The following is a 60948-nucleotide window of genomic DNA, read 5'->3' on the forward strand; positions in this document are numbered from 1 at the left end:
CTGACCAAATAAGCTGCATTTCAAGTAGGTTTCATGACCTAATACTAGTAAAGAAGTGGCCTAATATGAATTAGATTTTTAAAAATACAATTTTAAATTCTCTATAGACAATGGATTGGATCTGTGAAGAAAGTAAAGTAAGGCTACAAAAGGTTAATAAATTGAGAGTGTAGATTAAGATAGATTGCATTATAATGAATTTAATTATATTAGACACAGAAATTTATTCCCAGAACCTTTCCTACTGGACCCATTTGGACAAAATATGCTCACCATTTTGCATTAGTTTGTCTATATAACTGAGCTCTTGTCAATGGAAAGTTTGAGAATTATATCCAGGTCTAGCAATAAAAACCTCCCAGGTGATTCTCCATTATTTTCTTTCATTTGCCAACTGTTGATGGATATATTCAAATTTGTTAAAATTGGCAAAAATAACTTGTTCCATTGAACTTAAGGAATGTAGTCAATCTTGAAGGGCTAATGACCAGAAGAAAGTAGGAGCAAGATTCTGGATTACTGGCAAATTTCTGCTTATTCATTTATTCATCATTGAGGTATATTCAGTTTGTGAAAAAAGACCAAGTTGCATAATTATGATAATTGCATTTTCTGTTGCGTGTTATAACTCATTAAACTGTTTTTTAAATGTCTCATGTGTATTGCCACAGTGATTTTCAAACTATCTATTATAGCACCTTGTGGTTAAATACTTATCAGTGGAAATGAAGATGGGCAAATGTATTTGAAATATTATTATTATGTACAACCAACAAAGTTTGTCTACAGATTGGATGTGGACAGGCAAAGACAGAGCAAATGCAGGTGACTTTCATGTGCCTGTCCTAAGAAACAATGTTGTCCTAATTTTCTTTGAATCCAAATCTCTGTGATTCTAACTCTTAAATGTTAATGTCATTGCACTTCCTGTTTTCTTTCCAGATCCTGAATCTGATTAAATCTGTTAAATTTTGCACTCAAGAGGGTGGCTTCAGAGGCTTTATGCGGGAAGTGCAATATAAGCCCTTTATTGAATTAATTGAAATTTAAAATTTTGGATAATGCCCTTCAGTATTTCTACACTATAGATGTTATTTTTATTTTTTTCTTGTTTGAAGTGAGCAGTTGTTATGCATATGTAAGCTGCATTAGGTTTTGTTACCTGTATGATTCTTAGCATATAGCTACCACAAAAAGTAGTTATTATTTTGTTTTTAAAATTGAGCTTATAGATTGTAGCATTTTCTCCAGTCAATAAAATAATTTTAGTCTGTTCTTAACATCCTAGTACTGTAGTCTTCAGGGAATTGATTCCTTCTTTAAAAAAAAATTTTTAAGTCAGTTAATCCTCTTGAGAGAAGTGGCCCTGTGTACAAAAGGATCACAGTTTTTGCCATGCTAAAAACCACAAGACAAGCTCATACAGGGTAGAAACATCTCAAAGTCAACAAGCCCTAAATCTCTGTTCTCCACCTTTCTGGACTTAAAAAAAAATATGTGAAACCCAAGAAAATATTCTTCAAATTTAATATAGCATAAGTTGGAGAATATTGCCTCTTTTAATAAAAAATGAGAAGTGACAAAATCTTAAAACTTACACATTCAGAGTGAATATTGTTGGTACTAATGTAGTTTTGGAGACAACATCAAGATTGAAATACGGGTTAAAGTAACATAAAGATACATTGGCTGTGAAACATTCAGAAATTGCCTCTGTTCTGGGACTTACATAAAAAGAAGACAATTGAGAGTGAAATTCCTAAAGAAATTAAGGTTTGGAAAAATTATATATTTTAATCTTATTAAATTTATAGCATGACTCTAAAGAAAGAAAATTATTCTTTTTTGAAATCATTGTAGTAGTATGGCATGAATTTAGAACTAAGTTTTTTATAAGGCACACATTAAGCTGACCATTTTGGAAGCTAGACAGAAGGAGTCAATTGTGCTAAAAGAAAATCTAGAAAACTAATTTTGTAAGATGAAGTTTTGAACAGATATACAGTTATGATAGAGCCTTGATTAGATAAATGCAATTTTTTCCTGATATTTATAACTGCTTATGCCTCTTGTACATTTGGAAATTATGAATATGATACTGAAAAGATGGATTTGTCCTGCAGTTTAAAGACTTTCTCCCATATTTATTAAGAAGTTATATTTAATTCAATATAATTTTAAAATTTCACATAAGATTCTGTTTTCATATCTGAAGTAATCTCTTATCTCTCTGGGATTATAATGATAGTTAGAAATACATGACTCTTTTACTATCATCTAGAGAACATTATATTATGTGATTAAGTAGCAAGCTAATGAGGTCAAGAATTTTTTTAGAAATAGTTTTATATAATCTGTAATTTAAACTTAGATTAAAAATATTCATATATGAATCTACTTCTGACTTTATACTTTTGCACCCTCTATAATTCACCTCTGTTAATTGAGGTTTTATTATTTCTTTTCCCCTTCCATGACTTTAAGTTTGAATTTGAAAAAAATCATACTGCCTAAGAATTGTGCTTAAATAACCAGAATACAGATATGTGGAAATTTTTAGAAAAAATGACCAGTTGAAATCAAGAGAAAGGAAAGGAAACAGTGAAAAAGAAATGAAGACGGGTTATGACAAAACTTAGTTATCTTATAATCATTTATACTTGCTGGAAATTTCTGAACATTTTTTAAAATCAGAGCTGGAATATACAACACACAATAAGGTTTAAATGAATTTATGATCCAATGTTCCTATTAGGAAAGTATAGTCATTTTTTGTTGAAAATTGGTGATAGAGGTTGTGGTTCAGTAGTAGAGCGCTTGCCTAGCATGTGTGAGGCACTGTGTTTGATTCTCAACACCGCATATAAATAAATTAATTAAATAAAGGTCCATCAACAACTAAAAAATATTTTTAAAATACGGTAATAGACTTTTCAGGTGATAAACATGTGGAACTAATCAGGATCTAGAAGAAGAAACAAAACAAGAAAAATTATAAATGTTAGCCTAATTCTTAATTGTTTTATGTTCAACCAGAAATATAATTGAACAGGAACATTAAGATCCAGAAGAGGTTGCAATGGCAACATGGAGAAACTCACAGAAAAATGACACTTAGGAGAACTATCAGGGATGCATAGTTAATATTTTATATTTAACATTGTATTTTGTTTTGTAGACCCCTCCTCTGTCACTGCAAATATTCAGTAAAATATCTTATATCATTAACACAAGCATCATATGTGAGGATATGTTTTATATCTGCTTAGGTGTGTAACAGGAAAGAGAACAACCACCAGGGTAAGTGAGATGTATGGGTAAGTGATAGGTATACAATTGTGATTTGTCAATCAAAAATAATATCAAAGAAAAACCAACAAAAGATAATATTTATGAGGTGAAAATATGAGAAAAATGCAAGGAAGACTCAGAAAGAGAAAGAAAATAAATTCAAGTCTTCGGTAAAAACAGGAAAGCAGACCTAAATGTGTTCATGAGGATGTAAATATTGGAGAGTTTCCACAAGTTTGTTAACGATATTAAATCTTCATTGTTTATGAGCTAGAGATGTTGAAGTCAACTGTATGTTGCTTATAAAACCTTTAGCAAAGAAACATGACACCAGATGAAGTAAAATAATTTAATGCAAAGTAAATATGTTGAGGAAAAAATTTGAAATATAGTATAAAATATAAAAACTTAAATACTGTGATAATATTCTGTATTATTTTGTTTTTATATTTAAATAACTTTATTAATGCAACATATTATCCCTTTGGAATGTTTGTATTTATGGACTTTGAGAAAATAAAACAAACTCAGAACCTTGCATTTATTTAGCAAAATTTTGAGTAAAAATTATATGAGCAAAATATTCTAGGTTACTACAGCTGAATATAATATTGAAGGATGTTGGGTGTGCATAGCAACATATGTATGAAAGATCTCAAGAAAAAAAAATGTATCTCATGCAGAATTCTCTTCTTAATTTCTATTTTTTTTAATTCTTTTTGTATTTTTTTTTAAGGTAGAAATCAGCTATGAGAAATCACACAATGGTCACAGCCTTTATTCTTCTTGGACTAACAGATGATCCACAATTACAGGTGGTGGTTTTTCTTCTCCTTTTTTTCACTTACATGTTGAGTGTTACAGGGAACCTGACCATCATTGCCCTCACCCTATTGGATTCTCATCTCAAAACACCCATGTACTTCTTCCTCCGGAATTTCTCATTTTTAGAAATTTCATTCACAACTGTCTGTATCCCCAAATTTCTTGTTAGTATGGCAACAGGTGATAAGACCATTTCCTACAATGATTGCGCAGCACAGCTGTTTTTCACTATTCTCTTGGGGGCAACTGAATTTTTTCTTCTGGCTGCCATGTCCTATGACCGCTATGTGGCTATCTGCAAGCCTCTGCACTACATGACCATTATGAGAAGCTCAGTCTGCAACCTGCTGGTGTTTGCTTCGTGGGTGGCTGGTTTTCTGATCATTTTTCCACCACTCATCATGGGTCTTCAGCTTGATTTCTGTGCAGCTAATGCTGTAGATCATTTCTTCTGTGATGTCTCCCCTATTCTTCAGCTCTCTTGCACAGACACAGATCAAATAGAATTAATGATGCTTTTCTCAGCCATCCTGACACTCCTGGTTACACTGATGTTGGTAATTCTCTCCTACACAAACATCATCAGGACTATTCTGAGAATCCCTTCTTCTCAACAGAGGAAGAAAGCCTTCTCCACGTGTTCTTCTCACATGGTTGTCGTGTCCATCTCTTATGGCAGCTGCATCTTCATGTATGTGAAACCCTCTGCAAAGGAAAGAGTGTCCTTAAATAAAGGTATAGCTCTGCTCAGTACTTCCGTTGCCCCCATGTTGAATCCCTTCATTTATACACTGAGAAACAAACAAGTGAAAGATGCTTTTAAGCACATGATCAAAAACAGTAAAGCTTTCTCACTGAAGTGAACCATTTTAATGATTTACTAAGGTTATGAGTAAACTAAGAAGAGTGGAGTGTGTCACAGAACTGTTCAATATCTACATTCAAAATCTCATGACCTTTTTCTTGACTGATAATTTTTGTTGTGGTCTACATAATCTCCAAAGCCTAATGCTTATTTCTATTTTTCTTCATGCTGAGAGCACATAAGAAAGACACTTTTTGGTTTTGGTTAAAATCATTTGCCTTTACTTATTTTGTTGCTGTATTTATTTCCTCTCAAAATTCTGTCAGAGGGAGACAAGTAGGAATTCATTTTTTCCATATTTCTTCTCAACATGCTGGAACTCAGGGATTCAATTTGTTATATATTTTATATGGAGTCTAATACACTTTCTAGATTTGATCACCCAATGCGCTTATAATTAGTAGATGTAGAAAGTGAAATCTAATTTTAAAAATTCAGTGTTTAGTACAAACTTGAAGAAATCAATTTAATAATGGTTCTTTAACTACATAGTTTGACAGTCTCAAATTTTTAACCATCCCTAGAGAGATTATTTATTTTCAGAAACAGATTAAGAATTGTTATAAAGATTAAAACATCACTGCTATGGCAGTTATCCAATAAAGATTATAGACAACACTTATGGATTACTTATAGTCTGTCATGTTTTGTGAAATGTAATAGTTTCATCCTCAAGACTTTGTATGACAGATATTGTCATGCATGTGAATCCATGAAATATATACAGCATGTAAGGCTTAGATAATCTGCAAATGACAAAAAATAAAATATATATATGTATAGAAACACACTGATTCAAAAAAATGGTCTCTTACTATTCACAAACCTCATGCATTGTTAGCAAAATAAAGTTGAAATCTCTCTGGCTTTATGTCACTTAGGATGCAAAATTACAGTAACATCCTTTCAGAGTACTCCATAGATTTAAAAGATGTCATATATAAAATTAAGTCCATATGGCTCTAATAGAGTATATTATTTTTCAAACTAAGTGAATTGAACATTAAAATTAGATACAATGACCAGAAACATTTATGTAAAACCAAATGTTTTGACTCTTTTCCTTTGAGTGGTATCATATGTCAGTTTGATGAAAAGAATTTTCCATAAAAGAGTTTTATAAGTTTGCTCTATGAATATTTCTCTATGTCTTAGTTTTCACAGAAGATAACTGGTGATCTTACATAAAATTTCTTAATGTTTGGATTTATTTGACGTAACACATTGCTAAATAGGTTTTGTCCCAAATATTTAAAAGAAAATGTAACATGTCAGATCTCCATGCAAGTAAATGAACCTGAATTTAAAAACAATAGTGAAAAATTTTAAATTTATATATCTAGATAAATATTCATGGGGGCAATGGGAATATTCAAACATACTTTTAAAATAGAGGCCATGCTTGTTCTAGTGGTTTTGATAAAACTATAGAGCTTTAAGAATATTTCATTTGAAATAGAAGATGATTTATTAAAGAAATACCCTTCAGTGGTCACTACTTGGCTTTGTTTGCAATCAGGAACTAAATGTTAAATGCCCCAAATTTTCTACCTTATAGATAACATCTATATTCAAAAGAAATTTTATTCAAAATCTTTGAAATCTGACAAAGATTCTGATGCTAGAATATCTCAGATTTTCCTGTGAATACTCTTGCCTGTGTCTTAATTTTTTTCAAATGTAATAATGTCGAATATTTATTTTATATTCTGAAATACTATATTGCTTATTTACTAAACTTTTTTTATATTTAAGCTTTAAGTATGTTTAGCTCTTCTAAAAGTCTGATATAAAAGTAAATTCAGGTTCATTCCATAGAGATCAAAGAATGTAATTTCTCCCCTTTTTCTTTAGACTAAAAAAAAATTATCAATAACTGTGAAATTCAGGAATATATTTACTATATTTAACTACTTAAAAGCATAAGTTTTTTTTCTATTTCTAGACTATCTGTAAGGAGATAATTGGAATATAAAAGAAAAAATCATAGGCCATCGCTACAATGAGAAATGATTAGTGGAAGAAAATCCCCAGTTAATTTTAAATAAATTATGAATTTGTGAATAAATATTTGTATAAGCACCAGAGATGAGACTGGGTTATTTGAGACTGTGATGTGCAAATTATCCTAGACTTTTAAAAATATTAAAATCCTCATTGTGAATAATGTCTCCCATTTCTGATATTCCTTCCTGTCTGGAAATGAAAGAGAAAGCTATAGCTAACATTTATTTTCCAATTGTATATATTGAATAAGTGTTAACAAGAGCTATATTCAAAGTATATCAATTGTTTCTTAAATATCTTGTTTGCTTTGATCTCTAACTCATTTACCTCATTTCTATAAAAAAAACTTTCTAATTTGCAGTCAGACCAACAATGCATAAATGTTCCTGTTATGATTTACATATGAGACAAGAAAATTTTGGGGTGTAATGATTGGGTTATGAGAGCCTTAGCCTAATCAGTGCATTAATCCACTTAAACAGATTAACATTAAATAAATGCTTTCCTTCTTTTAAAATCTTGAGTGGACTTTTATTCAATAATGCTGATATTTAGCAAATCAATAAAACTCAACTTCAGGGTTTAACTATCAACAGGCAGGAAATATAATTAAAGGAATACAAGAGAAAGTACAAATACAAATGCCTATAATATCCATTGATATCCTAATATTCACTCCCTAGTTATATGATATTAAGCAAGATAATTACCATTTTATTTCTTTTCAGCAAAATTATGAATATTCTCATCTCACAAGAAAATTTTGAGTATAATGCATAATTGTCTGTTATCTGGTTACTCAGTTCAAAAAAAGATCTGAAGCAGCATGAAAGAACTTTTGACTTTTCTCTCATATCTTTTTTCTCTCATATCCTATCATATTCCCATATTATTTTTTCTTAAGATACTATACTCCTTTGGTTTCAGAACCACATTAAGAAATAAATACAACATAGGATTCAGGTGGGGATCAGGCAGAAAAATCTCATATCTTTTTTAATTTTCTCAATATTTTGCTATAAAAATATATCAAAGAAATAAAGCTTTAAAGGTCCAAAATCTTTTGGAGGAGGTGTGTTGGTCAGCCTTCCATTGCTGGGACAAAATACCTGAGAAAAACCAAAGGAGAAAAAGTTTATTTTGGCTCCCAGTTTCAGCTGTTCCAGCCCATAATTGGTTGGCCCCATGGCTTTGGGCCCACAGCAAGGCAGGGTATCATGGCAGGGGGTAGGTGGTAGAGCAAAGCTGCTTCCTTCATGGGAGTTAGGAAGCAAGGGGAGAAAAAGGAAGGGGCTAGGGTTCCAATGAAACCCTTAAGGGAATGTTTCCTAATGACCTAGTTCCTCCATTCAGGCCCTACCTCCTAAGTTTCCACTACATCCCTCTAGTGCCATTAACTGGTGACCAAGTCTTTAATACTTGATCTTTTGGGGGACATTTAAGATCACAATTTTAACAGGTAAGTTTGGTAAAATGTCACTGATTATGCATGATGTTTTCTTTTGTTGCCATGTTTCTGAGCTGCTGGGCCATGGGGCAGGGTGCCTTTCCTTCTTCCTTACATTCTGAGTTTGACACATTCATTGGTGCAGAGTTTTCATGCCAACCAGAGAACACTGCTCCACCAAACACATGCCTCTTGCCTGAGGCATCATGAGAAGTACAAAAAGCACAATTTTTCCTCATAAATGTTTTATTGGAAGTGATAGATACCATAAGGAACTTCCATATTTTTGTTGCCTGAAGGAATAGTGGAAGAGGAAGACAGCAGCTCTCACATAATAACTTCAAAATGCACTTCCCTACTTCTTTCATGTTTACTTCTATTCTCTTTATTCTATGAATTTGCCATATTGACCCTGCAGTGGAAAAAAATGAATTATGATTAAAGCAAAGGGGATAATTAAGAATGAGGAACAGTTTTTTTTTTTTTTAAAGAGAGAGTGAGAGAGGAGAGAGATAGAGAGAGAATTTTTAATATTTATTTTTTAGTTCTCGGCGGACACAACATCTTTGTTGGTATGTGGTGCTGAGGCTCGAACCCGGGCAGCACGCATGCCAGGCGAGCACGCTACCGCTTGAGCCACATCCCCAGCCCGAGGAACAGTTTTTAAATAATTTTTCTTAATTTTTGCCACTTTTTAAAAAAAATCTGATTGAAATATAATATACAGAGTAAAAAGTATTCAAGATAAGAATATACAGTATGAGGTTTTTACAACATAAATATATAACCACCACCTACATTAAAAAACATTACAACATTAACAGCACTCCAGGAGCATCCTTAATTCATTAATAATCCCTAGTGCTCTTTGCACCCAAAGTAACTGCTTTCCTGGTATCTAATCCTGTATGTCAGTAATTCACATTTTAATTTTACATAAATGAAGCAACACTGTGTTAATATGTTTGTAAGATTCTTTTGATGTCATTGCATGAAGTAGTAGGTAACTTGTACTCACAGTGGTAAAACAACAGTTCTTAAGGATCTCTTTGCCCTCTTAAAAATTAGTGGGGACTCTAAATGGCTTTTGTTTATTAGATTATATCCTTTGATATTTACCATAATAGAAATTAAGGCAGAATTGAAAACATGCAAATATTAATTCACTTTAAAATAGTGATAATAAAACCATTATTGTAAACCATAATAGATATTTTAAATAAATAACTATATTTTTCAAAACCAAAAATTGTGATGAGTGGCATTATTTTATGTTTTTGCAAATCTCTTAAATTCAATTCTGCTTCCTTATTCAATCTTCTGTAATGTTCCTGCTATTCCACTTTGGTTTAAATATATAGTATGTCTCCCATAGATATGTACTTTGGAAAGGAAAGATAATTTGGATAGACTTTTGGGAAATTTACAGATATTATCTTTGGTACTATACCCAACTCAAAAAATAGTAATTTATTTTTTTATTTTTAGAATAAATCAGTGCATTTAAACTTTCTCAGTTATTATTTTTAAAATTTTATTAGGTCATTTTAGTTTAAAAAAAACTAAAGTCAGCATAAGAAAAATATGAAAGCATTTTCTTTAAAATCTGTACCAAGACAAGGCTGTCCACTCTTACCATTGCTATTTAATAAAGTACTAGAAATTATAGCCAGAGCAATCAGACAAGAAAAGGAAATGAAAGGGATAAAAATTACAAAAGAAGAGGTCAATCTATTACTGTTTACAAATGATATGATCCTGTATCTAGAAGATCCAAACAGTTCCACCAAAAAGTGTTAAAAGTAATAAACAAAAGTAAAGTAGAAATTTACAAAATCAATATACAAATATCAATAGTTTTTCTATAAGTGAATCCATTAAGATTTAAATCAGAAAAGCAATTCTATTCTCAATAGCTTTGAAATTAAAATAAAATACATAGAAATAAATCTCGCTGAGGATGTGAAAGTTCTCCACAATGAAAATTATAGCACACTGAATAAAGAAATTGAAAAAAGACCCTAGATCATGTCCCATGTTCATGATCAGCATTATAGTCAGCTTTTTTACTGCTGTGACTAAAAGACCTGGAAAAAACAATTTTAATGAAAAAAAAGTCTATTTTGGGGCTCATAGTTTCAAATACTTCAATCCATAGACAGCCAACTTCATTACTCAAGGCTTGAGGTGAGGAAGAACATCATGGCAGAGGAGTTTGGTGGAGGAAACAGCTCAAGATATCACACCAAGAAGCAGAGAGAAACTCACCACATTAAAAAAAATAAAACAAACAACATACCCCAAAGGAACCCCTCCACCACACCCACGTCCCCCAGACACATCTCACCTATCTTTAGTTACCACTCTATTATTACCCATCAGAGGTTCAATTCACTGACTAGCTTAAGGTTCTCATAACATAATCATTTCACCTCTGAATGTTCTTACATTTTCTCACACATGGTCTTTCTGTGGGGAAACCCAACATGTAAAGCATAACAGACAGGCAGAATTAATATTGTGAGAATGGTCATGCTACCAAAAGCAATATATAGATTCAATACAATCCTCCCAGTGACATTCTTCAGAGACTAGAAACAGAACTTATAAAATTCATGTGGAAGAATAAAAGACCTAGAAAAGCCAAAGCAATTATAAGCTAAAAAATTAATGCTAATGGTGCTGGGAAAACTGATCAGCCATTTGTGGAAGAATTAACTAGACTCTCCCACCCTTCACAAAAATCAATTCAAAATGGATCAAAGTCCTCAGAATTAGACAAGACAAGAAACTATGCAACTCCTAGAAGAAAATATAGGGCCAACACTCCAACATAGAGCCACAGGCAATGAAACATAGTTGCTTAACAAACAACAGCAACAAAAACCAAAGAAGCAATGTATATAACTGACAGTAATAAAAGAAATAGTCTGAAAGAGAAAAACAAAATTGACATTGCCTTTCTCAATAGGACCTGTAAAACTCAGGAAATAAGGCCAAGAACTAACAAATGGGATGGCCTCAAATTAAAAAACAACAACAACAAAACAAACAAACAAACAAACAAAAACTTCTGCACAGCAAAGGCAAGAAAGAGGAAAGGGTAAAAAGAGAACTTTTGGACTGGGATAAAATCTTTGCTAGCTACTCTTCTGACAGAGGATTAATATATAGAATACATAAAAAACTCAAAACACCACCAAAAAGCCACAAATAAACCAATCACTAAATGGGCAGAGATAAACACTTCTCAAAAGAATAAATACAAGTGGTCAACAAATATATGAAAACATGTACAACATCATTAAAAATTAGGGAAAAGAAAATCAAAATTACTGTGAAATTTCATCTAATTCCAGTTAGAATGGCAGATAGAATACAAATAAGTGTAAATGCTGGCAAGAATGTGGAGAAGAATGTACAGTTTTACATTGCTGGCAGGATTGTAAATTAGTACAGCCACTATGGCAATCAGTTGGAGGTCTCCTCCCAAGGCTAGATATAGATCCATCCTATGACCCACTTAGACCATTTCTTAATATTTATCCTGAAGAACTGAAGTCATCATACTCTAGTGGAACATGCATACCCATTTATTTTAGCTGCACAATTCACAATTGCCAAACTATGGCACCAGCCTGAGTGTCCATTAATAAATAAGTGGATAAAGAAAACATGGTATTTATATACACAATGGAGTTTCATTCCATCAAAAAGAAAAATGAAATGATGTCATTTGCAGGAAAATGAACAGAATCTGAGTCCTTTATGTTAAGCAAAATAAGCCAAAGTCAAAGGTCAAGAGTCATATATTTTGTCTCATGTGGAAGCTAGAGAGAAAAAAGGAAAAGAAAGGTGGGAGGATGAGTAGATTAGAGGAAATTGACCAGAGAGAGAGAGAGAAGGGGAAGGAAATGAGAAGTACTGGGGATTTATATTGACCAAATTATATTGTTCTAATGTGTGCATGTATGCATATGTAACAAAAATCCCAGCATTATTCATATCTATAAGACACCAATTAAAACATGAAAAAATGGGGGAAAATAGTTGCTTAACAAACAACAGCAACAAACACCAAAAAAGCAACTTATATAACTGTCAGTAATAAAAGAAATAGTTTCAAAGAGAAAACAAAATTGACATTGAGCATTAATTGTTTTAAACATATTCCCCTTGAGAATAACATAATTAAGCCATAATCCCTAAGGTCTCTAGTAAGAATAAAAATACTGCCTATGTCATTATCATGCTATGACTTGGAATCACAGAGGATCTAAAAATCCAACAAGGAGATGAAAGATTACCTGTGGTTCTAGGTATGTCCTCCTACTCAAAATTTCCTGTAAAATAACATTATGCTTTTGAGAAACAGATTCTGTGGTTTTGGTTTTCTTTTGGCCATAGATACCTAGTCATTGGCTTATTCAGTTCAAATCAAGAAAGTGAAACTAGGTACATGAAAGTATAAATAAGTGATTGAAAATATACTCCTTTTCAGGCTTTTAAGTTTAGCTTTGAGGAAGTTTGTAGAATTCAGATGAGAATATAACACTTTGATATTTTCTTTCACATGTATGTTTTATTGGACTGTTTTACCATTACATCTCCATGTTTAATTACAAAACAGTTTTACATATAATTAATATATTAATAAGATAAACACAAAAAATCAGAATATATAACTTAAAGGTGTTTTTTTTCCTCTAAATTTCTGTGAAAATAGCATAACTTTCCGATTCATATTTGGAGGGAATATGCTTCCCTTTCAATAGGTCAGTAATTGAGATAGATTTACCAAAGGGAATCCAGGTGTGTATGTTCTCAGGCCACTGATTCCAGAGAGCTCTTTGCTGAGGTTTGGTAGATGACTGTTACATGATTGGAGTCCTAAGTACTATCTGCCTTCTTTCTTTTCACAGATGTATGGCTCTGAGCCCACAATGAGTGGAAACCAGTCTCTCTGCACTAAATTCACATTTGTGGCTTTCTCCTCTCTAGCAGAGTTACAACCAGTCCTCTTTGTTGTGTTCCTAATTGTCTACTTATTTACCATGTGTGGAAACCTCCTCATCATCTGCCTGATCTGGGTCACCCCTTTCCTGCACACCCCCATGTATTTCTTCCTGGTGAATCTCTCCATTTTGGAGATGTGCTATATCACCAGCGTGGTGCCTCAGATGCTGGTGCACCTGCTGGTGGAGACCAAGACCATAAGTGTGGGAGGCTGTGCAGCCCAGATGTATGTATTTGCCATTTTGGGACTGACAGAATGCTGTCTGCTAGCAGCCATGGCTTATGACCGTTTTGTGGCTATTTGCCACCCACTACATTACACTCTCCTGATGAGCCCTGCTGTCTGTTTGAAATTGGCTGCAGTGTCTTGGATCACTGGGGTAGTGGTGGAGTCAGCTCAGATCACCTGGATTTTCACTCTGCCCTTCTGTGGAACAGGAGAGATTCAGCACTTTTTTTGTGACATCATGCCTGTCGTGAAGCTGGCTTGTGTTGATACCTCCCACAATGAGATTGTGATATTTGCAATTTCTGTGCTCTTTATTATGAGTCCCTGTCTCCTCATTCTGTGCTCCTATCTGCGCATTATTAGGACCATCTTGAGAATCCCTTCAGCTACTGGCAGACGCAAAGCTTTCTCCACGTGTTCCTCTCACATCCTGGTTGTTTCTCTGTTTTATGGCACTGCCTTGTTCACTTATCTCCAACCCAAGAGTGCGCACACTCCAGACACAGACAAGACAACTGCCCTCATGTACACAGTGGTCACACCTGCTCTGAATCCTGTTATCTACACTTTGAGAAACAAGGAAGTGAAGGAAGCCATTCAAAGAGTGGCACACAGGAACCCTCTTAGGCAAGTGGACTAATCTAGCTTTCATGGCTGAATCTTTTACTACTGTCCAGGGAATTTACCCAACACTTTGTGACTCCTCTGCCATCGTACATTGGCATCCTGGCATTGTTAATGTGATATCCATACAATGCTTGAATTTGGTTTATATTTTTCAATGCAGTGCAATCATTCAATTGTTTAATCATGCCTTTATCCAACTATATTTACTGGGTATCTCCTATATAGTAGCTATTATTGTCTTCTCTGCTGGGTATAGGATGAAGATCAGTACATTTCACAGTATTTTACAAGGAAAATGAAATGTCATATTCAAGGAAAAATATTTAAAAAAATGAATACAAATTAATGCATTTTTAGTATTGAATGTAGGTGTTATGGTTTAGATATGAGCCAAAAGGCTCATGTGTGAGACAAAGCAAGAATGTTTAGAGGTGAAATGATTGGGATCTGAGAGCCTTGATGTAATCAGTGCATTAATCCTCTGATAGGAACTAACTAACTATGCAGGTAGGATGTGTCTGGAGGAGGTACATCAACATTTTATACCTGGTGAGTAGATTTTCTTTCTGTTTCCTGGTGGCCATGTTCTGAGAAATTTTCATTGACCACACTCTCCCACCCTGATGTTCTGCCACACCTTGGGCACAGAGCAATGGAGTTGGCTGTCTATGGACTGATACCTCTGAAACTGTGAGTCCCAAACAAAGTTTTCCTTCACCAAAAATTGTTTTAGTTGGGTCTTTCGGTGACAGCAATGAAAAAATTGACCAAAACTATAGGCTGATAGACTTTAAGTTCATAAATGGAATATGCTTCCTTAATTACTCTGCTTTTCACATATATTCACAATAATACATCTTAAATAATCACCTGTTGGTAAATACTACTGAGTGATATAGACTAAACATGACTTTAAATATATAACTAATATATCCAGGAGACTATGCATGACTTTAAATATTTAAGAAGTATATCCAGGAAGAGACATTTATTATTTTTTCAAACCTAGGTTTTTTTTTTTGCACTTACCCATCTATTTTTTGTTGTTCATATGAATAATGTTTTAGATAAACTTCAATCTGTGTGACATTCACTCATGGTACCATATTGTGAACCCTGTTTAAATGTATTGGTTTGAATATAATTTTCTTTTGGCACTGTCCATCTATTTCAGCACATTAACTACCCCACATTTGACTCTTAGATTAATGAAGAAATTGACTTTTAAAGAAAATAAAACAAATAACTTTTAAACAAATATTTCCTTCTTATGATAACTTTAGAGAAGTGACAAAAATATTGAATGTTCAGTGACATTTTATAAACACAAGAGCTAACCTTTGACATGAAAACCTTCATGGAAGTGCAATTAATTTCATTGGAAATGGTTCAGAAGTGGAAAAATGATATCAGAATGGGAAGACAACCAGTAAGTGTCCACTATGATGTCAGGTATTATAAATGGCCCCTAAATTTAATTTTGTGGGGGAAATGATATAAAACACAATCCTACAGCTTATTGACTTCTAAGGTTAGAGGGTAGAGGAATCTATATACCTACTCTCATGAATCATTGCTGAAACTTTGATCCTGAGGAGGGTTGACCCTAACACTAATGCTCTGCGGCTAACTGCAGCAATGCCCTCATAGATAGATTCAGATGTGAAATCTGGAAAGGATTTAGTATTGGACCTTGAAATCATAAGAATGTTTGAGGGATATAAGATTATGTCAATAAATGTTACAAGTTTATAGAGGCATTTGGTCTACTTGTATGTGTGATGTCAAAAAAGGATGAAGTATAGGTGTATGTGATAAATAATTGGGAGGATAAAATTACATCTCTGTAGTTCTTTTCCTGCCTCTGGGGATAGAAGTTTAATTTCCAAATTCTTACCTAGCACTATATATTACACTGGAATTTTATAGGAGAAAATTATAAATCATTTGTATTGTTCCCATCTTACTATACCCCAAGTTTATCTTCAACAATTATTTTAGATGTCTAAAACTATAATTTTGCTCTGAGTGGTCTTCTGAAATACAAATGTAATATTTTAAAATTAAGCAATTAATGAAAGACTGTCAATGAAAGTCATAAGAACATATTCACATAGAACATGTTTATATGTGGCTGATTTTTCTAATTTATGAGTGAAAATCCCTCATGACCCATTAACTAAACTGAATAGATTAGTCCATGTCACTCATTTATTTCTCTATTGTATCAACTTAATGCTGTGACTAAGTAATGAAATATACAATGATATTTTAAAATATTTTTTCATTAAAAAAGTCACCACTATAAATATTTTGGTGTTTTATAAGAGCTACTTATCTTGCTTTTAGGATTAAATATTCTAATTGTCTTATACAATCACACACATATGTATATGTATAATTTTTGTTTTTAATATGAATCTATAATTTTTGTGTATATATGTATATATATGTATTTGTGTGTGTGTGTGTGTGTGTGTGTGTGTGTATCTCACATGTAACATTACATTCAAACCACTCTTGTTTTTTTTCCCTACTCCTATTGTTCTGGGCTGTGTAGTTTTATTTCTTAGAAGGACTTGAGTAGTGTATTAATCAATTTTTTGTTGTTATGACCAAAATGCTGACAAGAACAACTTAGATGAGAAAAAGTTTATTTTGGGCACATGGTTTCAGAGACTCAGTCCATGGTTGACTGACTGCATTGCTCTGTGTCTGAGGTGAGGAGGAACATCATGGTAAAGGGTATGGTAGAGGCAAGCTGCTCAGCTCATGGCAACTGTAAAGCAGACAGAGAGAGGAGCTAGGGACAACATATGATTCCTCAAAGCCACACTCCCATGACCTACTTCCTCCATCCATGGCCTACCTGCCTAGTTGCCACCCAATAATCCATTCAAATTACTAATTCATCAAATGAATTAATCCACTGATTAGGTTACAGCTCTCATAATCTAATAATATCACCCCTGAATATTCCTGCATTGCTTAACATGTAAGCTTTTCAGGAGACACCTCATATGCAAACCACGGCATTCTGTCCTGTCCTTCCAAAGTTCATGTCTATCTCACAAAGCAAAATGCACTTAATCCATCTCCAGGAGTCCCATAGTCTTAACTGTTCCATTATTGCACAGAAGTTCAAGTGCAAAGTCTCATCTGAGTGAGACTCAAAGAAGACACATAGCTGTGAGAACCTGTAAAGAACAAAAGTGAGTTACATATATGCAATAGACATTGAAATAGACTAAATGTTCCTTTCCAAAAGGAAGAATAGGGCCAGAGAAAAAAAGGAATGAGATCAAAATAAAATTGAATCCCAACTGGGAAAACATGTTCCTGGTAAGATGTCATGGTGAGATGTGTTCTCCAAAGGGCTTAGGCACCCCCATTCCTATGGCCTTGTTGGTGGTATCCCACATGGCCTCTTTTTTGGTGTGACTCTGCTTGCTTCATGCTGCTTTCATTTGCAGACATCATTCACTGGTTCTCAAAAAAAAAAAAAAAAGACATAGGGGTATGTGTATATACAAATGTATTTTTAGGTAATGAGGACATATCTGTACTTTTGGGGGTTAGCTTGGGGGAGGGAAAAACTGAAGAATATATAAAGAACTGTAGAATAATTTTGATGAGAAAATTAAGTCTAATGGTAGCAAAAAATGTTAAATGAAGGAACAATGTAGGCAAACAATAACCCAACTAGAAATGTTTGTACTGTCAAAATAATATAGAGTACAAATTTTATTGATAATTTCTACAAAAATTATTATGAAAAAGAAAATAAAATACAGAGACAATGTACATAGGAGGGCTTGGAGGCATAATAAAATCAAATGCTAATCTTCCATATTCAAAAGCCAATAACTAATCTGTAAGTGGAAAATTTAAGAGGGGGAAAAAGCCATTAACAGTGAAATTCTCTGAGTGGCAGAATTTGATGGGGGAGGTCCAGAGCAGTAAGTCACTAATTTTCATTAATAGTTCAGGAATTTTTGACTTTTTGAACTTGGAATATATTATAGCTTTAATAACATAATAACATAACATGACAATAAGCCTTATTGACATAATAATAAACAGTAAAATCATAATTTAGGAAGGAGTAATTAAGTCACTTTGCTCACACACAATTCTTTAGAGTTATAATGAGGGGTTTTCTGGTTAATATGCATTCAGTTTCTCTAAGATGGGGAAAGAAACTAGGGAGCAATTGAGGATCATTTTGTTCAATGGTGACAAGATTAATGCATTTCTGACATAAAATTGATGCATTATTCTTATTTTAAAACACTTTACCTTAATGTTATTTTCAAATGCTTATAGAGTTGCCTGTTTGATTTAGTAATTTTTATATCTTGTTTTGCATTTCTAATCAAATCCAGGACTTCAAGCATACCAGGCAAGCACTCTTCCACTTAGCTATACTCCTTTTGTATTTGCTATCTTATTTGAAAATTTGGAAGAGCTTTATTGGAAAACTATTTTTATATAAATGACTTTCTGAATTGGATGTTTAAAAATTAGCTCATCATTACTACCTCCTCAGATTGTTCTCCATGATTACTCCCAGGCTTCTTCTTGTTATACTTTCTTAGTGGCATTGTTTTAATTTATGTTTCATTTTGTCCAGAATTTCAGAATTACCTTCACCTGTTCTCATATCCAAATAATTTTTTTGTCTTTAAACACATACATATTCACTCCCCACTTGATGCAGAGATTATTCCAGATCTTAAGTATGTAGGGATGAATAATGAAACAGGCAGAGTCTCTGTCCTGAGAATTTCATAAGAGATTCAGATTTTTTAATGTGAAAAAATGACATGCAAAATAAATATTGATTGTGTAAAGAGAAACAAAATTCTGAGATAAAAGATACAAGGAAGAGGAGTGTATTCTCAAATGTATTCTCCCCCATAAAACATTTCTTTTTGTGTGGAAATGCTATATCATCTGAGACCTGGTATTTGAAGGTAGAGGATGAAGATAGGGAGAGAGCTAACAAAGAGTTGGAACGGTGGAAAGCCATTGCTACAATGGATAACATAGTAAATAAAGAGTTGATAGACATACTGACATGTAGATAGAACAGTTGGAATGTTTTGCTGACCAAATAAGCTGCATTTCAAGTAGGTTTCATGACCTAATACTAGTAAAGAAGCCTAATATGAATTAGATTTTTAAAAATACAATTTTAAATTCTCTATAGACAATGGATTGGATCTGTGAAGACAGTAAAGTAAGGCTACGGCAGGTTAATAAATTGAGATTGTAGGTTAAGATAGATTGCATTATAATAAATTTAATTACATTAGACACAGAAATTTATTCCCAGAACTTTTCCTGCTGGACCCATTTGGACAAAATATGCTGACCATTTTGCATTAGTTTGTCTATATAACTGAGCTCTTTGTCAATGGAAAATTTGAGAATTATATCCAGGTCTAGCAATAAAAACCTCCCAGGTGATTCTCCATTATTTTCCTTCATTTGCCAACTATTGACCTATATATTCAAATTTGTTAAAATTGGCAAAAATAACTTGTTTCATTGAACTTAAGGATGGTAGTCAATCTTGAAGGGCTAATGACCAGAGGAAAGTAGGAGCAAGATTCTGGATTACTGGCAAATTTCTGTTTATTCATTTGCTGATCATTGAGGTATATTCAGTTTGTGAAAAAAGACCAAGATGCATAATTATGATAATTGCATTTTCTGTTTCGTGTTATACCTCATTAAACTGTTTTTTAAATGTCTCATGTGTATTGCCACAGTGATGTTCGAACTTATCTATTATAGCACCTTGTGGTTAAATACTTATCAGTGGAAATGAAGATGGGCAAATGTATTTGAAATATTATTATTATGTACAACCAACAAAGTTTGTCTACGGATTGGATGTGGACAGGCAAAGGACAGAGCAAATGCAGGTGACTTCCATGTACCTGTCGTCAGAAACATTGTTGTCCTAATTTTCCTTGAATCCAAATCTCTGTGATTCTCTTAAATGTTAATGTCATTGCACTTCCTGTTTTCTTTCCAGATCCTGAATCTGATTAAATCTGTTAAATTTTCCCCTCAAGAGGGTGGCTTCAGAGGCTTAATGATTGATGTGCAATATAAGCCCTTTATTGAATTAATTGAAATTTAAAATTTTGATAATGCCCTTCAGTATTTCTACACTATAGATGTTATTTTTGTTTTTTTCTTGTTTGAAATGAGTATTTTTTATGCATATGTAAACTGAATAAGGTTTTGTTACCACCACCTCCCCTGTATGATTTATAGCATATAGCCACCACCAAAAGTAGTTTTTAATTTGTTTTTAAAATTAAGCTTATAGATTGTAGTATTTACTCCACTTAATAAAATAATTTTAGTCTGTTCTTAACATCCTAGTACTGTAGTCTTCAGGGAATTGATTTCTTCTTTAAAAAAAAATTTTAAGTCAGTTAATCCTCTTGAGAGAAGTGGCCCTGTGTACAAAAGGATCACAGTTTTTGCCATTCTTAAAACTACAAAACAAGCTCATACAGGTTAGAAACATCTCAAAGTCAACCAGCCCTAAATCTCTGTTCTCCACCTTTCTGGACTTAAAATGTTAACCTAATTCTTAATTGTTATATGTTCAACCAGAAAGAAAATTGAACAGGAATGTTAAAATCCAGAAGAGGTTACAATGGCAACATGGAGAAACTCACAGAACAATGACACTTAAGAAAATTATCAGGGATGCATAGTTAACATTTTATATGTAACATTATATTTTGTTTTGTAGACCCCTCCTCTGTCACTGCAAATATTCAGTAAAATATCTTATATCATTAACACAAGCATCATATGTGAGGATATGCTTTATATCTGCTTAGGTGTGTAACAGAGGAAAGAGAACAACCACCAGGGTAAGTGAGGTGTATGGGTAAGTGATAGGTATACAATTATGAATTGTCAATCAAAATAATATCAAAGTAAACCAACAAAAGATAATATTTATAAGGTGAAAATATGGGCAAAATTCAAGGAAGACTCAGAAAGAGAAAGAAAATAAATTCTAGTCTTCAGTAAAAACAAGAAAGCAGATCTAAAAGTGTTCTTCAGCATGTAAATCTTGGAGAGTTTCCACAAATTTGTTGAGGATATTAAATCTTCATTGTTTATGAGCTAGAGATGTTGAAGTCAACTGTATGTTGCTTATAAAACCTTTAGCAAAGAAGCATGATGCCAGATGAAGTAAAATAATTTAATGCAAAGTAAATATGTTGAGGAAAAAATTTGAAATACAGTATAGAAAATAAAAGCTTAAATACTGTGATAATATTCTGATTTACTTTGTTTTTCCATTTAAATAACTTTAATCAATGCAACATATTATCCCTTTGTATTATTGTATTTATCGACTTTGAGAAAAAAAAACAAATTCAGAACCTTGCATTTATTTAGTCAAATTTTGAATAAAATTTATATGAGCAAAATAGTCTAGGTTACTACAGCTGATATAATATAGAAGGAGGTTGGGTGTGGGAGCAAAATGTTTATGAAAGATCTCAAGAAAAACTGTATCTCATGCAGAATTCTTTTTCATTTCTATTTTTTTCTTCATTATGTATTTTTTAAGGTAGAAATCAGCTATGAGAAACCACACAAAGGTCACAGCCTTTATTCTTCTAGGACTAACAGATGATCCACAATTAAAGGTGGTGGTTTTTTTTCTCCTTTTTATCACTTACATGTTGAGTGTTTCAGGGAACCTGACCATCATTGCCCTCACCCTATTGGATTCTCATCTCAAGACACCCATGTACTTCTTCCTCCGGAATTTCTCATTTTTAGAAATTTCGTTCACAACTGTCTGTATCCCCAAATTTCTTGTTAGTATGGCAACAGGTGATAAGACCATTTCCTACAATGATTGCGCAGCACAGCTGTTTTTCACTATTCTCTTGGGGGCAACTGAATTTTTTCTTCTGGCTGCCATGTCCTATGACCGCTATGTGGCTATCTGCAAGCCTCTGCACTACATGACCATTATGAGAAGCTCAGTCTGCAACCTGCTGGTGTTTGCTTCGTGGGTGGCTGGTTTTCTGATCATTTTTCCACCAGTCATCATGGGTCTCCAGATTGATTTCTGTGCAGCTAATGCTGTAGATCATTTCTTCTGTGATGTCTCCCCTATTCTTCAGCTCTCTTGCACAGACACAGATCAAATAGAATTAATGATGCTTTTCTCAGCCATCCTGACACTCCTGGTTACACTGATGTTGGTAATTCTCTCCTACACAAACATCATCAGGACTATTCTGAGAATCCCTTCTTCTCAACAGAGGAAGAAAGCCTTCTCCACGTGTTCTTCTCACATGGTTGTCGTGTCCATCTCTTATGGCAGCTGCATCTTCATGTATGTGAAACCCTCTGCAAAGGAAAGAGTGTCCTTAAATAAAGGTATAGCTCTGCTCAGTACTTCCATTGCTCCCATGTTGAATCCCTTCATTTATACACTGAGAAACAAACAAGTGAAAGATGCTTTTAAGCACATGATCAAAAACAGTAAAGCTTTCTCACTGAAGTGAACCATTTTAATGATTTACTAAGGTTATGAGTAAACTAAGAAGAGTGGAGTGTGTCACAGAACTGTTCAATATCTACATTCAAAATCTCATGACCTTTTTCTTGACTGATAATTTTTATTGTGGTCTGCCTAATCTCCAAAGCCTAATACTTATTTCCATTTTCTTCCTCTCTGAGAGTACATAAGAAAGACACTTTTTGGTTTTGGTTAAAATCATTTGCCTTTGTTTATTTTGTTGCTGTATTTATTTCCTCCCAAAATTCTGTCAGAGGGAGACAAGTAGGAATTCATTTTTTTCCCATATTTCTTCTCAGTATGCTGGAACTCAGGGATTCAATTTGTTATATATTTTATATAGAGTCTAATACACTTTCTAGATTTGATCACCCAGTGATCTTATATATAGTAGACATAGAACATGAAATATAATTTTTTAAAATTCAGTGTTTAGTAGAAACAGGAAGGAAATCAATTTAATAACATTTCTTTAACTACATAGTTTGACAGTTTCAAAATTTTAGCTATCCCTAAAGAGGTTATTTATTTTCAGAAACTGATAAAGAATTGTTATAAAGATTAAAACATCGCTGCTATGGCAGTTATCCAATAAAAATTATAGACAGCACTTATGGATTACTTATAGTCTTTCATGTTTTTTGAAATGTAGAAGTTTCATCTCAAGACTGTATGGCAGATATTGTCATGCATGTGAATCCATAAAATATATACAGCATGTAAGGCTTAGATAATCTTCAAATGACAAAAAATAAAAAAAAATGTATATGTATAGAAACACACTGATTCAAAAAATGGTCTCTTACTATTCACAAACCTCATGAATTGTTAGCAAAATAAAATTGAAATCGCTCTGGCTTTATGTTACTTAGGATGCAAAATAACTGTAACCTCCTTTCAGATACTCCATAGATTTAAAATATGTCATACATAAAATTAGGTCCATATGGTTCTAATAGAGTATATTATTTTTCAAACTAAGTGAATTGAACATTAAAATTAGATACAATGACCAGAGACATTCATGTAAAACTGAATGTTTTGACTCTTTTCCTTTGAGTGGTATCATATATCAGTTTGATTAAAAGAATTTTCCCTAAAAGAGTTTTATAAGTTTGCTCTATAAATATTTGTCTATGTCTTAGTTTTCACAGAAGATAAAGGTGATCTTACAGAAAATTTCTTAATGATTGGATTTTTTTGACTTAACAAATTGCTAAATAGATTCTGTCCCAAAATATTTAAAAGGAAATGTAACTTGTCAGATCTCCATGCAAGTAAATGAACCTGAATTTAAAAACAATACTGAAGAATTTTAAATCTATGTAGCTAGATAAATATTCATGGGGGCATTGTGAATATTCAAGTATACTTTTAAAATAGAGGGCATGCTTGTTCAGGTGGTTTTCATAAAACTGTAGTGCTTTAAGGATATTTCATTTGAAATAGAAGATGATTTATTAAAGAAATACCCTTCAATTGTCACTATTTCTCTTTATTTGCAATCAGTAACTGAATTTTAAGTGCCCCAAATTTTCTACCTTATAGATAACATCTATATTCAAAAGAAATTTTATTCAAAATCTTTCACATCTGACAAAATTTCTGATGCTAGAATATCTCAGATTTTCCTGAACACTCTTGTGTGTGTCTTAATTTTTTTTGTCAAATGTAATCATGTCAAGTATTTATTTTATATTCTGAAATACTATATTGCTTATTTACTAAGCTTATTTTTTATATTTAAGCTTTAAGTATGTTTAGCTCTTCTAAAGGTCTAATATAAAAGTAAATTCAGAAATAATTTCATAGAGATCACAGAATGTAATTTCTCCCCCTTTTCTTTATACTGAAAAGAATTATCAATAACTGTGAAATTCAGGAATATATTTACTATATTTAACTACTTAGAATGCATAAGTTTTTTTCTATTTCTAGACTATCTGTAAGGATATAATTGGAATACAAAATAAAAAAAAAATCATAGGCCTAATCTACAATGAGAAATGATTAGTGGAAGAAAATCCCCACTTAATTTTAAATAAATTATGAATTTGTGAATAAATATTTGTATAAGCACCAGAGATAAGACTGAGTTATTTGAGACTGTGATGTGCAAACTATCCTAAGACTTTAAAAAATATTAAAATCCTTATTGTGCACAATGTCTCTCATTTCTGAAAGAGAAAGCAATAGCTAACATTTGTTTTCCAGTTGTATATATTGAATAAGTGTTAAGAAGAGCTATACTCAAAATATATCAATTGTCTCTTAAATAGCTTGTTTGCTTTGGTCTCTAATTCATTTACCTCATTTCTATATAAAAAACTTTCTAATTTGCCATCCGACCAACAATGTATATATGTTCCTTTTATGATTTACATATGAGGTGAGAAAATTTTGGGGTGAAATGATTGAGTTATGAAAGCCTTAGCCTAATCAGTGCATTAATCCACTTAAACAGATTAACAGGGTAATCAAGGGCAGGTAAGTTGTGGTGAGACTACTTGAATAACTGGGAGCATGCCATTGTTATGTGGTTCACACTTTTTCCTGATGGTCATGTCCTGAGCTGCTTTCCTTCACCATACCCTACTACCATGATCTGCCTCACTTTGGGCACAGTGCAATGAACTTGGTGGTCTATGGGCAGACATGAAACTATGAGCAAAATAAACATTTCCTCCTATAAAATTGTTGTGGTCGGGTCTTTTGGTCATAGCTGAGTAAAAGTTGACTAAAATAGTTCCTTTGTACCCATATCCTCACCAAGCATTTATTATTATTTTGGGTGCCATTTTAACTGGGGTGACATAAAATCTCAAGAGTGGTTTTGATCTTCATTTCCCTCAATTAAAGTCATTATATTTCGACCTCGGCCAGCACAAGCTTCATAAATGAAGGTTCATCTATGTGAGAAACCGGAAGGGAGTTTTGAATTAAAGAGACAGGCTCTTGTCGGGGGCCATTCTGACACGTGATTGGGTGACTCCCGTTAAGGGCCTGAGGCGCTTTGGCTGTGTTGAAGCTTTCCCGACCCTTTCCTGATGAGAGAGCCCATCCGTGTGGGGGTGTGCCTGACCACTGACCCCGGGGACCCAATCACTGACCCTGACCTTGGAGTGCAGCCCCCCCTCAACCTTCATTGGATGGAATTCTCCCCTGAATCTCTTGTTCCCCAAATAAAAGGCTACTCCCAGGCTTGTTCGCTCTCTCTCTCTCCTGCTAGCCCAGAGTAATCCTCGCTGCCCTGCTGGGCGGCTAGAGGCGGGAACCAGGGAGGTGAGCCATCTCGGACCTAGCAATATAAAGAAGGTACTGTCTGTGTGTTTTATTTCGATCTCTTCTAACTAACTTTATGCCTAGAACCTCATTAATGAAACCACTGCGCAGGCCGCGTGGTAGAGGCTCTAATTACCTTTAAACCAGCTTCAGGATGGCTTTTCCTAGCTCCAGCCTCCAGCTACCTATTAGAGTAGTGAGGTTTACTGAAGAGGGGAGAGAGAGAGAGAGAGAGAGAGAGAGAGAGAGAGAGAGAGAGAGAGAGAGAGAGAGAACACGCCTTTTATTGGGGAACAAAAAATTCTGGGGAAAATCCCATCTAATGAAGATTAAGGAGGGCAGTGTCCCAAGGTCAGGTGCAATGATTGAGATTGAGTCTTCTTCGGGTAGTGGCCATACGTGCCTCCACATGGACAAGCCCTTGGACCTGAGAAGGGTGGGGAAAGCTCTGGACACAAGGATGTGTCTAAGTGCCTCTCGCCCAGCCAGGGAGGTAACTCAAATCACGTGCGAGGATGGCCTCCCAAAATTATACTGAAGTGATACATGCATACCCATGTTTGTAGCAGCACAACTTACAGTAGCCAACTATAGAATCAGTCTAGGTATTTCCCACAGCAATAAATAAATAAATAAATAAATAAATAAATAAATAAATAAATAAATAAAATTAACATAAAGACTGTGAATGCCACACATACAGGGGATATCACTCTAGATCACTCTAGGAGTCTTTGGCAAGAGAAAGCTGTGACCTAAAAAGGTCATAATGGAAGAGAAATTCATGCAAACAAATGCATAAAATCTAACACAAGGAAATGAGAATATGAAAAAAAGTTAAAACAAACACCTTCTAAAGTTTATAATTTACTAGCAAAATATGTTAAAGTAAATTAAATACTAGATAAGGAATTCAAAATAAAGGTTATAAAAATGAACAATGAATTCCAAGAGAACACAGAAAAACAACTGAACAAATTAAGGAAATCAGTACAGGATATTTATGAGACATCAAGAAGGAGATAGATGGGGCTGGGACTGTGGCTCAATGGTAGAATGCTTGCCTCACGTGTGTGAGGCACTGGGTTCAATTCTCAGTGCCACATATAAATAAATGAATAAAATAAAGGTCTGTCAACACTAAACAATATTTTTTTCAAAAAGAAGGAAATAGAGATACTGAAAAAGAACCAAACAAAAAGCATTTGCCGGTAAATGGCTGGAGTTGGAGAATATCATGCAAAATAAGCCAAACCTCCCCCCAAAAAGGCTGAATGTATTCTCTGATGTGTGGGTGCTAATTCACAATAAGGGTGGGGGCACTAGGGAAGAATAGAGTTACCTTAGATTAGGTAGAGGGAAGTGAAAGGAGGGGAAGGGATATGGGAATAAGAAGGTAGAATGAAACAGACATTATTACCTTATGCACGTATATAACTGCAAGACTGATGTGGTTCTACAACATGTACAATCAGATAAATGAGAAATTATACCCCATCTATATGATATATCAAAGTGCATAAATGTATTCTACTGTCATGTATAACTAATTAAAGCAAATTAAAAAATGAATAAGAAAATTGGAAGTGGGAAGATGAAAAAAATCTTGGAAATAAAAAACAATAAATCAAGTAAAATGTTCAACTGAAAGTCTTTATAATAGAGTAGATCATTCTGAAGACAAAGTAGTAGTGAAAATAAACAGGTCAGTGTTTGCCAGGCCGTGGTGAAGGGAGCTGCACACTTGTCAATGAAAGTCATCTGAGTCATGCATTCAGCTGAGTCACATGTTCAGAACATCTAAAGTTTGACAACTTTTAGCTTACAAGCTGCTCAGCAAAGGACTACTAGCCTCCACCTCAGTCATCTCTTCCTGACCCATGCACTCAGGTAAGGCAATATGGTCAATGAAAAGAGCTTTCTCCAGAAAGGAATTATCTCCACTCAATCAGTTCCTGGGTAATGGTCAAGAAATAGAGGTAGGAAGTTAAATGGACTGATTTTGCAAATTCAAGATTCCATTGTGATCACTCCTGGGAATTGAGTATTTTTTCTTTCCCTTAACAGCAAACCCAGTTGGATTTGGTTAGCATAGCCTCAGGGTTGTAATCTGGACACAAGGTAGATACTATTGTTTTAAGTGTGTTCCCCCAAAGCCCAAGTGTTGGAAATTTAATTTCTCAATTTAGCAGTGTTGAAAGGTTGAGTCTGATGGGAGGGGTTTGAGCCATATGGTCAGAGACCTCATGAATAGCTGAATCCCTTTATCACAGAAATAGGCTTCTTATTGTGGGCACTTAATTTTCTTTCTTCTCTCCTGATTGGCCCACTTGCTTTTCTGCTTTCTGTCATGAGTTTAATGAGTATGAGTTCCTCCCCTCAGGCAGTTATTTGATGGTGGACTTCCTACACTCCAGAATCATGAGCCAAAATAAATCTCTTTCCTTTAAAAATTACTCAGTCTTCAGATACTCTATTACAGCATCAAAAAAGGTACTGTGAGAAGTGTCTAAGGAACTCACACTTTATTTTAGCTAACTTTGATCAACATGACCTTGTCATTTATTTACCTTCCAAATGGAAGTTCTGATTTACCAAAGGTATGACAGAAGAAAAACCAAACAAACAAAATAAAAAGATATAATGTTAACACCTGGAATTAACCTCCCACATTTTGTGGAAGTGGAAATAGAGTAAAACCTGTTTTAAGGGGACAGAGAGATGAGAATGGTGGAAACAAGAGGTTAAGAGAATAGTTCTATAAAATGGAATTGTACCAACCCCCCACCAGCGATGCCAAAAAAGCAATCTGCCTGTAGCCCCACTTGGCCTAATGAGGGGCAAAGGCCAGGCAGTCAGTGTAGATATTGACTGATGGGGGTAAAGAGAAAATAAGGACCTGCTACCCAATAGAGGACAATGGGTGTCAACCTCTGTGAGAATGCTCCTGGGCACTCTGGGTTGCTAACGATTAATTTCCATCTCCTGCTCCTTCCTGCCCTTAGACACACAGAGGGAGAAGAAAATGAAGGGAATAATTAAAAGGGGGGTTCTGGAATCTATAAAAGAGCTATAAAGGAGTCTATAAAAATATACCCCCTCCCATGGACATCCAGCTTTGGGGCCCCTTTTCCTCAAAGAAGTCTGTTTCTATAATTTTTTCATCAAACTTGCTTTCTGCGCTGGCTTCAATATTTCTCAGTGTTTAATTTCCAAAACTGGGGAACAAGGACGTGTTCCTCATCTCTAAGACAGGTATCACTTCCACTTGAGGAGTAAATAATTTAGATATTAGAGGTTTTGGGGAGAAGTACTTGCAATATTTTTTCTTCAGAGCTATCCCCAGATTTTGAAAAGACAAGGACCTAAATCCAAGGTTCAAACAACTGCGGATCAATCAAGAGATGTTAGCTCTGACTCCCAGCAAGAAGAGGAACCTTCAAAGGATGAGGGGAAAGAAGATGGCCCAGAGAGACCCAATGGTGAAGCTACCCTCATGGAAGCTGTTGAAGAATCTGAGGCTGCAGGCTGAGCAGATGATCCAGCAGCAAGGAAGACCTAAGTCTCCAGCTATGGTGCTTATAGCTCTGTTGAGCTGCCAGGATGTCATGCCTTCAGAACAAGAATTCAGGAACTTGTGATAGTGACTCATCACCTACTTTTTCAAAGAAAGAAGGGAGCCGCTCTGGAAATACACACCTTCAAGTTCTGAGCAAGAGATACTAAACAATTATTGCTCCCTGTACTTCCTCTTGGATAATGAGGTGTGGCACCAGGAGTTGGCTTTACCCAATGGGATTGAGTTACACTAACCTGCTCCTTTGTAATCCTACCCCTTTGCCCTTTTTGGGATATAATGTTCCATGAAACCTCCACTTATGTGTCCCTTATATAAGAATAAAGAATTCTAGTGGCTCTCTCTCTTTTCTCGGGCCCCTAAGGTCACAGGGCCTTTCCTGGATTTTGAAAAGGTTAAAAAAAAAAAAAGAAAGAAAAAGAAAAGCAAAAGAAAAAAGAACTGTTTGTAGAGGCTTCCTCTAGAATGAAACTTCCCATGCAGAACTATCAAACTATTTCAAGAAACTTACATTTAATTGTTGGGTTATGTAAAATTGTGGATGTGTAACTGACATGATTCTGCAATCTGCATTTGGGGTAAAATTGGGAGTTCATAACCCACTTCAATCTAATGTATGAAATATGATATGTCAAGAGCTTTGTAATGTTGTGAACAACCAATAAAAAAAATAATCGTTGGGTTGGACAATCTGATGTCAGACTTAAGTTTAAGTGTTGAGTCTGAAGGCTCTATTAGGATAACAGAGACAATAGTGGGCTACTCGAGCATCTACATGTTCCCCCAGCCCACCCACCCTCCAGGCCAAACAGCACAGATATCCTCCCCAACACTATTCTCAGTCACTAATTGGAGATGACCATGGCACATGATGAAAGGCTTGAAGAAATACATTTAATCAATTGCATTTACTGAGCGCCCCCCAAATTCAAGATACTGAATTAGGAACTTCAAGGCATACCAGTCATTAGACAAGTGATGCTAGAGGCATGGCTAAGCTATAATCTGAATAATTATGTGCATTTAGGTGGCTTTCTGAAAAAAAAAATGTTTCCTTTCCATAAATGGATAGGCAAACACATATTAAAGCAATATATACTGAATTCTCTGGAGATATATCTTAGTCTCTTTTTCATATAAATTTTGTTTTTAAAAATGTAGAGTGCTTGGGGAGACTGTCTTTATAATATAAAACCTCTAGGGAAATGGTTCTTGGATTGCTTATCATCTTGAGAATTCTTCATAGTCTAGCTATTTTCATTCAGGGCATGGAAGGAATAAATAGTCAAGGGATCAGGATTGATTTATTTTATATGGCAGTGTGGGTGATGTGTAGAAAAGGATTCAGTACATGAATAAATAAATTACAGAGAAGGGGAGATTTAATACACTAGTGGTAATGCCATAAAACAACTAATTAAATCATCTCCAAGAGTGACGTTTTCAGGTGAGAAGAAACTATCCCAGATAAGGGAGAAGAAACTATCCCAGATAAGAACATGCCGAAAGAAGTGGAATGTTTGCAAGCTCAGTTCAGTATGGTAAAATTGTTAAATATCAAGGTTCAGATGATTTTATCTCAATAAACTTGTGTTTTTATGGTCTTAAAATACATTTGTTTCAGCTGGGTATGGTGCTGCATGCCTGTAATCCCAGTAGTTTCAGAGGCTGAGACAGAAAGATTATAAATTTGAGGCCAGCCTCTGCAATTTAGTGAGACTTTCAGCAACATAGTGAGATCCTATCTCAAAATGTAAAAAGGGCTGGAGATGTAGCTCAGTGGTAAAGCACCCCAGGGTTCAATCTTCAGTACCCACCCTCCACCACCACCAAAAATTTTGTGTTTTATTTTGATGTTTGCATTTTAAACATTTTTTTTTTGGCACACTGCTTTAGGATTCCAAAAGATCAAAATAATTAACATTTGTAAGAGTTATAAATGACATGTCCAATTAGAAGTGTATTTATCATTAAATCATTTGTTTCTGTTCAGTTATTTATCATTGTCATTAACCTTTTTTGTAACCCCAACCTTTAAATTTTGATATAGGAAAAGCAATGAATATAGTCCATAGAATACCATGATAATTTAGTTGAAAAGCTCTTTTTGTTTTTAAATTCATCTGTTATCATGATAGTTAAGACAACTAAAAAAAAAATTACATTCAGAGGCCTGACTTCGAATATGAATTTTCTCTTTATAGTGTATGTTAAGGGATAATTTGTGAATGAGTGTTAAAGCTGAACAATGAAATTATTTGATATGATGAAATTTTAATTTATGTGTTTTAGATGTGTGGATTTTGACAACTCTTGCCATTGATTATGTCATTAATCTGCATAAATGAGAAAAAATTTATAATAGATTGTTCCAAAATCATATGAATGTGAATAAATTTCTAACAAACATAACAGTCATTTCTTTCAGTTGTTTATGAACATTACTAATATGCATAGTTTTAGCAGCTGAATCCACTCCTTATTCTAATATATTCAAGTGTGCCTGTTACTTTCTGTTCAGCTGACTCTCTCTGCTAAGAATATTTTGTCTCATTTCTTTTTCTCCCTTTAAGACCTACTTTAGAATTCAAATTCCTCTTGTATACGTCATTAGATATTATAACAAACCAGTTTTATTTGCCCTTATATGTCTATTTTTATTTGTGTTATGCTTTCCTAATAATAATGTATGCTTTGCAGATTGTACGTAATTACATGAACTATCATATAATGCCATGCCTATCATGAAACTGTAAATATTTTATGCATGTGATGATGAAAATTGCAGGAAGAAACTTTTCCCTGGAGATATCATTAACTTAAATACTAGATCTCCAATGTACTAGCTGTACAAACACAATTTTATTTCTTAATTTCACTGTCTCAATATATGCTAGATGTAGAAAATAACTAGTTATTAATATCTCTTTAGTTGCCTGTTAGTTGGACATTTGAATATTTTCATGACGGGAAACTGCATGCCTGCCTATAATTTGTGTCGGTGCTGTTTTATGATTTCTTATGTTTTTGGAATTTATCAACTATTGCTTTTATTTTTAGGCCAGGGCTGAACTCAAAATTGTTCATGTTTTCAATCTCTATTTTAGACAAAGAACAAAAATGTAACTAAAATAACTAGAAGCATATAGAGATAAATTTTATTAGTGAAACTGTCTCCCTTATGATATTCATTTACTAATTTATATATGTCTATCTTAAATTTTTTCCCATTATATTTACTAATTATCTTACGATAATTAAGCTCATTATCTTATTCCTAAATCTCCTTCTTACGTGTCTAGGTTTAAGTTTAGTTTTGTTTTCACTTCTCCTGGTTCACCGAGCTTCCTAAATCCACATGTATGTATTGCTCTTTGTCTGTATATTCAGGTGTCTCACTATTCACTTTCCTTGGTCCATTCCCAGAACCACAATCCCAGAGGAGAATTGCAGTGGCTTACTACACACACTATCAGAGAGTTACTGTTGATTTGGTATTGGGGTACAGAGCAGGAAGGTTGGGGAGACCACAGATAATGAGACAATGCCAATACTAAGAGTAAATGGAATTATTTCCTGTGCATCATTTTGAACCTGGGTCTCAACTGTGGAAGTAAATGAGAAAAGAATTATGCACTAAAGATTGGTTGAATGTAATAGTGAACATCTCCTAGTCCTGTAGATGGAACTACAGGACTGTGTGTGTCTGTGTCTCTGTGTTTGTCTTAAGTAAAAGAGTACTATTGCATTTCATTTGGTAGGCATAACTTTATTATGTAAAATTCTTGAACTTTATTGAGTTGAACTTCTTTAATTGAACAGGAAAATAACATGCCATTCCAACTCTTGTGTGTTCTCAAGAAAGCAAAAATATTTTTCTCTCTTTAAATTCTTTTAATTTTGTTTTATAAAGTTTCCTTGTGTTCACATAAACAGAATGAACAGTTCCTACCCTTATATGGATTATTCTTCAGTACAATTGCAAATTGATATATTCATTCTCGGCCTGCAATTTGAAAATACAAACTATTATTCTTCCTGACAGAATCATCTTTAATACAGCAATGAAGATTATTTTGCTCTCCATGAAAAACCACTGTTAATTTCACCTCTACACTAGTTATTGCTGTTATTTTTCTTTAGAGATTATTATTATTTGTTTTCTATCCAGAACTGGTAAATGTCAGAGCACCACAATGCGAAACCACACAAGACTGACAGTGTTCATCCTGGCAGGTTTGACTGATGACCCAGAATTGAAAGTTGTGTTATTTGTCTTCCTGCTTCTTACCTACTTGCTGAGTGTCACTGGCAATCTGACCATCATCACACTTACCCTGGTAGATATGGACCTGAAGACCCCCATGTACTTTTTCCTTCGGAATTTCTCCTTCTTAGAAATTTCCTATACTACTACATGCATCCCAAAATTGCTGGCTACTATGGCAACTGGGGACAAGACCATTTCCTATGCCAGTTGTGTTACTCAAGTGTTTTTTGCCTTCCTACTTGGAGCATCAGAATTTTACTTGTTGGCAGCTATGTCCTATGACCGCTATGTGGCCATCTGTAAGCCCCTTCATTACATGACCATCATGAACAGCAAAATCTGCATTCAGCTGGTCCTCAGTTGTTGGCTTGCTGGCTTTTTTGTCATCTTCCCACCACTCGTCCTAGGTCTAAATATTGACTTCTGTGCCTCCAACGTTGTTGATCATTTCTACTGTGACACTACACCCCTCATGCAGATCTCCTGCACAGACACACGGCTCCTGGAGATGATGGGATTCATCTCAGCTTTGGTGACACTCTTGGTCACATTAGTCATGGTGATCATATCCTACACCTATATCGCCCTGACCATTCTAAGAATCCCTTCAACTAGACAAAGGAAAAAGGCTTTTTCCACATGTTCTTCTCACATGATCGTGATATCCCTTTCCTATGGCAGCTGCATCTTCCTGTATCTTAAACCTTCAATCAAACAAAGAATATCTTTTTCCAAGGGAATTGCTGTCCTCAATATCTCAGTTGCTCCACTTTTGAACCCTTTCATCTATACCTTACGGAATCAACAAGTGAAAAAAGCCTTTTTAAATTTGACACATAGGATTGTGTCTTTTTCAAAGAAATGAATATTCTACTTCCTTATTCAAAGGATATGAATAAAGGAGGCCCAGGTAGTTTCATCAGTTTCTAAGAGATCATTTCTCCCTTTTCTATTTATTTCATTGCTGTGATATTCATCTTTATGTCTTTCAAAAAATATTTTTTCTCAAAACTTTGGTCTGAAATGGTAGCTGTGCTTTGAATCTCCATTAAAACTCCCTTTTGTTTTTGACATTGTTTTCCCCGTTCTCTTAGCTTTCTTTGTATGAACATGTGAAAATAGTAAGCTTCTACTTTCAATATGTCTCTTTTGTCTTTTAAGAATGACAGTTATGTAGACTATAAAATTTTGTTCCATTTGAAATTGCATTTGATATATGACCTATTAAAACAATGTAGAAGTTATATTTATTTTTTATGCTTCTAATTAATTGATTGATATTGTAATTGAATAAATTAAAAGAAAATTGTAGTAGAGTTTTTGATGATCATCTTTGAGCACTGTTTATCTTTGAAGTGTATATTTAAATGTTTTAGATATTTGTGTATATATATTCACACATATTCATGTACATGTGCATATACTGTAAAGTAACAATCCTTAGTTTTTAGATGTGAGATGTTATGTTTATAGTGATTTTCATCAAAGAAAATGTGATAATCTTACTAATTTGGTTTTGAAAAATCAATATTGAAATGTAATACTTACTTAAATTCTCAAACTCCCCAAAGTTCTTCTGCTTAAGTTGGGATACACCTAAATCAAATTCTAAATGATTTGTAAATAATTTTGAAATAAGAACAATGCTAATTCTTTTTGTTTTCAAATATTATTTGTTTGACATATATGTCAGATCTAGGTGTATATAGTACAGATATGCAGATTGATATAGAGATACTTCCTGACAGTAAAACTAAGATGGTAGAAGCTTCAAGTTCTAGCTTAGAAAATTCCTAGTTTAGGGCTGAATTTATTAGGACTGTGAAATTTAAATTTTGTGCAATAAACAAAATTTTTTAAGTATCAAATATAATAGTATTTTCAAAGGTATGCATCCAATTTCATGATTTTTTCCCCATAAACCTCTGTATATTAAATCAGATTGTCCTTTTTTTCATTTCAGTTTTTAAAACTGTGTATATTGGTTGGAACAAAATATATTTGAAAATAGCACCCACAGGGATGGAATAAAATATATCCAGGGAGAAAAATAAACATAATATATAATTAGAAAATTATAAAAGTTTCTGTAGATTTGTAGAATGAGTTGAATTGTAGAAAATATATAAGTTATAAACACGATTTCAGGACAAAAAATATTTAAACAATTGATTATAAATTGTTTATAGTCTTCCTTTTTATTTATGTATACATGTTTTTTTCTAACTTGCCAATTTACACCTAATGATCTTTGAGCATTATTTAATGTTTAAAAATATCAACAGCACACAAATTATATATGTGCACACACAGATATATGTACAATATACACACCCATATGTGTAAATATTTTGTGGCAATGTAATAAAAGTAAAACCTAAGGTACTATCAATAGATTCACTAATTTTGATTCTGTTAAGTATCAGTGAGGTCAGGTTTTCTTAAAGCAATACCATGTTAATTAAACTACTTGGCTAGCTGTCATTTATTTTGAAATACTTCATATAATAACATTTCTGAGCCCTCTAAGTAGCCAGTTCAAATATCACTTTTCTTAAATACCTGTTTATTTATTTCAAGGTAGAGTTATCACTAAGTCCTCTGTGCTACTTCATTCATAGTTTTTTTAATATATAATTTTTTAGTATCTCAGTGGCACCTGTCCCTCAAAAGTTATTCTAATTTACCAGTTGATTTACCCATAAAATTAACTATTTGAATTAACATCTTTCAAAATAGATTCTAAGAGTTATACACTTCCATTTTGATTATGCATACAGCCATGTTTTATTCACTCATCAAACTAATCTTTCTGAATTGAAAGAAAATATTTAAAGTGAAAAAACTTTATTTGTTACTCAAAAGAAAATGGTCAAATAGAGGTATTTTGAATTAGGCATAGGGGAGTGAAGGGAGGGGAGGGAGTAGGGGGGTAGAAAGGAGAGTAGAATGAACCAGACATTATTACCCTATTGCATATATGACCACTGAGCAGTATGATTCTATATCATGTACAACCAGAAAAACGAGAAGTTATACTCCATTTAAGTATAATGTGTCAAAATGTATTCATGTATAACTAGAACAGATTATATATATATATATATATATATATATGAATAAAAAAGAAAATATAGATAAAATTTTATAAGAAAATTTACATACATATATATGAGATCATAACTAAAAAAGAAAATTGTCAGAATCTTCATTATTATCTCAAAACAAATATCTTAAAAGTTGTTTTTTTTAATATACAGTGCATTTTTGTCTTCTGTATTCACCATACTGTGCAACAGCAAAGAACTTCTTACTCCTATCTAAATGTATCTTAATTCCCAATGATTAAACAGTCCCTATCTCTCCTTCTTCTTTCTTGTGCCTTGTTCTGTTAACTATCATTCTACTCTTAGTTTTCATGAAACAAACGTTTTCAGATTCCGTATGAGTGATATCAAGTAGTACTTGACTAGCTTTTTCCACTTAACATAATAATCTCCAATTCCATCCATGCTTTTTCAAATGACAAAATTTCATTTTTTCTCCATGAGGTTGTGTAGTATACTAGTGTGAGACTATACCTCATCTCCCCTTCCCTCCTCCCTCTTTCCTTCCTTTTTTTGTACCAGGGATTGAACTCAAGGGCACTTAACCACTGAGCCACGTCCCCAGGCCTTTTTTCTTTTTTGTATTTTGTATAGAGACAAGGTCTCACTGAGTTGCTTATTAACTCTCTAAGTTTCTGAGGCTGGCTTTGGACTCTGGATCTTCCTGACTCAAACTCCTGAGCCACTGTATTACAGGCGTGTGCTACCAGGCCAGGCTGTAGCACATTTTATTTATCATCCACCAGTTAATGAACACTTAGATTGTTTTCATCTCTTGGCTAATTTGAATAGTCTGCAATAAACAGGAGTACAGATGTTCCTTTGATATACTGATTTCATTTCCTCTGAATATGTGACGATAGTTGGATTACTGGAGGGTATGACAATTCTATTTCTAATTTTTGAGGAACCTTCATACTGTTTTCCATGTTGGTTTTAATTCACATTTCCACCAACATGTGCAAGTGTAATGTTTTCTCCACATCTGCACTACCACTTGGTGTGTTTTTTCTTTATGATGATAGTCACTTTCATTGTAGTGAGGTGGTACTGTGTTTTTTATTTGCAATTCCCTGATAACTAGTCACACTGTGGATTTTCTCATATTTGTGTTGGTCTTTTATTTTCATAAATATCTTGTTAGATTCATTGCCCATATTTAAATCAGATTTTTTGTTTGCTTGTTTTTATCTTTATTTTTTTTCTTTGGCTAATGAGTTCCTTGAGTTCCTTATATAATCTGGATATTAATTCCACCTCACATGTGAGCTTTGCAAAAATCTCTCATTAAAGAAAAGCCAAGGACAGGATGGTTTCACTGTTGAATTGCACCAAACATTTAAAGAAAAACTAATATTAATTATTCTTAAATTATTCCAAAAATAAAGAAAATGATATTCTCACAAAATGATTCTGAGGTCACTATTAGTCTAATATCAAATTTAGACAAGAACACACACACACACACACACACACACATACAGAGAGCGTTGGGGGGGGGGAGAGTGAGCAAGCACAGAAAGGTATATGCTAATGTTCTTGATAAATACAGATTCAAAATTCTTGACAAAATACAAAAATTCTGAATCCAATGCTACACTCCAAAATTATTCATCATGATCAAATGTTATTCCTCCTAAAGATGCAAGGATTGTTCTACATGTGAATTGATAAATGTGATACACTATGTCATCAGAATGAAGGACAAAAAAATGATCACTTCGATACATACAGAAGAGACATTTGATAAAATTTATTATCCCCTTATGATGAAAACAATGAATAAATTAGGGTTTGAAGGAAAATAACCCAACATAATAAAGGTTGTGTATAAAAGTCAAGAGCTATCATCATACTGAATAGGAAAAAGCTGAAAACTTTCTAAGATCTGGAACAAAATGAAGATGTCTACTTCACCAATGTTATCAACATAATACTGGAAGTTCTAGTCCAAGCATTCTGCAATGAAAGAAGTAAGTGCATCCAAATTAAAAAGGAAAAATTAAAATTGTCTGTTTGCAGATGACATGATCTTCATAAAAATTTCACCAAGAAACAATTAGAAGTAATAAATGAATTCAGCAAAATTGTAGGATATAACCTCAATATGTAATATCATTTGCATTTCTCTAATTCATTGGTGAATTACCTAAATATAAAGAGAAAAATCCCACTTACAATAGTTAGAAAAATATAAAATACATAGGAATAATATCACAATAAAACAAACTTTAAAAAAAGAAATTAAAGATGAAAGAGAAAAAAATAAGACATTCCATGTTTTTGAATTGGAAGAATCAAAAGTTAAGATGTCCATACTTCCCAATGTGATCTACAGGCTCAATATAATCTCTATCAAAGTACCAGTGACATGCTTCACAGAACTAGGAAAAAAATATCCTAAAACCCATACTCAACCACAAAAGACCCTAAATAACCCAAACACTCTAGAGTAAAAAGAATATAGCAGGAGGAATTACATTACCTGCCTTCAAAATATACTATAAAGCTAAAATAATCAAAAAAGCATGGTATGAAAGGCCGAATGTTTTCTCAGATAAGTGGATACTAATACATAATTAGTATGGGGGGTTTGGGATGAGTGGAGGAACTTTGGATTGGCCAAAGAAGAGGGAAAGGAGGGGTGTGAGCATGGGGATAAGAAAGATGGTGGAATAAGATGGCATCACTACCTTAGGTACATGTATGATTGCAGGAATTGTATGATCCTACATTGTATAAAACCAGAGAAGTGAAAAATTGTGTTCCATTTGTATACAATGATTCAAAGAGCATTATGGTGTCATGTATAACTAATTAGAACAAATAAATGTAAAAAATTTAAAAAATAAAAAGCCTGGTATTGAGATAAAAACAGACATATAGTTTAATGGAACAGAATAGAAATCCTAGACAAAACCCACACCTCCATAGCCACTGTTTTATGACAAAGATGCTAAGAACATGCATAGGAGAAAAGATAGTCTTTTCAATAAAGAGTGCTGGTAAAATTAATATACAGATGCTGAGAAATGAAGCTAGATCCAATCTCTCACTAGTTCCAAAAACTAGCTCAAAAAGAAGGAAATACTTAAATGTGAAAAGTGAAATTATGAAGGTACTGGAAGAAGATAGAGGGGGAATTTTTAAGTCATCAAAATAGGCAAGGATTTTTGGACAAGATCCCAAAAGCACAAAAGACACAAAAGCAAAAAAGAAAAAAAAATGAATAGAATGATATTAAACAAGAAGCTATGCAACATTGAAACAGTCAATACTGTGAATTTCTTTTCATCTTTGATATAAGAAAAGGTTTCTAGATGTTAATCAAATACAAGCACAATACATATGATTGACAAATTTGAAGACACAAAAATAAAGGCTTTTTTTTTAGTACACCTACATAGACACAACCTCACAAACAAAATCAAGTCATGGTCAAACTAGGAGGAAATATTTATAATATAGCAAAGATGCAAAATGATATTAATGATATATAAACAACTCTTAAGAGGTATAAGAAAATAAAAACTTGATAGAGAAAATTAGCTAAACCTGTATATAGACAGTTTATAATTGTATGGGAAATGGCTGCTTGATTTGTGAAATAATATTTAATCCCACATGTAATTATAAAAATTCAAAGTAACATGATTCTCAGTTATCGTGTCTAGTCCTCATGATAGCCAACATTTTGTAACTACCAAAATCTACCCTATTGTTAAGGTTGATGAGAAACAAGAACCCTAATAATACACTGTTAATGGGAACTGAAATACTGTATAGAAAACAATTTAACATTGCTAATTGAATGTGGGTTTGCTGTTGATTTAGAAATCTCAAGTTTAGGAATTTATACTATATTCTATAATTTTTATTTTATTAAAAAACTTACAAAAATACATATGCATGATTTTATTCATTGGTGCACTCTAATTGTCAAAATTGGAAACAATTTCTTAGCCAAAATATGAGAGCAATTAAATCAACCATGACACATCCTTATAAAGAGGGATTATGCAGCCATTAATAAATGTGAAATATTTCCATGAGTTGATGTGGTGTTTTTCTGACAGGATGTTGTTGTTTAGTGAGGAAACCAAAAGGAAACAAAGTGCTTGTAGTATAACTATTTAGCCTGAAGTCAGTTGGCCTATAAGATGCTACTTTACCTGCATCCTCCACTTTACCTGTATCCTCCCAGAGCTGTCCTATCTCCTCATAACTAGCATCCAGGGAAACACACCATGCAACCAGGCTGGGGCTGAGGCTGCTGCTTCTGGCACTGCTCCTACCCACCCAGATTTATTCAAACCAAACAGCTGTTGTGACACTTTCAAGTAACTCCTCACAGAGTACCTCTGCTGCTCCCAATTCAACTAATGCTACACCCAGAACAGATGGCAGTGCCCTGAATTCAACAGCCAGTCTCCTTGGAGATCTCTCTCTCTCTCTCTCTCTCTCTCTCTCTCTCTCTCTCTCTCTCTCTCTCTCTCTCTCTCTCTCTCTACATCTCTACTGTTAGAGACTCAGGCCAAGAAATGTCTTTGGAGTTCTTGCGGGGATTTCCTGGGGAGTCCCTGTTGGTTGGGGAAGTTCAGGTGGAGGGAGTTCCAGTTGGTGAGGTGTGCCAGAGAGGGGCCACGTGGGTGGCGTTCAGAAGAGTTCCCAGGGAGTGTGCTTGGAGTGCTGTTGGAGTTCAGGCAATAAAGTTTCCTGTTTGAACATACAAGTGCTTTGTGGCAGCTCGGTGATTTGTGCCCAGCCAGACTGCGGCAGGTCTGCATCAAATCTACCAATTCCACACCTGATTTTATTGGCACAGAAAATGTTGAGAATTCCAATTTGATTGGTTTGAAGCACATGTGAAGGGTTTCATAAGAGTTTCTCGTACAAGATAAAAAGAGAAAACATCCAAAATTGAGACATGATTTCTTTGAATGAGGCATAAAAAATATGGACATTTAAAACTCTATTTGAAAACAAGAATAGATTTTGTCTAGAGATAAAGGATGGAATGTGGAATGGAGATTTCAGTTTTCATTTGGTTCATGAAATCTATAAGGCCATAAAACAGGTAATATAAAAAGCTTCCATGATTCTATTTATATGTACACTAGAAGGAAGTTCCAGGTGTTACTCTAAATCCTCAATGTATTGTTTCAGCAATACTAATTTAATGCTGATATATTCTAGGAAAAATTCCACATTGTTAAGCTATTTCTGTTCCTTTGGGAACTAAACTTTTTCCTCTGTGGTTTTTGGATTTGACATTTTGTTTGAACTTTTATGTAGTAATTGACATGTGCCAGGGCAATGATAGATTGGAATTCACCTAAAATCCAGGCATCCTGAGTAAATCTTGCTTGTCCTTTGAAAGTCAAATGGTAGGCATCTCCCATCTCATGTTTTCATTCAACAAGAGTGCCAGATTCCTTTAGCTAAACTGATTCCAAAGAGTAGAATTGCTTTAGCTAAACTGATTCCAAAGAGTAGAATTGACCTCAACTAATTTCAGAATGCTGCTTTTTATTTCTACATTTGTTGAATACTTTTCACAATTGAAAATGGTCTGCTTTGAAGGTAAAATGGCAAATATTGAAATTAGAAATGCAACTAACTATGTGAAGAAGCCAAATTTATAAATCAGCATTTGGGAAGTGAAGACTGGAAGCTAGCTTGCATATTAAATTTACAAAACTTTTATGCTTTTTCTGTAAATACTTTTTTAAAACTGTGGATCAGTATAGCCACATTTGGAACACTTTCTGTTTATCAGTCAATATTTTTAGATAGTTAGAACCTGATTCTAAGCTTAAAAGCAGTCTTGATCCTCTAAATCTTTTACAACTGCCTTGAAACACAGAAACCTTTTGAAAAATACACACTCCCTGAAATCCTTTGTTCACATGGTCACACACTGATGCTTACATGTTCCAGTATCTAATATGGCCACCATAGTCTTGATAACCCAAATCATTTTTTTCTCATCTTTAGAAACTTACATGGAACAACCAGATCAAACAGATCTAAAGCTACTGTGTGTGTGAATGAACACGCCCCTTTGCTTCATACCTGAATGCTGAACATCTATTTGGATTGTATATTGTGTTTGTGTATTTATGCTTTGATTCATAGTAACTTCTCATGTTATGGAATTGATTTGCATTGAACACAAACTGTAAATAAAAATAAATAAATGGCTGAAAGAGCAAAAAAATGGATGCTATATTTTTCCATCCTATATTCTCAATTTTTTTTATCAACCTAAAAAATATTCTTCTTTCTCTCTTAAACCCTTAACTATGTATCTGGGACTGGGTATGTGGTAGGCAATCAACTAGTAGAACAACATATACAGAATTCTTTGGAAGCATAGTTAGAACATGTAGAAATGTGTGTGTGTGTGTGTGTGTGTGTGTGTGTGTGTGTATGTAGAAAAATTTCTGTAATTCAATTTGGCAGTCCCTTAGGAAATGATATTCTTAGATGTCATTTATCCTGAGAATTCTTAGTTCTTGTTAGATTTTTTTCCTGTAAGACAAAAGACATAAATCCTTTGTGGTATCAAGAGATGGTTAATTTTCATATTTTGTTGCACATCACATTTAGCAAGGGTTACCAACACTCCAGAGAAGTGGGTATAGTAAATTTTAGAAGAGAAGGTAATTTGATAAATTTTCTAACAACAGATAATAAACTAGTGATAAATAATATTTCTAAAATGACATTTAAATTGATCATATTTTTATGTAGAATTAAGTGCTTAGGGAGAAAAACTGATCATCAGTGTTCTCTGCTTACCAGGATGATGAGTTAAGTATGAAAGTACAGAAGTTTTGCCCAAATAAGTGTATACAAGTCTGTGTTAAACTACTAAAGGTTAGTGTTTTAACTACTATCTATACTTCAGCTTGTAGATACTGGAGAAATTTATAGACAAAATAAAAAAATTTAAAACTGACAAGCCTTTTAAGTGTTAATTTTATGTGATATTTACTATTTTCAACAAAACTGTGTATAATTGCAGTTATTGCCCTGCGATCACAGACACATGGTATGTATACTTGTTGAATCAGGACAAATCGATAGTTTGATATGAGGAAATTCTAAATTATTATATAATTAAACATTTATATCAGCAATGCCATTGGAATGACTTGTGTAAATGAGACAATTTTATAATATATGATTTCACAATACTCTGAACATGGTAAAGAACTCTGGACATGGGCCACTGCTCTTTCCAGTAGTTTATGCTTTCATTAGAAAAGATTAAACATGGGAATTCTAAATACTGTTTTCAACCAAATTGTGTTGGAGCCATCCAAATACTCAGGATATCTCTTTCTTAAAATTCCTGTAGAGAACACTAGGGAGACCTTTCATTTTTTGGTTAACTTTTTATATGCATTCTACTGTTTTAAGAATAAATTATGCTTTAAATATAAAAAATAATTCTGTAAATATTCTCAACGCAAAACACAAGATTTTACATAGCAACCATTTATAATAGGTTTAAATATTTTGTTATGATTGTAAAGACACCTAAGAAAAAAAAATTAGGGGTATCACTAATTCTTTTTAGAAGCATAGTTCCACAATTAAGCTTCTAGTTATAAAAAATTAAATAAAGCTTTTAGAAAACTGTGCAACTGTAAAGCCAGGGCCTCTGAAAATAACCTCTATTAACCTGACATCTCGCTCTGAATGCAAGCCTGAGCACATATTTTTTAAATATTTAATTTCATTTTGTCCCACATAACACATGCAGAGCACCAAGAATAGTAGTTGTTGCATATAGAATTCTCAATAGGCACAATATTATGGTTATAGATTTAGTAGCTTATTTTCATATTCATTTTAATTTTCACATCTTCATCAAGAACTGATATGCCATCTCAACTCTTGTATATTATGCAAAAAGGTGCATTCTTCAAGCTTTAGGTGTCTTCTAAATATTCATATAAATAATCAATACTCACTATATTTATAGAATTATAATCTTGCTAGAATATGTAAAGTTTTAATTTCCTGTCAAGATATTCTGGAAATGCAATCTATTTTTCTTACCTGCATACTACCTGTAAATCAAGAATGAGCATTGCATGATTCTACCTAAAATATAATTTTGGTAATGTAACTTAAGCACTAGTTATCACTGTTATTCCATAGATCTTCCTCTCTAACCCCCACCATTCAGAACTGATAAAAGACAGAAAACGGTAAAGGAAAACCATACAGTAGTGGCAGTGTTTGCCATAGTGGGTTCAAGTGATGACCACATGTAAAAGTTGTGTTATTTATTTTCATGCTTCTCAATTATTTGCTAAGCACTGCTTTGATCTGATACCTCCATGTTCACCCTGCTGAATACTCACTAGATCCTCACATACAATTTCCTCCTTAGAAATATCCTATACTCTTTTATGGATCCCTAAATTTTTAGTTATTATGGCTACATGAAAAAAACTATTTTCTATAACCATGTGTCATTTGAATCACAATTTATTTGAAATATTACCTAAATTCAGAAATTTAAAAAATTTTTAAAAAATCAAGCCAGGCATGGTGACACATGCATGTAATTCCAGGGCTCAGGAGGCTGTGGCAGGAGGATTCAAGTTGAAAGCCAGCCTCAGTAGCTTAGTGAGTCCCTAAGCAACTCAGTGAGACCCTGACACTAAATAAAATACAAAAGGGGCTGTGGATGTGGCTCAGTGCCCCAGAGTTCAATCTGGGTCCAAAAAATTATCAAATATTTAAATAGCCTATGTGGTAAAGCATTTGAAATATTGGTCATAGATTAACACTAATAAAATTGAAGAGCTGCATTTCAAATGACTAAGTGTCCTATAAACTGGCAAGGAGGACCTACTCAGCTGCTGACAAGAGAAGGATTTCTCAGTGTTCTTATAAAGATGACAAATGATGTGAAGGATATGTTCATTGTGATAAACTCTAAGCTGACTTGAGAAATACTTGTGAATTGGTAAGTTTCTGAAAATGGAAATTTTATATACCTGAAAAGAAAGAAATAACTTCTTACTCATGATATTAGTTTTTATTTTCTGTAAATTTGATAGGACAAAAGAGAAATGAAGAATCAATCAACGGAGATAAAGTTCATTTTGCTTGGACTCACAGATGACCCTCTGCTACAGATTATGATTTTCCTGTTTCTATTTTTCAATTATATCTCGAGCCTGATGGGGAACTTAATCATCATCATCCTCACCCTGCTGGATTCCCGTCTCAAGACTCCAATGTATTTCTTCCTCCGAAATTTTTCCTTCTTAGAAGTTTTGTTTACAACAGTCTGCATCCCACGGTTCCTGATAAGCATTCTCAATGGAGACAAAACAATTTCCTACAGTGGTTGTGAAACTCAGTTATTCTTTTTTTCCTATTAGGGGTTACAGAGTTTTACCTCCTGGCTGCCATGTCCTATGACCGCTATGTCGCCATCTGCAAACCTCTACATTACCCAGTCATTATGAACAGCAGAGTGTGCTACCTACTGGTGCTCAGCTCCTGGGCAGCTGGATTCTTAAACATCTTCCCCCCTTTGCTCATGCTACTTAAGCTGGATTTCTGTGCTTCCAAAGTGATTGATCACTTCCTGTGTGAATCTTCTGTCCTGCAGATCTCTTGCACAGATACACGTTTCATAGAATTGATGGCTTTTGTCTTAGCTGTGTTGACACTTGTCATAACATTGTTATTAGTGGTCCTCTCCTACACATTCATCATCATAACCATTCTCAAATTCCCTTCTGGTCAACAACGAAGGAAGGCTTTTTCCACCTGCTCCTCACACATGGTAGTTGTCTCTATCACTTATGGCAGTTGTATATTCATGTATATGAAGCCATCAGCAAAAGAAAGGGTGACTTTAATTAAAGATGTAGCTGTACTCAATACCTCTGTTGCCCCTTTGCTCAACCCTTTCATTTACACCCTGAGGAACCAGCAGGTGAAAGAAGCTCTTAAGCATATGCTCCAAAGGTTTTGTTCTTTTCAACAAAAGACAGTGTTTAGACATAAATAACATGCTGTTGGAACATGAATGAGAACATTTTTTATCTGTTATATTAGTTTAAATCTATGATGTTTCTTCCCTTAACTATTTAGATCTTACTAGATTCTCTAAGTCTATCTGCAAGTCTCTCTGCTCTTCTTTGTGAGTGGAACTTCCTAATCTCTAGGAATAGACTGTCTTCTTCAATCCAGAATATAAACTCTATCTTCATCTGGAAATGTTATTCTCCTAAAGGGTAGTTTTATGTACTGAATGCTTTTTATATATCTTTATTTTGTTTGTTTATTTTTATGTGGTTCTGAGGATCGAACCCAGTTTTTCATATGTGTGAGGCAAGTGCTCTGCCACTGAGCCACAACCCCAGCTCTACTGAATGCTTTTTGCAAGTGAACCTTTCTACATATACTTAGTTCAATATTGTGATATAGGTGTCATATGCTAAGCATTATATCTGCTATTAAGCATTTTGCATTGCTAAAATTGTCAAAAACACACAACATGACAATTTATTATGTAATGTAATTGATGTTGTGATAGAAAAAAGGAGAATATGTAAGCAACTTCAAAGTTCAAAGTAAACTTCTAAGAAGAATCAGCACTGACGATGAACTTTGAAAGATGAATAAGGGGAATAACAATTCAAGGGTTTGGGGGAGAGGTATAACATATAAAAGAAAAGGATATTCTATTGAAAAAGTTTCTCTATGGAATTGTAATAATTAAGAATAAGTCGTATGTAAATATAAATAGTTGTCATTTGTGGTAAAAATAAGTTAACTCCAGGCTTTGGTTATTACTTGATAATCGTTTCTCAACACTACAGGTGACACTAATTCATGATAGAAATTCAACCTACAGTTCATTTATATCTTGGTTGGAGGAAATATTTATATATTTAAAGCATGTATATAAAAACACCTCTATCAGCCATTGAATTAAAGGATGTAGTGATGATCTTTAGTCAGTGTAGATTAGTGCCTATTCTGAAATTTCACGTTTGAATTTCATGTCTGACTTCTTTTGTTCAGCATAAAAAGTTCACCTATGCTATTGCATGTATTCATAACGTCTTCCTTATGCTGACGTGATTTAGCAGCATGTCTCCTCTTTGGAAATAGCCAGTTTTTTCCCCCTTATTCCAATACTTTGGTATTTTATTGTCTGAGGAATATATCCACAAAAGTGCATCATTTCTTTGACTAGTGTGAAAAGTGAGTAAATTGAAATGCCAATCTGAAAGTTTTTATCCTTCCATATGTCTTCTTGAAATAAACTTTATCATAGTGGAATTAATAAGAATGGACTGTCTCCTTATGTCTTTCTGATTCCACTCCTCAATTCCCATCATTCAGGCAGGGAAGCTTAAGAAATTAACCCTCCAGGAAAAGAAGAAGGATATCTGTAGAGGAACACATTCCATGTTTTGTTGCTGTCTTTCTGGGCCCCCATCAGTTGAAAATAAACTTGATATCTTGAATTACAGATTCAATAGACTCAAAGACTCAACTTGCTTTTGAAGACCCGAGGGAGCCAAAAGCCAAAGTGTGACTGTTGATGACAGAATGTTGAGAAAATTAGTACTGAAGATTTCAGGTTGGAGCCTGCAGAGAAGGTGCAGGAAGTGTAAATGGGAAATGGCATTGAATTTCAGTAATTACTGAGAGAGTGTCTACCAAAACCTTAGCATCAAAGTAGGTAATTCTCAAACATTTAGTGAGAAGATACTCTGGATGTCACATTAGCACAGTAGCCTGACTACAGCACCTCTGGGGAACAATAATCTTTGCTTCTCTTCCCACCTCCATGTTTTGCACAAAGTCCTCTCCTGGTTTTAATTTACCATACTGCCGCAGTCTTGGCTGGGCACAAAATCACCAGCCTCTCACAGCTTTGTAGATTCAAACAGCAAATCTTTATTCCCAAACTCACATCGGCCTCTACACACACGTTCTGGGGAAATCCAAGTTCTGCCCCCCAGTTCACAACCTAAATACTTTCTGAATTCCACGAGAACTCAACGGGAACTCAGGCAGCAGGATACGCCCTATTCCTAGCAGCAATAACCTTAAACCTGGAACTGCCTTAAATCCAGATTGTCCTAAACCGGGAATGCCCTAAACCCAAATTATCCTAAACCGGGATACTTACTAAAACCTGCAGGATACTCCCTAAACCTGGATCCACCCTCGTCCTTGAGCAGGGTCACCTTTCTCAAACACACATGCAATGTCACAGCGAATTTCCAAGGCAAGTCCATTTAACATGGGGTACACTGGCAAGGAAATTTCGATGCGTCATTCCTACTTGGCAATGGCCCTCAGCACCATACTGAAAAGGAAACTCTGGGAAATAGCCTCTCAGGTGGTCCTCTGTTCTTACAGAACAGACAGATCATGTGTGATGTTGACTCAGCTACATAAAATTCACTGGAGATTCTTTGAAAATCAAATTGTGATATCACAAATCACTGCTTTTATTGCTGGCTCTACTCAGAGTAATATTATTGTTGTGGATAGGTTGCAAGAGATGAGATGTATTTTTTTCAAATTCTTCTTCAATGTAACCCCATTATATAGTTTTGTTTGAAGTTTCTGGCCATTATGAATGCTTAGTTCCATGAAATCTACTCATGTTATTTTAGATGCCTTTGATGTCCTGGTTGTGAGCATGGTTTTCAACCATTTCAAAGCATAGTAGATGATTTCTGATACAGAGAAGAGTCAGGAAAAAGAGCAACAAACGTAAGGATATATATTACTGTTAAGGCAAGTTGATTTTGCCAAGCTAAAACAGGTCTAGGTTTTAAGATCTATATATATCCCATGTAGAACAATATCTCTACACCAGGCTATTCTAGGAAATATACTTCTCAGTCATCAGATCACAAACCCTGGGAAGAAAACTATCCTCATTCTTTCATTCATTACCTCACTAAACAGCTATCTAAGAACTTGTATTATACTATACAAAATAAACAAGCTCCTGGAAATTGAATGTTGATAATTTCATTTTTAGTAAAGTGAGGTCTATAAAATAAAATTTCATAGTACAAAATATGTATCTGAATATTAAAACATATGAGAGAGAATTCTAAGTATTTAGAGTGTCAGGAGTGTTTTATGTTTTTTAATAAATTTTCTTCTGCTTACTTCTTACCCACACAAGCCACAGTCCACTAACTCTAAGGAATTTATGTTTCAAGTACTAGAAAGTTAAAGATCTTCTGTAGTCTGGTAGGGTGTTGTTAGTGATGGGTAGAATAGATAGGGATAAGCAGGAAAAATGGGAGGTCATAGGGACACAGACATAGAGGGAGATAAAAATCAGCTTTCTCAGGCAGACAGTATGTGCAGTCAGTTTTTTTCTAGAGAACAGGATACCTCAGCCCTGATCACAAGGTAAGATCACAAACCACAAGGGCAGAACAGGACTGCCTCCATTCCCACATGGAATTCAGGCCTTAAAAAGCATAAACCAACTAGAAAATATCCCCGCGCAAATTGAAGGGACCTATCAACATACCACCATGGTTGTTCTCAATTAGGTCTGCAGGCCTGACAAAACCAGGAACCACAGGAGTACATGGACAGGACTCCCAGGGAACACAGGGGCTATTCTCTATCTAGAGATGGGTCATGCTATGTCTACATTGAATATATTTTTGCTTTCAATAACCCTTTGATGTGTGCAGCCCCATGAGAGAGAAAGATCAGGCCATCACTAATCCTGCCTGGTCAGGACACAGGAAACAGGGGACCCACTTCCTCCATGCTTCTTGTCTTTGCTCTATGGTTTCATAAACTCTAGATAGACATCTGTAATATTTTCTGTAGTGACAATAATTTAAATAGTTTATACTTATAAGTAAACGAAATGGACCAACTCAGTGTTATTTTTAAATGATCTTCACAATAATTTTTTTCGGGGGGGGGGAATCAAAACACCCAAAGATGAACCTTTCAGAAGAAATTTTAAATAGAACTCTAGGAGTTGGTGGCCGGTACTTAAAATTTAGCAGTCTGAGAAGATTCTCAGAATCATTTAACTGCTAATATTGTGAATCATATTTTAGTAATAAATAAAAAAAATTTACAAATTTGAATACTAAATGGGAATTTCATATTCCTCAAGAGTTGTTAAAGGGGTCCAAAATACAGGGTATAGCTTATCAAATAAGATAGTCATCAAAGAAGTAGAAGTATTGACCTTATAAACAAATAAGGAATGTGGATTGAACAAATTATGAGGTTTTATCATCTTCCTAAAGCCAAGTTAGAAACCAATTTAATAGGTAAAATACCTGTACAAAAAAATTGTATGCTTTCTGGCTGGAATCTGGCTGAAATATTCAATGTACAGACCTATAGTCATGCTACCTGAGAAGAATCTCTGTGTTACATCCTCAGATTAGAATTATTTAACACAGTGGGTTTTTTTATTTTTTATTTTGGCAGAAAAGAACCAGGATTGAGAAGAAGACTCTGTCTTTTGAGAAACAAATATCTTATATCTGTTAATGGTTTTAATTGAAACTCTCCTGATACAAAAGAACATTAGATTTTTTTGTTAATAATACAATTTTAGAAAACAGGTTAGATTGTATGGGCAAAACCCACATAGTTATCGCAGTATTTTTTTCACCATATTGTCAATTCTGTTCAGTACATTTTTAAAAGCTTTATCAAGGTATACTGCACTGTAAAACACTTATGTTTAAAGTGTAAGGTAATCTTCATTGTATAAAATATTTCATATTTTCTATGAATTATATAAAGATGAATTATTAGCACATCAAGGTAATGAAGATAGTCATTGAAACCAAAAGATCCCTAATTCAACATTGTAATCCCTCTTACCATGTCTCAGCATTCTTCTGGAATGGTTTATGCACTTTATGTCTCTATAAATTGCTTTCTAATTTCTGGAATAATGTATGAAGAAAATGATAGAGTATTCCTTTTAACTAGGTTTCTTTCACACAGTCTAATTATTTTTATATTTATCCATACTGCTGCATATATAGAAAACTTTATTTCTGATTGCTTATCAGGATTCCATTTCATTGCTGTACCATAACTTATTATCATAACATCTGTTGATGGGTGTTAGGATTGTGTCTTGTTGTTGGTTACAGTAAAGCTACTATGAACATTTGACTATAATATCATAAGCTTTTATTTTTCCAGAGAAAATATCTATGACTATATGGCTTTGTTCTATGTTAGATAAATGTTTGATTTTTTAATAAAGTGCCAGACTGTTTTCTAAAATGGTGATATAGTTTTATATTCTGTCTGCAGTGAGTGAGAGTTTCAGTGGTTCCACATTCTTTTTTTTTTTTTAAGAGAGAGAGAGAGAGAGAGAGAGAGAGAGAGAGAATTTTTAATATTTATTTTTTAGTTCTCGGCTTCTCGGCGGACACAACATCTTTGTATGTGGTGCTGAGGATCGAACCCGGGCCGCACGCATGCCAGGCGAGGGCGCTACCGCTTGAGCCACATCCCCAGCCCCAGGTTCCACATTCTTAACAACCGTTGTTTTGACAAATATATATATTATCTTTAACCATTCCAAAATGGATATTGATATATCTCATTGTGATTATAATTTCAATTCTCCAAAGGCCAGCGATGCTGATCATCCTTTTTATGCTCACCTGCCATTGTATAATTCCTTTGATAAAATCATTGCTTAAATAAGTGCCCATTTTATTTTTTATCATTCTTATTATATTTTGGAATTCATTATGTATTGTAGATAAAATTCTTTCTCAAATATGCAATTTTCATATATATTTCCCATGTTGTGGCTTGTATTTCCATTCACAGACAATGGGTTTTGAGGAGCATAATATTGATTATTTATATTTATCATTATTTTTCCTTATGACTCACACTTCAATTTTCCCAAGATCACATGTATTTTCTGTTTTGTATTTCTCTGTAAGTTTTTTACTTTAGTCATAACTATAACTATTTTTATAGTAATCACTTATTTAAGTTTCATATATGGTATGAGTTATTGATCATGTGGATAGCCATTCTTTTCAGATATAATTTTTTAAAGACACCCATAGAGACAAAAATTTATCATGTTGGAAATGTTAATAGTTCCAAGATTAAAAAAAACTTTATAAAAAACTAGATTTTATTTCTTGTGGCAAGCACTTTCAAACCTACATAATGTTATGATATATAAAGCCCCTCTATACTTGGTTCTCTTTCAACTGGTAGGTGTTGTCTGAATATGTAGAGGGGTCTGATCTAAAACTAAACTACCTGTAGCTTCAACAAAGGCAGAACTACAGAATTCACCAACTCTCTCTTTACCAGCAATTATGAGACTATACAGTGACCATTTCTTCTCAAAATCAATATTTGGTTATAAAAGAAAAATTATGCTCAGGATTTTTAGAAAGTTTACTACAAAATTTTACAAGTTTCTTTAATTTTCAAGGTGTATATTTGAATCTATGATTGAGAAGAAATTACAAGAATTAATTTATTTAATGCCATCAAGTATATGCCTAGTTATTATAAATATTGTTTCATAATATGCTAAAAATTTAGATTAAAACTAAGCATTAAAACATTAAACATAAATTAAAACTTAATAAAGTATTATGGTAAACAAGAAGAGGATTTTTCTGCTATTATCCATAATGCATAAAATTAGAGAATGAATAGAGAGGTGATGATAACCTTTGTATGTCAATAAAAACTCAGATCAGATTTGTTCATGTATTCACGTCTTTGAAATGTCATAATGACAATGAAGAAGATAAACATGATTATAAAAATGAAGATATGTTGATGGCCCTAATAATACAAGCACTCTTATTGTAAGGGCAGTCAACAAGGACTAAAAGGAGGCAGACTGAAAAGGCTGCTGAAGAAGGAGATTTCACTAATGGGGAAGACTCTCCAGACCAACATGGCAGTCTGGGAGATTCGCTGAGGGCTGGACCAGACTGGAATTTTTATTGGGATTAGGGCAGGAAGGGAGGGCTTGGGACAGGAAATGGAGGTTTTTAGAGTCTTTGGTCCTACTGCGGTTGGTCAGGGGAACTTGCTAAGATTCAGGATTGTTCAGGAGACCCTGCTGGTTGACAGGTAGTTGTGTTGATTGGTGCTTCTTCGCAGGTGATTGCTTGGTGCTTTCTCAGCCAACCTCAAAACTGACCTCCTACTTATAAGGTCTCAAGAAAGGTATAAGATCATGGGACATAAGTTACCCAGAGGAAAGATGCACACATGAAAGAGAATTTTCATACTGAAAATCATATGATGTTATAATTTAAACTAGGAATGTGTAATATAGTTACCTCATACCAGACAAATGTGCCAAAAACACACACTGAAGAAAATATAGCCTCTTAAACAAATGGCTGAGAAAACTGGGAATCCATATGTCAGAATGAAAGTTAACTTCCATTTCTCACCCTACACAAAAATAATCTCTAAGTGGATCAAGAACCTAGGAATCGGACCAGAAGCACTGCACATACTAGACGAAAATGTAGGCCCAACACTTCAACATATTGGCACAGGAACTGATTTCCTTAACAAGAGTCCTAAAGCACAATAAATAAAAAATCAATACATGGATTGGCATCAAATTAAAAAATCTCTTCACAGCAAAGTAAACAATCAAAAAGCATGAAGAGAGAGCTTATAGAATGAGAGAAAATCTTTGCTACCTGCTCCTCACATAGGAAATTATTTCCCAGGATATACAAAGAACTCAAAAAGCTCAACACCAAAAAACTTAAAACAACAAAAAACCCAAGTAACTCAATCAATAAATGGGCAAAAGAATTAATCATACCCTTTTCAAAAGAAGAAATAATCTACAAGTAAATGAAAAAATGTTCAACATCTCTATCAATTAGGAAAATGCAAAGGAAAACTACAGAGATTCCTTGTCACTCCATAGAGAATGGCAATTATCAAGAATACAAGTAACAATAAATGTTGGAGAGGATGTGAGAAAAAGGGAATACTCATTCATTTTGGGGGGAATGCAAATTGATGCAACCCCTCTCGAAAGCAGTACAGAGATTCCTCCAAAAACTAGGAATGGAACCACCATTGATCCACTTCATAGCATAAAACCAAAGTATTTAAAATTGACCTACTATAATGACACAGCCACATCAGTGTTTATAGCAGCACAATTCATAATAGCTAAGCTATGGAACCAACCTATATGCCCATCAACAGATGAATGAATAAAGTGCAATGCCAGATTCATGGAACCCCAATAGACCTCCAGGAGCAGAATCCGCTGCAATCATACAAGAGTCTTTATTGCAGGCTTGAGCCTGGACTCACAACCATTTCCTTTGCATCGATCCTGAAGAGTGAGCCCCGGTCCTTTGTTCAATGAGATTTTATAGGTTTTTGGGGATACTCTATGTGTCACAATATCACACAACAAATTATTTCATATGGCGGGAAAGTCAAACAACAACTCTTAACATTGATTAGCACATTCACTGGTGGGAACAAGTTGGGTAGGGGTGATTGGTTAGTTCAAGAGGTGGATTCATTTGAACTGATTGGTTTAATCCGTGAGGGGTATATGTGTTAAACTACATGGTTTCCTAACATGTTATCTGAGAAACCAGCCTCTACCTCAGAGCAAAGGCTGTCCAAGGAAGGGGTCATGACCCTTGTCCTTGGAAAGACCCACAGAGTACTCCTAGGCACATACCCAGTTATGATCCCCTGCTCCACTCCCAGGAGAAGTCTATGTTCCCCTTTTAAAATAAACCCTGCTTTATATGCTGGCCTCAGCGTGCTTCTCTAATGTTCAAACTTAAACATGTGAGGAAGCAGAACTCATCACCGATAACCAGCAGTATCACTAGGACAGGAAGCTCTGTGATTTTATTATATACATAAGTTAATAAAATATTCCAAATAAATAAACTAGACCTTTTGTAATTAGTTATGTTTAAAAACATGTAGCATAATTCCTAAAGCTCAGCTAAAAGTTGTTGGGTATGTTTTTGTTTTTTGCTTTATGAGACTTTCACATTCAGGTGAAAATATTTAAATATATAGATGTGTTTAAAATTATGCAAATATTTCTAAAGGATGGCTTCCATTGTTGTTTATTACAGTAAATCAGGACCCTGGGAAACCTTTACTTAAGTAAGGGATTGGGAGAGCCTGTAAGAAAAAGGAATGTGGAAGTTTGAGGGAAAACATAGTCTAACAACATTTCCCTTTGAGCTAAGTGGATAAGTTAAAGGTCTGAAAAATAGAAATAAATAAATGATTAGAACCCATGCTATAACTTAATATTTATCAAGTCAGAAATGCAGCAGAAAATAATTAAAGCAATAGTAAAATATACTAAAATATCTATCTTTTTATCTTGGTTCATTTTTCAAGTGATTCACTTGAGTCTTTATTTGATTGAAGGATCTGGTTCTGTTATGCTCAAATTCGGGACCCCCAAAAGACCACCAGAGACCAAGATCAATGTAAGCAGCAAAGAGGTGTGTGTTTATTGCGAGTGAGCTCAGTCCTCTGCACACACAGCAACTAGTGACGCTGAGAGGCCCCGAGCCCAGGGTTTGCAGCAGTTTTATACACTCTTTGGGGAAGGCAGGGACTCCAGATACATCATAGCATCTCTTAGCAAATCATCACACACTGCTGGAAAATCATAAAACAATTCTAAAACAGGATTAGCACATTCACCGGCGGGAACAAATTGGGTAAAGGGTGATTGGTTAGTACAAGAGGGGGATTCATTTGAACTGATTGGTTTAAGCCTCAAGGGGAGTATGTGCTGAATTACATGGTTTCTTAACATGTTATCAACCACCATAAACTACTGGGAGGGTCATCTGGCATCCCAGGTATTTTCCCTGTCTCATGCTGATTGGTGGTTGCTAGGGGGTTGCTATGGGTCCTCACCTTGCCTGAGTCAGGGACACCTGGAGCAGCAGATCTCTCCTGTTATTTGTAGATAAACAACTCAGCAGGGTGGGTATGTGCCTAGGAGTACTCTGTGGGTCTTTCCAAGGACAAGGGTCATGCCCTCTTCCTTGGACAGGCTTTGCTCTGAGGTAGAGGCTGGTTTTTCAGTTCTTTGGATAACTATTCATTTAGGTAATTTCTGTGTGCCTGAAAAGATTTATTAGATAATTATAAACAACTTTATTAAAATAATTTAATGTACATTTTTAGAGGTGGAAATGGTGAATTAAACCCAACTATGTCCATTTGATTATTTTCACTAAAAGTTTAATTAAGTCTTTTTAGGAAAAAAATTAAAGACAATTAAACTTTTAATTTGTGAAAATAGCCAAATGTATATAATTGTTTCTCTCTTTATTACCTGTATTCTAGACCCATCCATTTATATACTAATGTTGAACCCCTGATGCAAAGAAAAGACCAATGACTCCAATTTTAATTAAAATTAAAGCAAGCTTGTATTTGTGTACACAAATGTTGGCCAGTGACTATCTTACCCCAAATCCCAAGCTAGAGATCAGTCCCCAGCTTTCCAGGGACATGGTTTTATAGCACAAAAAGTTGCAAAGGGGGGGAGTGTTTTGAGAACTTACAGATAACAGGATTTTGACAAGCATAATACAAAGGCAGATAGTAGGTTAATGATCTACATGGCATAATATTTCAAGGTAGGGAGTAAATTCAGATCCCAACATCAGAATTTATGAGGTGCTCCTGAGGTTTCAGAGAGGGTTGTTATCTGGTCAGGGAAAGCCAGGCATGGGTGAGTTCATGGTACAGGCAGGAATTCCAAACAGGTTTAGAACTCGCAATAATTTATACTAAAACAGAAATTAACTTTTCATGACTTTGTGATGAGATGGCTCCCAATCTTAAAATGGAATTAGGTTGGGTTCACCACTAAACCTCAAAATTTATAAACAGGTTAAAACAATGGTCCCTCAATTGTCTCCTGATTCTAAGGCATCCCATGCTCAATTTCAATTCCAAGGGCAAACTCCCTAAAGTAAAAGTGGTGGATATTGAAATTTCCATCTTACATACTCTTTCAATGACTTTAGTTGGAAGTTTCAAGAAAGTCTATAACTTCAAAATAGTATGAAATGCTTACTAAATAAAGGATGTATTGACTACAGCTGATATTTTTACCCAGTAGCCCTAGGAATAAAAACCTGATATACCATTAAGAACTAACTGAGAAATGTATGAAGTCATGGGTTAGTAAATATCCTGATTTGAGTATTATTGTGTGTATATGTATTGAATATCAGAGAGTACACCATAATTATATTTAAATTTTATGCATCATTTGAAAACAAAAAAGAAGTTACAATTTGAATCTAGGTAATCACTATAAAAATATTTGTAAATTAATGATTCATTAGATATAATTCCAAAAGAGTATTTTGGCTAATAGGTCCTTTTATGTTGTAATCTTTACACCTCTTTAATTATTGTTGCCTTTACTTACATCAGCATATCAAATAGCATATTCTTGAATTCTTCACAAACTTAAAGTGTTATCTTTCACTGAGTGATAAGCAGTTCCAATAGCATGTATTTGCTGAATGAGAGGTAATGGTTTTTACTTCTCCTACATTACATATGGAGAAACTAAGTCAAGAAAAGTTTGCATGATTTATGCAGCATCCTAGAGAGTGTTTGGTAAAACTTTTACTAAACCAACTTAAAATATCTCAAAACTCTATTTTAACCATTAGTCTTAATGTCTCCAAATGCATATACTTATCTAAACCCCTGTGTAATTTACACATACTCATACCTCAGTCTTCTTTCCTTCCATATATTTTTATTTTCAGCAGAGATTTTACTTTCTTCTGGACATGATACCTTATCTTTTAAATTCCACAGAAGTAATCTTATCTCTGCCATAATATTTTTGTAAACCTTTATTATAACACTAATTACACACTGTGTAGCAATATTTGGTTTATATGTATGTGACCTTTTGGTAATGAGAACTTCTTAAAACTAAGGATTTTACTCTACTCAATGTCTGGAACAAGATAACTATACAATATGTTGAATTAATTAACGAATCATATCCATCAAGTTACACTTATGTGAAGTTCAACGTCATGTTTTGGGGAGTCTAATAGTTTATACGGAGATGTTCGTTACAACTTGGATTTAAAGATTGAAGGAAGTTACGTTAGTAGAGAGGAATATTTTATATGAAAGAATAAAATGAAGGGTGTCCAAGAGTGATAAGACTTTTCAAGAGAATCTCCTTCATAAGGTAACTGATGAAGTAGAAAAACATGATCGTGACAAAAGTATGAAACTGGTTTTCATGTTTTTAAGGTAAGGTTCTAATTTGTATGAGGTTCTTAAATTTTGTTTTTTGAGAAACACAAAATCTTGTATAATACATCCCAGAAGACTTCTTTCACCTGCTGGTTCCTTAGAGTATAGATGAAGGGATTTAGTAAAGGGGCAATTGAAGTATACAGCAAAGCTACACCTTTGGATACCGTCACTCTTTCTTTTGCGGATGGTTTTATATACATAAAGATACAGCTACCATATGTCATGGAGACCACAATCATGTGGGAAGTACAGGTGGAGAAAGCTTTGGTCCTTTGCTGTGCAGAAGGGAATTTCAGAATGGTCCTAACGATGCAAGCATAAGAGAGAATCACTAATACCAATGTGATCGCAAGTGTCAGCACAGCTAAGACTAAAGACATCATTTCAAGGACATGTGTGTCTGTGCAAGAGATCTGTAGGATAGGAGATGTTTCACACATAAAGTGATCAATGATTTTGGAAGCACAGAAATCCAGCTTGAGTCCCATGACCAAAGGGGGAAAGATGATTAAGAATCCAGTTGCCCAGGAGCTGAGCACCAGTAGGTAGCACACTCTGCTGTTCATAATGACTGGGTAATGGAGAGGTTTGCAGATGGCGACATAGCGGTCATAGGACATGGCAGCCAGGAGGTAAAACTCTGTAACTCCCAGTAAAAGGATAAAAAATAATTGAGCTACACAGTTATTATAAGAAATGGTTTTGTCTCCATTCACAATGGTTATCAAGAATCTGGGAATACACACTGTTGTGAATATGACTTCCAAAAAGGAGAAATTACGGAGAAAGAAATACATGGGAGTCTTGAGGCGGGGATCCAGTAGAGTGAGAAGGATAATGATTAAGTTCCCTGTTAGGCTCAATGAGTAGTTGAGAAATAGAAACAGAAAAATCACAATTTGCAATTGTGGATCATCTGTCAGTCCTAACAGAATGAACTCTATTTCCATTGATTGGTTCTTCATTTCTTTCTTGTGAACCTTATCAAATCTGTATAGTAAAAGAAGCAAAAATTAAATACATATGCATTAGAACGCACACAACACACACATACACAAAAGCAGAGATGGATATACATTCTCAAATTTATTCATTTGAATTTTTTTTTTAGCCAGAGTATCAGATGACACAAAATTATATGCTATAGGTTAATTCAAAATATCTTTTAGTCTGCCTTCTTTAATATCCAAATTTTCTCCAGAATTTGAAAGATATATAATTTTTGTAAATATGTGCTTACTATTTCCAAATGACCTCTTACCTGTACTTATAATTTAAATTATATATTAATTATTTAAAATTATTTTCCATTACTTTTATCATAACTGCACAAATTGTTCTAAGTTTCTTTGTCTTTTTAGAATGAGTATCACTGATGTTTCAAAATCAGGCTTATATTATAGTTACTGTGATGGTAGTGACTTAGTTCTATAGATTTCTAATACTTGAAAAA

The 60948-nt window shown here is 34.1% G+C and overlaps 5 protein-coding genes and 1 pseudogene across 6 annotated transcripts; 5 read left to right on the top strand and 1 right to left on the bottom strand.

Annotated features, from left to right (window-relative positions):
* Window positions 1–4040: 4040 nt before the first annotated feature.
* LOC308658833 (olfactory receptor 6C74) lies at window positions 4041–4979 on the top strand (the record flags this gene model as incomplete). Its single annotated transcript, XM_081311752.1, has 1 exon — window positions 4041–4979. The coding sequence occupies one exon, from the start codon at window positions 4041–4043 to the stop codon at window positions 4977–4979; it is 939 nt and encodes a 312-aa protein (XP_081167878.1).
* An 8378-nt stretch (window positions 4980–13357) lies between these two features.
* LOC308658804 (olfactory receptor 10C1-like) lies at window positions 13358–14320 on the top strand (the record flags this gene model as incomplete). The annotated part of the gene is made up of 1 exon (XM_081311726.1): window positions 13358–14320. One exon carries the CDS (start codon window positions 13358–13360, stop codon window positions 14318–14320), a length of 963 nt encoding a protein of 320 aa, XP_081167852.1.
* A 7618-nt stretch (window positions 14321–21938) lies between these two features.
* Window positions 21939–22877, top strand: LOC308658828 (olfactory receptor 6C74-like; the record flags this gene model as incomplete). The annotated part of the gene is made up of 1 exon (XM_081311747.1): window positions 21939–22877. One exon carries the CDS (start codon window positions 21939–21941, stop codon window positions 22875–22877), a length of 939 nt encoding a protein of 312 aa, XP_081167873.1.
* An 11069-nt stretch (window positions 22878–33946) lies between these two features.
* Window positions 33947–34885, top strand: LOC308658831 (olfactory receptor 6C74-like; the record flags this gene model as incomplete). Its single annotated transcript, XM_081311750.1, has 1 exon — window positions 33947–34885. The coding sequence occupies one exon, from the start codon at window positions 33947–33949 to the stop codon at window positions 34883–34885; it is 939 nt and encodes a 312-aa protein (XP_081167876.1).
* An 11340-nt stretch (window positions 34886–46225) lies between these two features.
* On the top strand, window positions 46226–47178 carry LOC308658811 (olfactory receptor 6C6-like; annotated as a pseudogene). Its single transcript has one exon. The product of its transcript is annotated as an olfactory receptor 6C6-like (transcript).
* A 12337-nt stretch (window positions 47179–59515) lies between these two features.
* On the bottom strand, window positions 59516–60460 carry LOC308658815 (olfactory receptor 6C6; the record flags this gene model as incomplete). Its single annotated transcript, XM_081311734.1, has 1 exon — window positions 59516–60460. The coding sequence occupies one exon, from the start codon at window positions 60458–60460 to the stop codon at window positions 59516–59518; it is 945 nt and encodes a 314-aa protein (XP_081167860.1).
* Window positions 60461–60948: the final 488 nt, after the last annotated feature.

The sequence above is a fragment of the Spermophilus citellus genome (genome assembly GCF_964194105.1).
Source record: "Spermophilus citellus genome assembly, chromosome: 10".
Taxonomy (NCBI): Eukaryota; Metazoa; Chordata; class Mammalia; order Rodentia; family Sciuridae; genus Spermophilus; species Spermophilus citellus.